Source organism: Euprymna scolopes, chromosome 45, assembly GCF_053919585.1.
Source record: "Euprymna scolopes isolate OS-2025 chromosome 45, ASM5391958v1, whole genome shotgun sequence".
Classification (NCBI taxonomy): Eukaryota; Metazoa; Mollusca; class Cephalopoda; order Sepiida; family Sepiolidae; genus Euprymna; species Euprymna scolopes.
Genome location: NC_136526.1, coordinates 55688461 through 55760549, shown reverse-complemented (window position 1 = coordinate 55760549; position 72089 = coordinate 55688461). Strand labels below are relative to the sequence as shown.

Genomic DNA, 72089 nt, shown 5'->3' with positions numbered 1-72089 from the left:
AGGGCTATGACAACATATTCTTTTCATTGTTTTGACTCTCCAGTATATATCCGGTACAGTTAGATAACACAGTTGATACAGTTAATCAACCGAGAACCATATCACTCTATATGAAAGCATATAAGATATCAATGGATACACACTAGAGAGTCAAAGCAATGAAAAGAATATGCTGTTGTCCTAGCCCTAGTTATGACACATTACTTGAAAGTACTGCGTTCAAACTCTCTTGTTTGATGTTCGCAGGGAACATAAGTTGGAACAGATACATTGAGCGCATTGCTAAGGCTGTTGCTCTCTCTACCATACTAGAAGGTTACTTATTCCTGGAGTATTGTTGCCACATTTGGCCTGGTGCATCTGCTACTAGTCTTTCCCTCATAGCCAAGCTAATAGGTCCCACACTATCAGCTAGGCTTCAACCACCATCCCATTAATAAAATGTTGCATCCTTCTGCCTTTTTTACAAGTATTTTAATGGTGGATGCTCTAACGAACTACAAGCCCTTGTACTCCCTCTACATAAATACCCCAACAAATCCAACAATCAGCAAAATCCCACCCCTACACAGTAGGGATCCCTAGATGTAAGAATGCTTTCTACTCCAATACTTTCTTCCTCAGAACTGCTAGACTTTAAAAATTCCTTCCGGATTTCTGCTTCCCCAACTGCACTGACATGCAGAAGTTTAAGATAAAATGTGAACAGACATCTTGCTGCTCAAATCTCTACATAGTATCCCTGTAATTTATGTACCTGATCGTAGTCCCCTGCATCAAAGTGGCAATGTGCCTTATATTAAACACAAAACTCTTTCTGTATATATTTATGTATGAGGATATATTTTTATTTAAAAAATATTGCCTACCAAACACCTTCATCCGTTTTTGGTGTTCGAACTCATGTGAAACTTTATATTTGGATTTTAGCCAGGGAAAATAGGTGCAAAAGTGTGAAAATTAAAAAGTTAAATCTACCAGGTGAAGGTCGAACGACGGCATTACAAATATGCATGCTTGACCTAATAGCTATTGGTTAATGTTTAAATTTTTAGCCTTGCAACAAACATGTCTTCATAGTACAGTCATTAACATCAAAGGAAAAAGTAAATTGTGAGCTGAACATTTTGGTTTGGATTCTCAGTGGTGATACACAAATTTTTATTTTTTTTATTTTTACAATCATTACTATATATTGGGTCCAATATAATATAATAATAAATACGAAATATGCATTAATCAAAATATTTAAGCATATTTTACGACCAGGCAATGCCGGCCAGCCTGCTAGTAAAGTAATAAAATTGCTAGTAACAATGTGTATATATATATATATATATATATATATATATATTTTATTACTGTTTTTAATCTGCTCAGTTATATATGTTTCCACTACCAGAGTCGAATTCGAATCGTGGAAACGTGTAACTGAGCAGATTAAAAACGGTAAGAAAATATTTATATATTTTGCTCTACAGAGGTATTGAGCACTTTTTCAGTTTTTTTACCATTTACTTGATATATATATAGATATATATAGTAAGGTAGAAAAATATATATGGCAATTAAGCTACACAGAATATTCCGTGTTTCATCAACACTAGGATTCGTCAGGCTTATACGAACCCTAGTGTGGATGAAACGCAGAATATTCCATGTAGCTTAATTACCATATATATTTTCTAACTTACTACCTAGCTCTACCTATGTATTGAGCACTGTTGAAGTAAATACTTAGTTTACGCATAAAATTATACTTTCGTATTATGTGATTAAATGAAGTAGTCATATATATATATATATATATATATATATATATATATATATATATATAGTTTTCTTTAAAGATATCACATTAATAGAGTACTTGGAAAAGTTCAGTTGTAAGAGGGACATTTTTCTGAATGTTAAATCCTCAGTGTTGACGACCAAAAATACTGTGAATGACTTGGTGCCTCTATCCAGTCATGATTGATGGAACGAGAACATGCTATCCCCATGAATTAAATGAAGGGTTATGTTTGAAATTCCATGCAGATTCAGAAGTTCTACAGAAAGATTCCTGAGTTTACACTGCTTTATCAACTTATTGCATATGATCATTAAATCAAAAATAAAATACTGGCAGAAACCCAGATCACTGTAAAATTTACTGGGTGGGTTTCTACCAGAATTTTGTTATATTTTTGATTTTGTGGGCATTACTGAGACTCCAAAGATGTAAGAGTCAAATGTCTGCCATTTTTTCTTTTTACATATCACTCAATATTGCTTGCTTTTCAAACCTAATAAACGTTTTAAAGTAAATAAAAATGCTAAAAACTTATTCAGCTAAGGGTAACTTATATTACCTTTAATAACATTTAATTGTTAAAGATTTGTTTTGTTTGCTATCACTTTTTGGTATGGATGCTGATTGTAAAAAACACCCGTTGTTTTCTTACCTAAGAAAACTTCTATTTTAAACATATATAAAATAATTTTTTAAACTCATTATTTTCTTTGTGTTCATATTTCACTCTCTCTCCTAACTTTAAATATTACGTTAAAAAAATGTTTTCTTAAAATGTCTTCCAGAAATTAGTTCTCTCCAAAAACAAGGCCGATAGCCATTAGTCACATGTAATGAATGAACGCGTGAATGTAGGACTGACATGAAATTCTTACAGATAAACTAAAATGACCAAAAAATGGGCTGAAATGACTTAAATAAATAAAAAGTAAATGACTTAGAATGATTTTAATGAACTTAAGGATGAATTGAATGATCTTAAGAATGGCTTGAATGCTTAAAAAATAACTGGAATCCTTCAAAAACAACTTGAATGATATGGAGAATGACTTGAATGGCTTCGAGACTGACTGGTTGTAAAGTGGGTGATCATTTTACATCAAATTAATAGAGAAAAGTGATCCCCCACTTTATATCACAAAAATTATTTGATTTAGGGAATTTGAAACGTTATATTAGCTGTGTGGCCAAGAAAAAGTTGCAAACATAAGTGCAGCATGTAGTAAGAGCAGATACTACACTTTGATCTTGGTCAAAAGGCCAAGAAAAGCTGTATTTATTTGCTCCCCCACCGAGCAAGTTAGGCACAAGGCTGATTTTTAATGTGAGGAGTGAAGGGGAAATGGGGACCAACTCCCTGGGGAGTAGGGGAGCTGGATAGTGACAATTGGTATGAAGGGTTGCCCCTACATTGACCAAGGTCTTATATGTGAGGTCGCCCCCACATATGGTCTTTGCTTGCAGTATCTGCTGGAACAGATACTACACTTTGATCTTGGCCTTTTGGCCAAGAAAAGCTTAAAAAGCTAAGAACAGCATCTATTAACAACAGACCTTTGATCTTAACCAAAAAGGCCAAGCACAAAAGTGTTACGAACAGACCGACCGACCAATGGAGTGACTTATAGAGTCGCTTGCACGCGACTAATAATCCCCAAACTGGAACCCTAAAAATGGTGGCAAATACGCATGTTTACTTATTCCAACATGGCTAATGTAAATAGAAGGTCGTTCTATTAAAGTCACATAACCTGATGATGTCCCAGAATAAATTAAAATGTCACAGTTAAGTGATAGATGACTATTTTGAGGATTGTTTTTAAAATGAGTAAAAATTAATGAGTAAAAATTAATGAGTAAAAATTAATGAGTAAAAATTAATGAGTAAATACACTTTCAAAAAAAAGAATTCACTAGTTTTTCCTGTAAAAAAAAAATTTTAATTGCATGTGTCCAGATGTAAAATAATTGGTGATTATGCATTTCTGTTACCGCACTATTTTTTAAATTTTAATTCAATTTTTATATTTATTAGATTGTTAGATGAAAGTGCAGAATAGTTACAAAACACCCTCCTCTCCCCATATAAAGAATGGCTTTCTAAATATTATTTTGGCACGGTAACATAAGTGCATAACTAGCATCATTTTTTTATTAAATTGTTAGATGAAAAAAAACAGAATTACAAAACACACACCCCCTCCCCATGTTAAGAATGGCTCTCTAAATAATGCTATTATTTCAGCATCGTAACATAGATGCACAAGTACCAAATAATTCTTTATTTTTTGGAAAAGGAAATACATTTACATTTGGACCAGTTTTATAAATCCTTTGACAATTTCTTTGAGAATTGAAACAGAAATTGGTACTTCGGCACTTATTGAACAATGCCGAAATGATAATGTTGTTGTGGCGGAACTAACCTATGTTACCTACTAATAGACTATACCAATCTCAATAAATACTGGAAAACTAAGCCCTAACGTGTCGGTCGATATCCGGTGGACCAACCTAGGTCATTCATCGGTTATGACGAACAACCCGCCTATTGTATGCTTTACAATACATGTTATTTTCTTTGCAACTCTTAACAGAGCTACAATAATTTAGAAAGTCATTATTAACATGGTGAGGGAAGGGTGTTTTGTAACTATTTTGTACTTTCACCTAACAATTTAATAAAAATCATTGTAAAATTTGAATTTAACTTGAAAACAAAATAGCGCAGTACACCAAATGCATAAGGATCCATTAAATAACCATCCTCATAACGGTCGTCTATTCCCTAATCGTGATTATTGTACTTTATTCTGTGATGTCACATGCTATGTGACTTTAATGGACAGGCTTTCTATTTAGGTTGGTCAAGCTTGCTTTATATCACCTTTGATATTACATAAAGAATAGTTTTGGTATTTGTGGTCTGGTAAATCAGACGAAGATTTACAATTAAAAAGTTGATTTTTAGGAATATTTGAGTCTGTTTTCAATTAATATCACATTAAAAATTGTTGCAGGCAAATTGTTCTTATGATATTAAAACCTTCATTTTCTAATATTTTGCCTATAAATTCACTAGTCGCCATTTTGAATATTGTTATTTACAAGTAAAACAAATCAACTCAGCCTCATTATTAAAAACAAGTCAACCCAGTGTCGTTTTTAATTTTCTAAAATTTTACTTTTTATTTTTTTTTGGGGGGGGGTGCAATGTTTTTAATGGGAGGGTTCGAATCTGCTTTTGTTGCTTTCATTTATAATTTAATTTTATGGGGGGGGCACTGGGGAGAGGATTAGGGCTACCACTACCCTCCCTGTACCCCACCCCCTAAAAATTAAATTATAAATGAGAGCAAAAAATTCCCCCCTCCCCCACTAACAAAAAGCGAGAAATAAAAATGATCCTTCCCCCATCTGAAAAAAAAAAAACTTTCTTTGTACAGATGGCACTCCCAAATGGTACCCCCTCCAAAAAAAAAAAAAAAAAAAAAAAAAAAAAACAATTTTAATCAAAAATAAATTTTTGGAAAATTGAAAATAAAACTGGATTGACTTGTTTTCAAAAACAAGGCTGCGATAAAGTGTTTTAGTTGCCGGTTTCATATTTTATACACTTGGTTACATGACTATAAGCTAGCTTCAGATTGATTAATCCAGCAAAAAAAAGAAAAACAAAAAGCGGATTCAAAATCTCCAGCCACGAGAATTAGCTCCTGTTTGGGCTTCTTGCAATTTTAATCTGCTACACTTGTAAATAACAATATTCAAAATAGCGACCAGTGAATTTATAGGCAAAATGCCAGAAAATGAAGGTCTTAATATCATAAGGACTAATTGCTAGCGACAATTTTAAATGTGACGTTCATTTGAAACAAACTCGAATACTGCTAAAAAAAAATCAACTTTTTCGATGCTAGTGCACTTACTGATCCGCGCTATTTTTTAAATCGTATTTCAAAGTTTAAGTAAAGTTTTATGATATATTTTTTTATTCAATTGTAAGGTTAAAGTATAGAATAGTTATAAAACACCCTCTCCTCCCCATGTTAAGAATGTTTTTTTTACATAATAACGTTGTTATTTCAGCACGGATCAATAAGTGCACTAGTACCACTTTTTCATTGTAAGTCTTTATTTGATCTACCAGGCCAAAAATACAAATGTTTTCTAAAAATGTCTCCCAAAAATTGGATCGCTGTAAAATTGGTGCTTGTGCAGTTTACTAAACACATTAAAAAACGAAGATATTGAAAAAGGAACTATATTGTATGTAATCGTTAGAGAATAAAGTTATTAAAAGATCGCTTAATTTGATCAAGTAGTTTTTAAAAAGTTTTTTTAGAGAAAAATCAAATATAAGGTAATCAATCGTATGGTCACCGTCTTGGACGAGGAGTGGGGCAGATAACTCCATCACTGCTTGAAGTTTGTCAAAATTTGACAAGATCATTCTGAAACATGGGCAAAAAAAAAAACGACCTAGATATTTTTTTTTTCATTTATTTTATAGAGTTTCCCTGTCTTTTTTCATCTCTTTTTCATTTCGTCCTTTAATCCCTTTTCTGTTTAAAGGCACCCATCCTCATCTGTGGAAATAGGCATGATGAAAATGATACGACGATCGGGTTTATATTATTGTACACATAGATTCGAAAAAGTTGTCACAAAGCAAATATATAACAAATAAATGTTATCAAAGGCAAGATAAGTTACTTTTCTACCTAACTGGATATATTTTTCGTGTTTTTATTTAATGTAACATGTTTATTCAGCTCGAAAAACATACAGTGTTTACCGATGTATTGGAAAATTCAAAATGGCGCCGGACACTCTCTTTAACACGGTAAGTTCGGGAAAAGGTGTTATAAATAATAAACTAGACAACATACTGTTAGAAATTCGCTCAATATATGTTACCGTGACATAAGTTGACATATATTCGGTGGTTTTTTTAATAGTATTTTGTCTAGTTAATTATTTATAACACCTTTTCCCGAACTTACCGTGTTAAAGAGAGACTCGAGCGCCATTTTGAATTTTTTAATACATCGGTAAACACTGCATGTTTTTCGAGCTGAATAAACATGTTACATTAAATAAAAACACGAAAATTATATCCAGTTAGGTAGAAAAGTAACTTATCTTGCCTTTGATAACAGTTATTTTTTATATATTTGTTTTGTGACAACTTTTTCGAATCTATGTGTATAGTAATACAAACCCCGACGATCTGCTTAAATTTTGATTTTACTCTAAACACAAAAAAAACTACTTGATCAAATTAAGCATTTTATATATATATATATATATATATATATATATATATATAATAAGAACTTTATTCGATAACGAATACGTAAAATATAGTTCTTTTTCAATATCTTCGTTTTTTAATTTCTGGGAAACTGAACAGTCACTGTAAAATAATACCAAAACTGGAACCCTAAAAAGGATCCTCCAAATCACTTCAATGGCAAATTAAAATTTTAAATAATACATAAATAAACCGAATTTACATAAAAGTAATTCTTCAAAGATATTAAAAGATTGTGATGCAGAGTTTTTATTTGTTGCTCTAATAATCTTAATATTACTTTTAAAAAGGAATTAGGCGACATTTTCCCTCCAAAAAATGAGTTTCGACTTCATGGGATATTTTTGGAAAGTTAACAAATAAACATATATACAAAAAACAAAAGAAAAGGAAAAATAATCAGAGTTATATCATACTTACTTTTATCCCAACTTTTTTTTTTTTTTTTTTTCGTAGAGTTTGTTTGAAAAAAAAAAAATTTACAGCTGAAATATTTTAAATTAAACGAGTTTGCAGTTGAAATTCAAAATGGCGGTGGTCTGAAAAGCAGCCCCGCGAAAAAAATGTTAAAGGTTGAAAATAAATAGAACAACTTCGAATATAATGCTACCTTTGAGAATTAAAAAAGGAAAAATTATTTTTATTTTATTTATTACAATATTTTACAGCAAAATAGAAGAACGCCCGACTTAACGTTGGCAGTAAACGGTGTCCAGTCAGATTCAATTCCTAATACTTCTGGGGAGATTTTCAATTTCTCAACTTTCTCCATTTATTTTATTTATTTATTAATTTTCTGGGTGAAGGTACAGAATAATTAACAAACCCATTCCCAACTCTCGATATTACGTTTATGTATCGTTCAGTAAATGGCAGAATATTTTTTGGTGCTAATTCCAATGGCGGCATTTGAAAATTAAAAAAAAAAAAAAAATACAGAAATGTCTGTATGATACGTACGCGCACGCCGCACGAGTCATTTAAAAAATTTTTTTTTTTTTTTTTTTTAACTTTTTCAATCATTACTGTATATTGGCTCCAATATGATATAATAGTAAATACGAAATCTGCATTAATCAAAATATCATATTTAAGTGTATTTATTTTACAACCGGCAAATGCCGGGCGGCCTGCTAGTGTTTATTATTATAATATATAATATCTGTTCTTGAGCACGTGGTACAATGGGGGAAGAGGTGGCTGGTCACTTTTAATGCATCCAAAACCAAGCTTCTATCTTTACATCATCAACGCTCTGATCCCCATCTGGCATCAATTGAAATGGATGGCTCTCGTCTTGGAGAGGCTCCATGTTTTGACAAGCTTCTGGATTTGACCTTTACTCCTGATCTGAAATGGAACACGTACATCAAATCTGTTGCCAGGGACGCTGGGAAAATAATGGGATCCTTCTACCGCTCCTGAAGATATCTCACTACAGATGCAATTCTCTATCTGTATAAAAACCAAGTACGTCCAAGGATGGAGTACTGCTGCCACATCTGGGCAGGAGCTGCTAAAAACAGCCTATCCTGCCTTGACTGAGTACAAAATACACTTCGTGGCTTAGTGGGGGATGCCCTTTTCTCTTCCCTACAACCTCTCTCCCACAAAAGAGACGTTGCGAGCCTGTCTTTGTTTTATCGCTATTTCTATGGCAGGTGCTCGTCTGAGCTCCAATCCCTCGTTCCCCCTCGCCAATGTTTCACGAGAAACACCCGTCTGGCTGAAACTACTGCCAACAATTTTCCCCACTCTTTATCTGTGCCTAAATCCAAACGTAGATTCCATGAGCAAAGCTTCTTTCTTAGAACTGCACGCCTGTGGAACCCTCTGCCGCTTGCCTGTTTCCCATCTGACTACAACTTGAATGTCTTCAAGTCCAACATAAACAAACTCCTGACAAACCGCCCCCTTAAGTAAGACACTCTATCAAAACCCCCAATACTAATGATTACTACAATACTATCTCATTGATTACTGTACGCGCAATAACCCTTATCCCTGAGTGACCTTCAGGCCTTGATAAGTGGTAACCTACATGAGAAAAAAAAAAGGATGTTTCGCCAGGGATGTCAAACCATCTATCACCATCTAGAAATCAAAGGAAATTATGATACAATGAAATGTGTCGAGGAATATGCCGGAATGCTAAACCAAAACTATTTTTTAATGCCTACACAGATAGTCAGCTAGCGTCTTTCGTAATTTTCCGCGTGGCTGCTACTGGAACCGGAGAGGCAAAACAGTACCTTTGCTTTTTTTTTTTTTTTATTGTATTTTGAAGTGATGGTTCTCGTGACTTCTGCCTCCCAAGTTTTCATCTGCTAAAATTTTAATCGCGTGATTACGATGTAGTGACACTAAAATAAACCATTCATTCAAGTGGCGCTTGTTATGGATTTAGCTGAATATGATATTAAAAATCACTTTATTGGTACTTATGCACTTATGTTACCGGACTGGTGGGGGGACCGTTTGAATAAATCATAATGATTTAAATTTGTAATTATAAAAAAAAACAATTATTTTCAGTTGCGTGCAGTTATCGAAATACTTTCACGTAACAATTTGATAAACAGAAAAATATTATAAAACTTGAATTTAACTAAAAATAAATAGCACGGTAACATAAGTACATAAGCACCATTTTATTTTGCAGAGAGATAAAAGAAGAGTAAACAGGAATGAGGAGTCGTATTAGTGGCAGTGCATAGTAACGACCTAATTGAATGGAGAGCGATTGGTAGTATATCTTCCCAATGGGCCAGTTTCATGTTGCTAGAGTGTAAGGTTGTTTGGATGGCCTTCCATAAAGTCCCATTGAGTTTCTCAACTTGCCCATTACCCTCAGGGTGGTATCTATTTGTTTTAGAGGTGGCGATACCTTTGCCACATAAGTAATCTTTGATTTCTCCTGCAAGGAAGTCGGCAGCCCGGTCAGTGTGTATCATATTGGGCATACCAAAAATTGAAAATAGTTGGTTTAGGCAGTGGATCATGGTTTTGCTAGTCATATCCTTACAGGGGAAGGCAAAGGGAAAGCGAGTATATTCATCAATTATAGTAAGTATTTGTTATCATGCGCAGAAGTAGGAAAAGGGCCTTTAAAGTCGATGTTTAATTGCTGGAAAAGTAGTATAGCCTGTATGAGTGTTCCTTTGTTACAACTGGCAAATTTAGGTTTCAGATACTGACAGGAGGAGCACGAGTCTGTTATATTTTTAATTTGTTCTAACGAGAAAGGAAGGTTTCTTGTCCTGATGAAGTGGCTGAGTCGCGTGACACCAGGATGACATAGAGTAACATGCAAGTCGCGGAGGTTTTGCAAAGTGTGCGTTAATGCAGAGATGCGAGAAAATGTGTCAGTAGCTGTATTTTCCGTTCCTGGACGGTAAATAATACTGAATTTGAATTGTGACAGTTCGATCCGCCAACGACATATCATTTTTAATTTTAGATTTCCTCTTATTATCAAACATAAAACTGATGCTCTTTTGATCTGTAATAACTTTGAAATGTATCCCGAGTAGGAAATGTCGCCACTTTTGGAAAGCTTTGACAATCGCGGCAGCTTCTTTTTCGACAGCATGATGTCTAATCTCATTCGGGTTTTGTGTCCGAAAAAAGAATGCAACAGGTCTACCCTGTTGGTTTAGAGTAGCAGCAATGCAGTAATTACTGACATCAGTTTCTACTACAAATTCTTTATCCGGGTCAACAGTTATAAGGGTAGCATTTCTTAAGTTAGTCTTCAGCGTCTGAAAAGAATTTAGAATAAACGGAGGCAGTGGAAACTCCTTGTTATGGTTGAGAGGCAGTATCTTATCAGAAAAGTTTCGAATGAATGTACTATAGTAAGAGAACATACCAATTATTCGTTTTTGTGACCGGAAATTTAGAGGCGGTGGCATTTCAAGGAGTGGTTTTAGCCTCAGGTAATCAGGACCAATTTGGTTGTTCTGGACTTGGTTGAGCGTGATGTTGTATCTTTTCGCTACATTATAAAACCTTTGAAGGTTGTAGTCATTTTTTATCCTTTCCGCATATTGTGACATTGTCTACATACACAAAAGTGTCTGTTAATTTTTCTCTGTCTACAATGCCATCGATGCATCTTTGGAAGACACTTACTCCGTTAGTGATGCTAAAAGGGATACGAGTAAATTGGTAAGGTTTTCCATTTATTTCAAATGCTGTGTATTTCCGATCGGCGTGACTAATTGGGATTTGATGGTAAGCAGACTTCAGAAAAACATTGTATCGAGCTATGTCATCAACCATATTAGGCATGGGATAGGCATCCAGTTCTGTAAATCTATGTATGGTGTCGCTGTAGTCGACCACCATTCTTTTTTTTCTTTATTCTCGTTAGAGGTCACTAAAACTTGGGCTCGCCAAGGAGATATAGAGGGCTCTAGTATGCCTTCCCTCAACATTCTGGCAATTTCCTCTCTAATAAATATGCTGTCATTGAATGAGTGATGACGAGATTTGGTGGCAATAGGGGTCGTCCATGTAGAAAGATGAGAGAAAAGGGGAGGAGGAGAAATGTTGATACATGGAAAACTGTCCCTTTTATCCATTGCTCCAATAACGTTCTTCCCCAGGACTGTCGAATTTCAGGGTCACAGTTTTATATTGTTTTAGATCTTTTCCGATAATCATATCAATGAACAGGTCCTTAATTACTTCCACTGTCATGGCGTGGTGGTTTTTACTATTTAGGGAGATGTCAACAATAGTTTCGCCGATGATTTTGGCATGATGATTAGGGTCCGCCAATGCTACAGTTTTCTGTTTGGGAATAATAAAAGTTTCAGCTTTCTTGCTGTATTTTTGCTGAATAAACGTCCCCACGCTGCCGGAGTCCACCGTAGCGTTCACTACTTGCCCATTTATTTTGCATTTCGTGTATGTAATGTCTTTGGCACCCATTCCTAGTCAGGAGAGATTGGGGGTGGGGGAGTCCGGGTCGTATAACACAGCAGCAGAGGAGGAGGAAGATTTACATACCTTCACCCAATGGCCATTTTTCGTACATTTCCTACACTCAGCGTTACGCGCAGGACACATCGCCCGTGAATGTCGTGTGTTCCCACAGAAGAAACAAATGACTTTTGGTAGGGTATTTCCTTTTATAGCGGCTAAGGGAGTGTTTTCTGGTTTAATTACAGTAGCGGCTATGTTCGGGTAGTTATTGAAGCTTATCATATGCTTCTCTGCTTGTTCTAGAGACCTAGCCATTGTAACGGTCTCTTACAGGGTTGAGAATGGTTTTTCGAGTAGGTGCTGATGAATAGACAAGGAGGAGATGTCGCTAATGAAAGTGTCACGGATATATTGCTTTTTGTTCTCAGCGCTTACTGCTTGAAATTCACAAGATTTGGCAAGTACTTTCAGTTGTTGCATGAAATCGTTGATAGTTTGTGCCGGTTTCTGTTTATTCGTCAGAAGTTGATGTCAGTTAAATATAGCGTTTGCCGGTTTTATGTAAACAGCGTCTAGTGTTTCTATAGCGCCATTGTAATCCGTAGCATCACTTATTATTTCGAATATTGTCGCTGAGACTGAATTAATCAAGGCAAAGAGATTTTGTGCATTATTTTCTATTTCCCCGTTATTTAAAGTGCGTAAGTAATACTCGAACGTCAATTTCCAGTGTTTATAGATTTTTTCCGAATTCGGAGCTGTTGGTTCTACATTAAATCTGTCTGGATGCAGTAGTTTGTCCATTTTTTTTTTTTTTTTTTTTTTAGTTGATAAAATTGAAATGATAAGTAGAGATATAAGAAGAGTAAACAGGAATGCCTTTCGTAAAGGTTTTATCAACTTAAAAGTATACACGTGTTTTCGCGAAATCAATATGGCGGAATCCTTAATTCCGGCCAAGAGGAATAACTGCGATCCTTTATTTCCGGAAGAGTCAAAACAATTTATTCTAACACAAAGGACCGTTTGAATAAATCCACAATGATTTAAATTTAAAGTGTTGTGTAATTATTTCTGGAAAAGATAAGTACGAAAAAATAATGGGCTATATGTAGGTAGAAAAGTAATTTCTTTTTTTATTATTATATTTTCAATCCAAACAAGGCACACTGCCACTTTGATGTAGGGGGCTACTAACAGGGACATAAGCATCAGGTGTACTATGTAGGGAGTTGGCCAGCAAGATGTCGGTTCACGTTACACTTGAACTTCTGCATGTCAGTACAGTTGGGGAAGCAGAAACTCTGAAGGGGATTCCAAAGTCTAGTGGTTCTGGGGAAGAAACTATTGGAGTAGAAGGCTCTCTTACATCTAGGGATCTCTACTATGAAGGGGTGGGATTTAGCTGCTTGTCAGGTTTGTCAAGGATATTTACTTCGAGGAGATACAAGTGCTTGCAGTTTGTCAGAGCATTCACCATTAAAGTACTTGTAGAACAGGCAGAGGGATGCAACATTTCATCGATGGGAGAGAGGCTGAAGCTTAGATGACAGTTCAGGACTTAGGTTGGCGACTCTCTTTTAAACCTTGTCTAGGAGCGAGAGACTAGTGGCAGATGCACCAGCCCAAACATGACAACAATACTCCATACATGGGCAAATGGTGATACTTTTGGGCGTATATTTCTAGCATTATTAGTCATGGCACCATTTATTTTAAAATATTTTTACTATTTGATCTTTCTTTGTATTGAGTGCATTCGGAGTTGAAATGTTTTCTGCTGAACAAACCTTAACTCACTTCTTGTTGCTTTTGGTTTGTCTTATTATTTGAATTGAATTGATAAATTGCAGAGAAGTCAACAAACGAACAAAAGTGTTAAAATAATAAATACAATAAATAAATGTTACCATGAAATATCTATCTATATATCTATAAAAGTGAAAGTGTGTGTGTGTCTGTGTGTGTACATTTCCATATGCAATAACTCTGTCAATTTTAAGTCTACAGATTCGAAATTTGAGATACAGGGCACTGAGATTTGGCAAAATCGATGTGACTGGATTTCGGCCAGAAATTTGGCGATTAAGGGGTCAAAGTTCAACGATTTGACTTTTGAGAACTCTACAAAACTCCTCCGACAATTTTGGGTCTAAACACTTGAAATTTTAGATTTAGGTTCCTTGGACATGGATCTAACTTAATAACTTAATTTGAGCCCAAAACAATAAATTTTAAGGGGTCATAATAGGGGTCAAAGTTTAAAAAATTGACCGCTTTTTTTTTTTTTTTGCTCAACATACACCTTCAAATACCCGGGCAACGCCGGGCTGAAATGCTAGTTTAAAAGAAAGTGGTGCTTATGCACTTATGTTACCGTGCTATTTTTTTAAAAATAGTATTTTCAAGTTGAATTCAAGTTTTATAATATCTTTTTGTTTATCAAAGTGCTAGGTGAAAGTTACACCCGCCATTTCGGTAACACAAGTGCACTGAAAATATTTTTTTTATATAATTACAAATATAAATCATTATGAATTTATTTAAACTGTCCTCCGCCAGCCCGGTAACATAAGTTCATAAGTAATAATAAAGTGATTTTTAATATCATATTCAGCTATTCCATAACACGCGGCATTTGAATGAATGGTTTATTTCATTGTCGCTACATCGTAATCGCGTTATTAAAATTTTAGCAGATGAAAAAATTGGGGGTGGGGACAGAAGAGTCACGAGAATCAAAGTGATTTATTGAAATTAAATATCCGACGACACTAATCTCAGCACTGCTCGTTACAAGCACAGTTATGTCGTCGGCATAGGCGGAGTACTTTACCTGGGCATCCGCGCCTGGCAAAGTGATTCCACGTAGGACCGGATTCACCCTTAGCCTGCACAAAAATGGCTCTATCGCAAGCATGTATAGCATGGGTGATAATGGGCACCCTTGACGAATTGAACGTGACAAACTGAAGGGCCTCGACCTCTTCCCATTCACTTCTACCATCACCGTGGGGTTAGCATAGAGAAGATGAACCCACGAGCGAAATTGCGGGCCAAAACCGTCCGCCGACAAAACAGTTTCCAAGTACGGATGGTCAACCCTATCGAAGGCTTTGGACTGATCTAAATTGATCAGCGCGGCCTCAGTGTCGACTTTTTCTATCATCAGGCGTATCATGTGCAAGTTATCCTGGATTGTCCTGCCTTTCACGGCACACGTTTGCTCGTGGCTAATAAGACGTGCCAGGACAAGCTGCAGACGATTTGCGAGAATCTTGGCCAAAATCTTTAACTCAGCATTAAACATCGTTAAGGGCCTGAAATTACCTAACCCATCCCCACCATCTTTGCTTTTACGAACAAGTTTTATCACACCCATGGTAAAGTACTTGGGGATTGGGCCGTTCCTAAACCATGAGTTAAATAAAACCGTCAGCAAAGGGACAAAGATGTGCGACAACCTCAAATACACTTCGTAGGGCAGACCCACTTTAAGGCTTCAATGACTTCATCCTCCGTTATGCCACCTTCGCACCTAGCCGCTTCGGTCGTCGAAAGACGAGAAAAGTCAGCCAAATAGGTGTCGAAACGTTCTAATGACAGACCGGGTTCCATGGAAAAAAGCTCTTGAATATGAGATCTAAACGCCTCCAGCACACTCTGGTTTGTGATCAATGTATGCCCGTCCGGCAATGTGACACCAGCGATGTGCCTATCAGCCGCTTGCCTAAGCTCCTCTGCACACAGTTCAGCGGCCATGTTTGTTGCTTCCTGGGGCATTCTTTTTAACCTAGCCCTAATCACTAAAGCTTGGTGCTTCTTTTCAGTAAGGGAGGCAAGCTGAGCCTTAATTAAATTAATGCTAGCACTATCTCCCTCCTCCACCGCCCGATCTAGTCTAGACTCTAGTGTCACTTTAGCTGCCCTAGAATCTAGGTTGAGTCTTTTGCTAAAGTTGGCAGAAAAGGACCTAATGGCTTCCTTAATTTTTACCCACCACTTATTCCCAATAATTGCCCTTCACATCGAATAACGACGTGTTGAGCTTCCAGTAACCGGCTAATCTAGGCTTAGGTCTATCTAAGTCTACCCGTACATGGACAAGTCTGTGATCCGAGTAAACTATATTGTGGAAGCTTGGACAATTCAATACTCCTACATCGACTCTCCTAACTAAGAACTGGTCGATATAGCTCGAGAGCTGTACCAGACCGGAGCTGCGTCTACCTATCCAAGTCCACACTAAGTCACGGGGCTTTTCATTTCGGAATTTGTCGATAAGATCAAACTTATCCACAAATTCACAAAATAAAACAGCATCCCGATCTCTGTTAGTTCCCCTAGAAGGTAACCCAAATCGATCTAACTCGGGATCCAGGACTGCGTTCCAGTCTCCCGCTAAGATAACCGTTCGAGAAGTATCCATGAACTGCTCGATTCACCAAAAAAAGGCAGCAAGCTCAACGTAGCTATTGGGCGCATAAACCCCAATAAGACGAAATGCCCTGTCCTTTATGGTAACATCCAAAACACTTAGTCTTCCCCCGGATCCATGTAGCACGTGTCACACGACGCATCTAGGGACCTTTTAACTAGCCAGGAAACCCCTGGGTTTCCTGCACACAGCAAATATCCAAAATATCCACTCTGAGGTGCTGCAGGTCCAAACTCAAGCACCATTTTCGCGAGTTGGCCCTTAACCCTCAGACATTCACACTAGCAAGCTTGAGATCCATGATTGTGCCTTAGGGTTGAGAATCAGAAATGAACATCACGGTCGTGAGCGTGCCGACACCTCTCGTGAGGGAATAGATACCTATCGGAGTATCGATGAGTCTGTCACGAGAGATACCGCCGTCATGCAAAGGATAGGTTAGTTTTGCTATCCTATACAGGGAGGGGTGCATTTTTACTGGGACCCTCCCAACACAACATTTCTTTAGGTTTTTTATATCTGTGTCTTTAAAAATAGCTAGGGGAGGGGAAAGATTTAAGGCCTTATTTGCCTCCTCCAGCATTTGCCATAAATCCCTAGCTTCTTTGCGTTTTCTAATGACTGTCAGAATTCTTTTTGCTTTGGGGAAATTGGTGGGGATGTCTATTAGTTTCCCCCTTCATCCTTAAACTCGATTAGTTTGATGAGGTCAGCACCTTTAAAGTTTTTGTTGTTGTTGATGGCTGCTGTGTTAAGTATACATATGTCTTTTCCAGGGAGGTAGAGGGTCTTTTTCTTGTGTTCAAGCGAGGGGGTAATGTCCATAGCAGTATGTTAATAGGGTCTTTTTCAGGAGACATATAATGGGGTATATATTTAAATGTTGCCCACATCAGCATTATGTGGCACAAGGCCGGAAAGTGGGAACCCCGCAGGCTCCCCTAAAGAAGGGGCACTCCTGCAATTTTAAAAATTGCCTGAGTAACCCCGTCAGCATTCCCCGGTCGGAGCGCCTCAGGCAGCAAGCAATAAACTTGCCCCACCGGAGAGCCCGGTGGGAAGGCCTGGGAGGGTGGACCTGCTAGGTATTACCCAGGCGGCGTACCTCAGTCTAACAGGTGCTGGGCCGGTTCCCAGCCCCTCACCTGTTGGGTTGAGTGTCAAGTGACGAATCCTTGACATGTACTACCCTGTCTCCCTTCAGCTGAAGCCGCTAGGAGACACATCCCATCACACTGGAAGTATAATGGGGTATATATTAAATTGCCGCCCACATCGGCAATATTTGGCACAAGGCCTGGAAAGTGGGATACCCACAGGCTCCCCTAAAGGAGGGGCACTCCTGCAATTTTAAAAATTGCCTGAGTAACCCCGTCGGCATTCCCCAGTCGGGGCGCCTCAGGCAGCAAGCAATAAACTTGCCCCACCGGAAAGCCCGGTAGCAAGACCTGGAAGGGTGGACCTCCTAGGTATTACCCAGGCGCTGTACCTCAGTCCAACAGGTGCTGGGCCGGTTCCCGGCCCCTCACCTGTTGGGCTGAGTGTCAAGTGACGAATCCTTGACATGTACTACCCTGTCTCCCTGCAACCGAAGCCGCTAGGAGACATCCCATCAGCATGGAACACTAATGGGGTATAAAACAGTAATGGGGTATGATCCCAAACAGTCGGGAGATTCTATTTATAAACGATGCTGCTAGGACCTGACGAATCGAATTAATTCACGTTCTGCTACCAACCAATCAGAAACCAGAATTACTGCATAAATATTAAACTTTTTCTGTACCAATTTCACATGTTTTTTTGTTTTTTTTTCCGCCTCAACACGGTAAGAATATTTTTTCTCTGTGGTACTGTCTACTACAAACAAGTCACCTTGCAGGACTTGTGTGTAACAACAAACCATCGGAAACTAAACATAGCTTACACTTTTGAATAAAACTTATAAAAAGAGGTTCATTCTATACGGTTTTAGCCATTTTATTTTTTTCTGCGTACGTTTTTAATCCAATTCAATATTTATTTGAAGTGCGATGTATGTCGGTGGTCAGTGAAGGAGAAATCCTTCTAGGCCGAGGCAATTTTTATGCATAATAAAATCACAAGTATAAACAATCGAGGGTACTTGTACAGTTTAGTCAAGATATTAAAAAAATAAAAATATCGAAAAAAGTTTAAATTGTATGTATCCGTTATGGGACGAAGTTCTCTGGAAAAAAAATTCACTTAATTTCATCAAGTAGGTTTTTTTTTTTTTTTTTTTTACAGCGAAAAAACAATTTGTTATGATACCGAGCAAAATGTTCGATTTTTAAGAAGAAAAGCTAGTATTAGACATGGGGAGGGGGTGTCAGCGCTTTAACTGGAGTTATCCCCCTTTGTCATTTCTAAAATTAAAACAATTTTTTTAAAATCCAAGATGGCCGCCTTCAATGCGCTCTCATAAAAACGTGTTTTTCCGCTGTAAAAAAAAAAAAAAAAAAAATACTTGATGAAATTAAGTGAATTTTTTTTTTTTTTTTTTTTTTCGGAGAACTTCGTTCCATAACGGAAACATACAATTTAAACTGTTTTCGATATTTTCATTTTTTAATGTCCTGACTAAACTCTACAAGTACCCAATCGAGATTTTTAAAAATATATTAATTTAAATCACATATCTTTTTATAACTTTTATTTTTATAAAGATGGAATGTAGTATCACAAGATAGAAATCTTTTTATAATTTTTATTTTTATTTTGAAAAAAAAAAAAACGCACTCAGAAAGACACCCATTTATTTAAATATCTTTTATTTTTTTAAAAAATCTTGCTCGCGAATATTCGTCAAAATTTAAAAATATTATTTTAAAAATATATTAATTGTCGCTGAAGCTAATGTTTTAAAGAATAATTAAATAAATATTGAATCGTCTTAAAAACGTACACAGAACCTCCCTAAAAAAAAAAAACAAAAAAAAACACGGTACATAAAAATCAATCTTGGTCGCAAAAATCCGAAACAGAAAGACACCCATTTATTTAAATATCTTTTATTTAAATACGTTCGTTTTGTTACTTACTTTTAAAAAAATGTTTTGTAAATATATATTTTTTCTTTTAAATCTTCAAAAGTTTTGTAAATATATTTAAAAAAAAAAAAAAATTGTTGGCGAATATTCGAGCATGTTTGCTATTTGACGTGTTTACAAACAACCGACGCCATATGTGCTTGTGCCAATGTCACGGTCGAATCACCGGTGTTAGTTGAAATATGCGCCGGTCGCCGCCAGGCGTCGTCGTCTGTTACAGGGCATCTATTCTTTACTTGATCCCCATTTTTATCCTTCTTTGTTTAGAGAGCTCGCAACTCATATGGCCTTCTTTCGAAGAGCTCACGTTTTCTTTTTTTCTATATCATCAAATGGTTCAGGTTCGCCTGATGAAGTCTCATTGACTGAAACAGATGACCGTTTATAGCGATCAAATGTAACTGTTTACCTTCGAAGAAATAATTAAAATATTTTGCTCTTGTTATCGAGCACTATCTAACAACCTTGTTGAGTTCATTAGTTCCTACTTTTGAATATCTCTGTTATATTTTAACGAGTCGCTTATTATACTTAAGATGATGAATGTTCTTTTGTTGTTCATGTTATAAGTAAGAATAATTGTCTTTGTTAAGAAGCATATGAGTCTTAAGAGTGATAGAGAGTCTTAGGAGAGTTCATGTTGTAAGTGTTCATATTGTAAGACATGGGATGGAAACATTAACACATTAACATTGTTAGAGAAGAGATGTGGACATTAACACGTAGATATAAAGAGAGAGAGTGAGTGTACATATAAGTAAACTTTGAGAAGTGATTCGCTATCTAGATAGACAGACCGATAATTGAAAGGTTTGCATTTATGCTGATGGATTGACAGGTTGGCATTTATGCTTTGACAGTTCGTATGAACGGGAGTGTTTGTATAACATAAATAGACACATATACTTTCTAACACATATATTTTTTAGATGATGAATTTCAAATAGATTGTACACATAAATAGACAATACCTTTTTCATGTAATGATGGACACAGGAGATGGAGTTATAAAAACACATTGAACATTTATTCTTCTTCCACTTGAACCAGTTGGTGGCTTTGCGTTCAGAAATTCAAAGGTTCACATATTAAGTTTTCAAAATGTGACCGTCTCGCTTCTAGACGATCGAAACCCATGTCTGGACCCAGACTATCGCCTGACTCTGACTCCCTCTGAGTTTCTCACTAACTCTCTAACTAACTAACTCTCACTTCCTATATTGAGAAATCCATGCATATCCGGCCACGTGAGCACAATTCACGTGCCCCCAACATGCGCGACTTGCACGTTTCCGACATTCTGATTTCCCAATAACCTATTTTCTCTTTTGTTGTTTTCACAAAGGAATTCAACCTGCATATCTAATTTATTTAACCCATATTTTATTATCCACATTCTTTCAAACAATTGAATAGTTTATTTATTATTTATTTCATCAGAATTAACAATTTACTGGACATTCCATTTAAACCTATTGTTCTTTAAAACTTATATCCAAGGTTCGATTTCTGCTTTCTCTCATTTTATTTTCATTTTAAGTAATCTCTATTTTTATACTTACATGAAAAGGGGACAGCCCTTATCATGTAACATCTCAAGCCTGGACATATATATATATATATATATATATATATATATATATATATATATATATATATATATATATATATATAAAGGATTTTAATAGCACTGGAGGAAATGCCATTATTGAAATTGAGGACTTTTTTTTTTTTTTATGTTTAATCGATAAGAAATACTACAAAGTCTGAAAATCTAATCTCCAAAACCAGTATGTAGTTCAAAATTATTTGAACCGAATGAAGGGGGGAAAACGTATGACAAAGGGGGATAAAAAGAATGAAATTAACAAAGATATCTTTCGGACGATTCTTTTCAACTGTAACATCGGCGGGTTTAAGAGATAAAAAAAATTAAAAAATGATATTGAGGTCTAAAGACCAAAATTAACGAATGAGGTCGTGAAATTAATAAATGAAGTTTGGAGAGATGGAGAAGCATTCTCAAACTACACCCATAAGTTCTAGATTATAGGTGTGTTCTTTTTGCTTACACAAAGTTGGTTTTCGTAAAATAATCGTGACCGCTTCGAGAATTTTCAAATGTATTCTCGAGCAGGCTCTGTGTAAAATGGAGAATGCTCCATCCGTGTAACCTCCAGCGCAGACTTGACACTTTAATAAGTGTTCACCAATGGCCAAACTATGAGTATGCAAACGCCCGGATGTTGGCCATTGTTTGTGCGTACGTATTGAAGGGGGACATGTTGAGAAATTCTCACCTCCAATCGCTGAATAGTATGTCCCACATAGTCAGCCTGACACTGACAATGAAATTTGTATACTACCATATTATATTCTGTGGTGGCAATACTATCTTTTTGAAAGGAGGGGAAAGCACTTCTAGTCCCAAACACTGCTCGAACCTTCGTTGCAAAATAGCAACGAGAAACGGCTGTATTAATTCTATGTGAAAACTCTTGGCTTTTAGTATATATATATATATATATATATATATATATATATATATATATATATATATCGCGTTTACAAAAAAAAAATTAAACTCTTCACTTAATTGTCAAACCAAACGTTAAAAATACATGGTTAAATAAATATAGTTTATTTAGTCCTATCCAGGTTTCCGTAGTTAATTTAAAGCTATTATTTTCTTTTTTTCAATTTCGCCACACAAATCTAAAGAGCAATATAAAAAGATGGAATTATTTGAAATTCAGGTACTTATAATATTTTTTACATATTCTTATAGCAAATAATCTTAAATCTTATTTAGAAAAAAAAAATTAATTGGTTAAAAAAAATCTTTTAAAAACTGTTTAAATGTTTTATCGATCAAGACAAAAATGGCGGTGTGGTGTGGTTTTGGAAAATTGTAAATTTAAAATTCGCAATATATATATATATATATATATATATATATATATATATATATATATATATATATATATTCCTTTATTTTAATTTTTGTTGTAGTTGTTTGTCATTTTTTTTATTTTTTCTCTTTTTAACTATTACGCTTTTTAAAAAGAAAAGGCTGTTATTTAAGATTCAACCAAACTAGTAAAGGAAAAAAAAAAATACAGAAATTCTTTTATGATGTATGTATACGTCACGGAACGAAAATGCAAAATGCCATATTCCCAAAATCACGAAAATTTAACAAATAGTTTTATTTTTAACTAAGAACGCCAAATTTTTTAGTAAGAAAAGGGGACCCTGAAAAAAAAAAGGAGGGGCAGATAAGTCAACAATAATTCAAACGTGTAATGCTACCGATTTCACATTAATCTCTTTAAATCGTTTAAAAATGATTGTCTTAGTTAAAATACAAAACTACTTGATAAATTTACGTAACTTCATTTGACATTTCTGTTCCGTGTACGTATTTTTCTCCATTTTTTTTTTAATTTTTATTTATATTTGTATTATTATTATTATTATTATTATTATTATTATAATAATAATGATGATGATGATGCATTCTAAATACGGACCCCAAAAAAAATGTCAATTTGCTTATTTATTTTAAACTAAAACAGGAAGTCCGGTTTGGTAATCGGAACATTTTCGCATTGAGGCTAGGTTTTCACCTGACACCGGTATGGTCGCATTTAGGGTCGCCTATACTTCTGAATCGCCAAATTAAAATGAAGTTTCTTTTTAATTCTTAACTTGATCGCCGCTGTTGACGAAATTATTTTCTTTAATTTTCTGCGGATCTGCTTTTCAGGGTCACCATTTTGAATTTTAACTGCGGACTCATTTAACACCTTACAACATTAAATTTGCAATTTTTCAAACAAAGAAAAAAGATTGGTTAAAAGTAGGTATACTTGAATTATTTTACATTTTTTCTTATTCTTATTATTTATTTTTTTTTTTTTTTAACTTTCCAACGATATCCCATTTTATTCTCTCGTCGAAATTGAAACAATTTTTGGAGAGAAAATACCGGTAAATTGCTTTTTAGGTCAAAAGTTATATTAGAATTTTCAGGTATTTTACAGTATAGACAACAAAACGGTAAAGTGGTAAAAAAACAAATACATAACAAATAAATGTTATCAAAGGCAAAATAAGTTACTCTTTTACCTACCGCGATAAGTGCTTTGCTTTGGGGTGATGAAAAAATAGGCGACCCAATATCCGCAGCAAACACTACAAATAATAAAAAAAATAAGCACTTTTTTTTAACATAGGCATCACCACTTAACAAGGGCCAGAGGCCACTCGAGGATAAGGGTTAAAGAGTGTACAGTAGTCAATTGAACAATATAGTAATCGTTAGTAATGGAAATTCCGTAAATTTGTTAACTTAAGTGGAACGGCTCATCAAGAACTTGTTTACGTTGAACTTGAAGACAACCATATTGTAGTCAGCTGGAAAGCAGGAAAAGGGAAGACAGTTCCACAGGCGTGCAGTTCTAAGAAAGAAGCTTTATTCATGGAATCTACGTTTAGGTTTAGGCACGGATAAAGAGTAGGGGGAATTATTGATAATGTTTTCAGCTCGACGAGTGTTTCCTGTGAAAGTTTGGCGAGGGGGGACCATAGATTGAAGCTCAGTCGAGCACTTGCCATGAAAATAATGATAAAGCAAAGACAAACTCGCAACATCTCTTCTGTGAGAAAGAAGTTGCAGAGAAGAGAAAAGGACATCTCCTATGAGACATACCTTGCTCTTATATAGATAGAGAATTGTGTCAGCAGCGAGATATCTACTGGATCGATGGAAGGATCCCACCATTTTTCCAACGGCCTTAGCAACGCATTTGATTTATGTGTTCCATTTCAGATCAGAAGTAAAGGTCAAGCCCAAAAGCTTGTCAAAACATGAGACCTCCCCAAGACAAGAGCCATTCATTTCAATTGATGCCAAATGGGGATCAGAGCGTTGATGATGTAAAGATAAAAGCTTGGTTTTAGATGCATTAAAAGTAACCAGCCACTTTTTTTCCCATTGTACCACTTGCTCAAGATCAGAGGAGAGAGAATTGGAGAGAACGTGGTCATTTACGGTCTTAGATGCGCTACCATAGATGGTAGTGTCATCAGCATAAATGTCTATGAATGATGTAAGGATGTGATTTGGAAGATAATTAATGAATGTAGACGAGGGAGAGAGTTGGGCCCAGGATGGACCCCTGAGGGACTATGCACCTATTTACTTGCCTCTGCCACGAGAGCACAGTTAGACATATGGTCAGATTTTATTGTGGGGAAATCCAGCTCCCCAAAGAGGGGTACTCTGGACAGGAACAAAAATAAAAATTGTCTCCGTCATGAAGGATCAGTCAGAAAAGATGGAATGCCACATCTGAACAGATACTAAACTGTGATCTTAGCCTAAATGCCAATTGTATCATGCAAAAATAATAACTTTATTGACGTTTCTGAAATATTTAGATGAGGATTGGTTATTTGTAATATTATTTATTGGACTACTGTTCTCATCTTGAGTGTGATTTTCACAACGTTTCGGTCGATATAAGCTCCAACCTTCTTCAGGTGTATCCTGTCAAACTCGGGAATTCGGCCAGAATTTTGAGCGGAACCCTTTATTTACTTCACGGGGGGTAGCATGCTCTTTTTCCATCGGCCATGACTACCAAAATAAGTTAAAACACACAAAGAACTTTTCCAAGTGGGTAGTATAGTTTATCTAGTTTATCTTTCCTTTGGTAGCATTTATTTGTTATATATATAGATGGTGCCTTAAATAAGTTTCCAGACATTTTTGTACTGCCATTTAAAATTGTCGGAGACTCTTAAAAATTCAGTATGTTATTGCTATACATCTTATTAAATGACTGACCAATTATGTGAGGACATTTAAGAACTATATGCAATAACATGCTGCTTTACACTTTTAAAAATTCCACAGAAACATATGGAATGCTTCAGACTGCTTTTGGACCATCTAGCATGAATCGAACATTAGTTTTTGGGTGGCTTAAGAGATTCAAGGAATGCAGAGAGTCTGTGGGGGATGATTAGAGATGTGGAAGGAGTAAGGAACTCAAAAAACCAAAGTTGATTAGCCAAATAAAGAATTCCATGGATACGGACAGTCATGTGTCGATAGGGACAAAAATTGCCCAGTTTGATTTCAGTATGGGAACTGTACGCACAATTTTTCATGAATAACTGAAGATGCAGAAGATTTGTGCAAAGTTTGTCTCTAGGGTGCTCAGACAACTTCACTTGTCACAGACTATTTGACCAAGAAGAGCATCAAGACAGTTCCTCCATGACTCGTGCTTCGTCCCTTGCAAGGGACCCCCTTTTCACATAAGAGTCAATCCTCGGTCACGGACCAAATGTGATCCCTCGGCGATCCCCTCACAAGGAATCTCCATGTGGCAGAACCTGTCAATCGATTTGGTCGAAATCAATTTCACCTTCGGATTGATAGGCCGCTGCTTCGTCGATCTGTCATGCTGGAAGCGAATCAATCTCATGCACACAAAAGGAAAACAGACTCAATTATCTATTCTACTGGTTAATTCAAGATAGATGTACAAAATATATACTTTTATATAATTGTCCTATTTTGACAGACTCCACTGAGCCCCCAAAAATAACAATAGATTGATTTCTCTCTCTCGATATGGCGGTGGAAGGATGAGGGAAGAGATTGGTAGTAACAACCCTTCGATTGTATTTGGTTCTCTCAAAATCTCAGCTTGATCTGCCGATTTCGGCGCGGGGACTCGTTTATGTAGTCAGGTGATGGGGTGACTGGAGCCACTTCCTGGACCAATCGCAACTAGCTACATCACCTCAGGGAAGGTCCCATCTTCCCCTGATTGCTCCTGTGAATTGCAGGCTCTGTTCTCATGATCGAAAGGTCAAACTCATAACCTCAGTTTCCGTTACCTCTTCTCAAAGTGACATGAAGCTGTCGATTTCATAAAACAATGGAATTAATAATCCAATCTTTCTCTCAGCAGGGTTGATTGGCGTCGCCCGGGCACACAACAACAGTTAAAGAATAAAACAATAATATCTGCCCGGCATTTCCCAGTGTTTCGGGAGTTTCACGTCACCCTCACTTTAGTTCAGATCTTGCTCGTTATGACTTTTGGTTATTCCCTAAGCTGAAGGAAAACGTTAGAGGCTGTCGTTATGAGACAATTGAGGAGATGAGAGAGGCTGTGACAAGGGTCATTGAGACAATAACACAAAACAACTTATATGGGACTTTTCAGAAGGTATTGGAATGGTACAATAAGTGCATTGCAGCCGGAGGAGATTACTTCGAAGGGTCTTGAGTTTCATGTGTGTACTATCAATAAAAATGCCCATACGGAAAAAATTTGGAAACTTATTGGAGGCACCTCGTCTATATATTTTATCACTGTTTCATTTTCTTGTCTATATATTTTATCACTGTTTCATTTTCTTGTCTATATATTTTATCACTGTTTCATTTTCTTGTCTATATATTTTATCACTGTTTCATTTTCTTGTCTGCAAAATACCCAAATTATCTAAACATGAATAAGTAACGAATTAACTGAATTTTTGAGTTGAGGATTGGTTATTTGTATCATTATTCATCGGACTACTGTTCTCATCTTGAGTGTGATTTTCACAACGTTTCGGTCGATGTAACCTCCGACCTTCTTCAGGTATATCTTGTCAAACTCGGGAATTTGGACAGAATTTTTATGGAACAAGAGCCCGCTACCTCCATGAAGTAAATAAAAGGTTCCACTCGAAATTCTGTCCAAATTCCAAAGTTCAACAAGATACACCTGAAGAAGGTCGGAGGTTACATCGACCGAAACGTAGTGAAAATCACACTCAAGATGAGAGCAGTAGTCCGATGAATAATAATACATGAATACTTAAAACTGATTTTAATCTTAAAAGAATTAATTTTGGCGCTTATTCAGAATTACATCTGTTTAAACAAACAAGAATGCAGAAAAATCTTGTTGGTGAACATACTCGTCACGAAACAAGGACAGCATGTTCCAAAAATCACTTAAATTAATCAAGTACTTTTTTTAACTGCGAAAATAAAGTTTAGTGATTTGAAATATTTTATTTAATTTGAATCACGGTAGCCAAATTGAAATGTGGTCCGAAACCCTGCTTCACTTTTTCATAAAATTTGATTTTTTTTTAGTTAAAAGCTGATAAAAAAACAATACTTGCAAAACACAAAAAACACATCCAGATAGGTAGAAGACTTAATCTCTTGCCTTTGGTAATGTTTATTTGTTATATATTTTATTTTATGACTACTTTTGTTTTGTTGTCTATACATATAGATAATATAACTTGAATATTTGCTATTTGTAAATATTGTAAGTGTTGAAAATTTAGTAAAAATTGAGCAGTTGTGAATTTTAGGTTAGTAGGACGTTTTTTTTATTTTTCATTTATGAAGAATTCCGCTCTGATCAAGGGGAGACAATTCAAAGATCTGTTAAAGTTTTACGTAACTTATTGATAAAACAAAAACGATCTCTTAATATGTTCAATGCTTAGCAACTATCGTTCAAGACTTTTCGCAAACTTCTGTCATGTAGCACTGTATTAATTCCTAAAAGATAGATTCTTTTCAATAAAGTCAGGGTTGATTCTGTTTTCAAGTTGTTCCTGAATTACCTTGTGTAACTTTTGGATTCGTAAATATCCTAAAAATTTTACTTGCCACCATTCTAATTTTGATTCTGATCCATTGTGTTATGATGAAGCAAGGTGCAAATGGACTCCAAATCCAGGCCGACAAAAACATAACCCGGGAATTGTGATGACCTGGTCCTATGACGCAAATTGTTTTATGGGTCAGGCCGTTTTATGGAGCAAGGTGCGAATGAACTCCTGTCCAGGCTGACAAAAATGTAACCCGGGAATTATGATGACCTGGAGATGACGTAATTCGGTCGGGAGTCAGACAAAAAACAAATGCCAGGCTGGTCAAAATATGGATCAATGACGTCAATTGGTTTATGGGTTATCAGGTTGAAAGTCCATAAAAGTGAGATGGTAAACAAAAACAAGGCAGAGAGACGGGGAGACGGAGAATGAGACACAGATGACGAGGAACTACCTATCACGGTCACAACTACACCTCTTTCACCACCTTCACCGCCGTATTGTGTATATATGAATGTTAAATAAACCGTTTGTTTATAACAAAGTGTCTCCTTATTGATAAATGAACAGCGGTCATTCAAATCACTAGACAATTTACAACAAACATATATATATAAATGTCAAACACACTATCTCAGTCTATCTATCGAGATATTCAAAAATCTCCTTCTAGTGAATTACAGGCTGGTGCTCCTATAGAAGTGTGTACCCTATCTCTATATATATCACTAAGACTCTCCCTAAACGAACAACAACAATACAGAATATACATCATCTTAATACCACCAGTATATAACAATCGAAGTAAAGTCTATCACTGGGCCAATAACCTCTTGAATGCAAACAATTCCTAAACATAATAATTAAAAATACAAACGATTGATAACAGAGCTAATTATTAAAATATTTTTTTTTATGTAATGAGCCAACTTCTTTAATGAAGATCTTTGAATGAATGTTATATATAGAAATCATGTTGGCATCAAATGTGAATAAAAGTTCGTTTTCAATATTAAAATCAATTTGTGAAACAATCTATTTCAGTAATAATTATTAATCAAATTGTGAATAAACAAACAGGAATAGATGTGTGAATTAAAAAAGAAAACATTTTAAAATGTATAACTTTTTTAAAGGGAACCTTTTAATTAAGTCGCTCCTAGAAAAGCACATTCTGAAATGAATAAAAGTGGTCATTATATGAAAATGCATTAAAATTAAATAAGAGCAAAATTTTACAAAATTATACTTTCATAATTAATCAAAATAATCATTAAGATTTATAAATTTTAAGAACTTCTTAAATTATCACCCCTTTGAATTCTTCAAAAATAAAAACACAAACATCGTTCTCCAAACTGCAATTCTACAAGTGCAAAAACAGTAAACATAAAGTAATAGGTGCTTCTGCAGTTTATGGATCATGCTGAAATAATGGTATTATATATATTAGAAACCCATTCTTAACATAGGAAGTGGAGCATTGTTATCTCTTCTGTACTTTCACTTAAAAATTTAAAAATAGCCGTAAAAATGACATTTAATTTAATAATCTATTTTTAAAAAAAGTATGGACAATAAACTGCAGAAGTAATTTTGCAAATGTGTATTATTTGAATTCATCAGACGATTGTTTTCTTCTTGAGCGTCATTTTCACGTTTCAGTCAATGTGACCTTCATTTTGGTTGATTTAATTTTTATTTAAACAGTTCTGTTTTAAATTCTATCAAAATTCACGAGTTCAACAAGATACACCTGAAGAAGGTTGCAGGTTATATCGACTGAAATGTTGTGAAAATGGCACTCAAGATGAGAACAGTAGTTTGAAGAATCCAAATAATATGAATAACTAATTCACATCTGAAAAATTCAGAAAAAGAATATTAGATAATTATGGAGTAAAGATAAATTAATTATTTTCAGGTAGTTATTGAGTGAAATTTGATGGCTAAATCTCCACCACCCCCCTGCTTAAGTAATATTTAAAAATGAATATTTTAAAATATATATATATATTGATTTTTTTTTCTAAGTGTAGTGTATTTAGCAGCAGGAGCCATATGACACATGCAAATAAGCTTGCTGGAGTGGATGTCACAGCAGAGGAAGAGAAGGAAAAGAAAAGTGGAGGGAAAAAGACACGATGTGGTAAGGATCGAAAAGGCTTGTGATATCATCAGATGAACATGTGGCCATGTAGTGGCGTGAGAAACTGTTAAAACATGTGTACAACAGAGCACAGTTTTTTCTGTCTAAAAATTAATTTTTTGCACATCCCACAAAAATATCACCTTTATCAAAACACATTTGCTGATTAATAGAGCTAGGACACAACATATTCTTTTCATTTTTTTGACTCTTCAGTGTGTATCTGTTGATATCTTATGCTTTTTATATACAGTGATGTGGTTCTTGGTTGATTTACTGTGTCTAACTGTGTCGGATATGTACTTGAGAGTCAAAACAATGAAAAGAGTATGCTGTTATCATAGCCCTACTAATTAAATATATTTCTCATTCTGTGAAATTTACACAGGTCCTACAAGTAAGTATATAATAAATGTATAAAGTGTTTCAGGTAACTTTTGTTACATATGCGGTAAAAGGTTTGGTGGGTTTGTATTACTGTACACATAGATTCGAAAAAGTTGTCAAAAAACAAATATATAACAAATAAATATTATCAAAGGCAAGATAAGTTACTTTTCTACCTAACTGGATATATTTTTTGTGTTTTTATTCAATGTAACATGTTTATTCAGCTCGAAAAACATGCAGTGTTTACCGATGTATTGGAAAATTTAAAATGGCGCCCGACTCTCTCTTTAACACGGTAAGTTTGGGAAAAGGTTTTATAAATAATAAACTAGACAAAATACTATTAAAAAACCACCGAATATATGTCAACTTATGTCATGGTAACATATATTGAGCGAATTTCTAACAGTATTTTGTTTAGTTTATTATTTATAACACCTTTTCCCAAACTTACCGTGTTCGGGCGCCATTTTGAATTTTCCTATACCTCGGTAAACACTGTATGTTTTTCGAGCTGAATAAACATGTTACATTGAATAATAACACAAAAAATATATCCAGTTTGGTAGAAAAGTAACTTATCTTGCCTTTGATAACATTTATTTGTTATATATTTGTTTTTTGGCTTTTTCGAATCTATGTGTATAGTAATACAAACCCGGTTTGATAAGGCAATTTATAACGTAGGGGTATGAACGGAAACTTTATGGTAAACGCAAATGTCATTTACCTTTGTAACACGTTGCCAAAAGGCGTATAAGGGAATGTACGGGAAAACAAAAACCCAAGTATTTTTCTCTTAATCGCATATGTGACGCAGCAAAAAAATAAAACAATTGGATAGAGATACAAGGACGAACACAATAAAAACGCGATGAAATAACGATGTAACAGACACTTTTCCAAATGATACAAAAGAAGATTTATTTAAGATAAAAAAATGGAAGATTTTATTGAAAGAAAAAGAAATGTATTCAAAGTTATGGAATCTGAAGTAAATCTACACATATTGAAATGAGCGAAAGTCTTGGGGGGATAATCAAAGTTTTTGCACTTACAGGTCGCTTTTGTTTTCCCTTTTTTTTGTTTCTTTTGCTAGTGTGTTTCACAATTCATCAACGACGCAGTTAATCTAAGATATTTTCTTCGGTGGGGAAAAAGTTTGAATAGCAAATTCACGTGTTCTCTTTTCTTGCTCGGACTTTATATATCTGTCTCTTTCGTGAGGGATAAAGGTTCACATCGTTCGCGTCAGTACATCCGCATCTTCACATGACGGGGAAAAAGTCATTGTCTCTTTCGTGAGAAAGTAAACCAATCGCATTCTCTCATATGACGGAGAGGAGGGTTGCGTCATCCATGTGTTGTGTATCCGTATCTTCTTTTCACATGAGGGGAAGAAGTCGGCCCTCCCTCCTCCCATGAGTAGAGAGACCTCTTAACAGGTCGGCGACCCAAACCGAAAAGAGCGATTTCCACCAGTGTCAAGTTAGAAAGGGAAAGGGGAAGCGATACCACTTCCGGTCCCCCCTCTTCCTCTGCTTCACAATCCGATTTAAAAATAGACTTGACGAAATCTCAAGCCGGTTAAGTCTCTGCAAGTTTTAAAGGGGAGGGTACCTTAGCAGACTCTCACTCAGGTCAAAACAACTACTGTATTAGCCTATCTTGTGGGAATCATGTTTTGTTTTACCTCGGCGACAAAATATAAAACAAAAAAAACGATATATCTCGTCAGTCTAAAATTAAATATTTAAATTTTGATTTAAATACATAATCCAATTTAAAGAATAGGTCACACTTTATATAATATGGAAATGGCGCTTACCCTATGCAGGTTTAACCAGCTTCTTTCAAAGGAGGAAGTTCTATGAGAATATGAAATTTGCAAGTGGTCCCCAGTCGCATGTATTTGAGGAGATGACGTCATTAGGTTTTTGCAACTCTTGCGGGAAGTTATTGACATCCTTCTATATACAGTGCTTAAAATTCTAAAATTGGTTGCCCATCAGACTCAGCATTGCTTAACTTTGGTGATCTAATCAGAACTGGTGTGTCAACATGACTATGCCGTATTTCCATCAAATTTGTTTTTGTTTTTTCACTTTCTTTTGTTTTTATAGGATATCCTAGAGATAATTTCTGGAAAATGAAGGATGTGCAGAGTTTTTGAAAGTGGACTACATTTATTTATTTATTTATTTATTTACTCATGGTCACCCCTTACAAAGCATTTTGCCACTTGGGACCATGTCTAGGAAAGATTAACAAGATGTTTGTTTATGTTATATTTAAATTTCTGCATATCAGTACAGCCAGGGAAGCAGGCAACAGGAAGGGGATTCCAAAGTCTAACTGTTCAAGGGAATAAACTATTAAAATAGAAAGCTTTCTGGCATTTAGGGACATCAACAGAGAAGGGGTGAGATCTTATTGCTAAGTGCATTTGTTCTGGATATGTACATCGAGGGGTACAAGTGAAATGAGTTCATCAGAACATATTTCATTAAAATATTTGTGAAACAGGATCAATGATGCAACATTGCAGAGATGGGACAGGGGCTGGAGCTTAGTTGATAAAGTGGGACCGATTAGATTGACAACTCTTTTTTTTGGGGACTTTATCTAAGAGGGAGAGGCAAGTGGTTATATGCACCAGCCCAGATGTGGCAACAATACGCCATGCATGGGCGAATGGTGACCTTGTAAAGGTACAGGATACTCTCAGTCGCGAGTAGTCTTCTAGCTCGATAGAGGGAACCCACTTTCTTTGCAGCAGCCTTTGCAATGTCCTCTATGTATTTGTTCCAATTCATATTGCCTGCAAATGTTAGACCGAGGAGTTTGAAGGTAGAATTCTTATGTAGGGTGCTATTTGTCATGAATATAGGGGGTTGAAGAGGTGTCTTGTAATTGTTAATGGAGAGCAGCTTAGTTTAGAGGCAAAAATTGTTTTTCATGAGGATATTGACATTTAGTAGAAGTATTTTAAGTGGATTTCATTTCCCATTAAGTTCCTTGTGAGTTAAATTAAGACACTGACGCTATTTCTAATTATTATTTGTTCACAAATACAACTTTCCTTTTCAAATTCTCAAATTCAAAATATTGTAAATATATGTGCATTTTTTATGATTATTGTTATTAACTAAAATATATTGTTTCATTTACAGGATCACGATTTGAATATCTATGTATGCCATATAAAGAGTAAATGTTAGCCGGAGGAAGGGGACCCTTTGATTTTTGAGAACATCAACTAAAGTTAAAAGAAACTAAAAGAGAGAAAAAAAGAAGCTGGAGGAGTTTTGATCTTAAGTTTACTTAGAATGAAAAGGAAACAGCTATGAGACAAAGATGACATAAGAAATATTTTAAACAGGCAGTTTAAACACTGCTTATTTTTTATATAATTATATTAGAGATAAAATAGTTATCAATGGACATGAGTTTTGCCATATCTACGCCTCATCAGTGTGGCTGACTAATATATGTACATCTATTTCTCTCTCTTCCTCTCAACAGTACCCTTTCACATCAAAAGTCAATTGAAAAGAATTTTGCTCTAATTATATTCTTGGAGACTTCTTCCATCAAAAATGACTCAAAATAAAACCTATCCATATTTTGGATGAGACAATTACATTTGTGACAAATTCTATTTTTTAATTGTTTTTAATAGTGTAATATTCACTTTGAATATCATTTGAAATGAACGGTGTACAGAGTTTTTGAAAGTGGACTACATTTAGAAACAAAAACTTTTTTTAATAATGTTTACTTAAGATGAAAAGGAAACAGCTAAACACTTGTCTAGCTGAAACCACTATCAATAATACTCCCTCACTCTTTATCTGTACCTAAACCTAAACGTAGATTCCATGAACAAAGCTTCTTTCTTAGAAGTGCACACCTCGGACTGTCTTCCGTTTTCCTGCTTTCCAGCTGACTACAATCTGATGGTCTTCAAGTCCAATGTAAACAAGTTCTTGATGAGCCGTTCCACTTAAGTTAACAAATTCATGGAATTCCCATTACTAACAATTACTATATTGTCTAATTGACTATTGTCCACTCTTAACCCTTATCCTCGAGTGGTCTTTGGGCCTTGATAAATGGTGATGCCTATGCATTACTTTCTCTCCCTATCATTTTAGATCAAAAGTTGATTGAAAGAATTCCTCTAATTTTGTTGCTGTGGACTTCTCCAGCCATCACGCCAAAAATACCCTTGATAGCTCTAGCAAAGCAACAAGTATTCAACTACCATCCACATTTGAATTACACTACAAACTCCTGCAGTGAGTTCAATCTCGGCTACGGCCATGCTGGCATGGCATAGCAGACTTCTCCCACCAAAAATGAATCTCATAATAGAAAACTGCATATTTTGGCTGAGATAATTACAAAGACGTGCTCACATTTGTGACAAATTCTATTTTTTAATAGTGTAATATTCACTTCGAATATCATTTGAATTAAATCCTGCAAATGGGAAAACAATCTGGAGAGAAACGTTTTTCTTGTGAAGTGTGCAGTTCAACACTGATGACCAAGGAAGGTTTGAAAAGACACATGAAACTGCACACAGCCGGGAGCAAACGTCATTCTTGCAACGTGTGTGGCTCATCATTTCCGATGGCATACAGGTTAGAACGGCACATACGTAGCCACACCGGCGAAAGACCTTATCGTTGCGACGTCTGTCATGATTCATTTTCAACGAAAGGCAATCTAAAAATTCATACACGAACACATACAGGAGAGAAACCGTATTCTTGTCAAGTTTGTGGAAATTATTTTTCAACGAAAAGTAATTTAAACTTGCACAGACGAACGCACAATGGTGAAAAGCCGTTTTTCTGTGAGGTGTGTGGTAAATCATATACACGGAAAATTAACTTGAAAATACACCAGATGATGCATTCGGGGGAAAAGATGTTTGTTTGCAAGGTGTGCAGTTTGTCGTTTTCAGCAAGAACAGAATTAAAAATCCATTTACAGACTCACACAGTAGAGAAAACTTACTCCTGTGAACTTTGTGGATTGTTGTATACTTCACGAAACGGTCTCCGGCTGCATATGTATGTACACACTGGGGAGAAACCTCATAGTTGTAAAGTATGTGGTTGTTCTTTTGTCTCAAAATCTGACCTGAAAGTGCACATGCGTGTACACACTGGCGAAAAACCTTTTTCTTGTGAAGTATGTGGTTCAGCATTTACTGTCAGATGTTCACTGAAAGTCCACATGCGAACACACACTGGAGAAAAACCATATTCTTGTGAGGTTTGTGACTCTTCATTTGCGGTGAAATCTGCCTTAAAAATACATGCTCAAACACACAGTGGAGAAAAACCTTATTCCTGTGACATATGTAAAGCTTCGTTTTCAAACATAAATAACTTAAAACGACATACACCAAAGCATCATGCACAGAAACGCTTTGCCTGCGAAATGTGTGATTCATCGTTCACAGTTAAATACTACTTAAAAACACATATGCGAACACACACTGGAGAAAAACCTTATGCTTGCAAAGTGTGCAGTTCGGCATTTTCTACTGCATCAGGTTTGAATATTCACATGCGTAAACATACAGGAGAAAACTGAACTATCCCAAGAATATATTGATAGGGATGGTTCCCTGGACTGGCTCAAAAGAGGATCCCTCCATTACGACCAAGAGAGGTTAATATTGGCTGCACAAGACCAGGGCCTCATGACAAACGCCTTCAAAAAGATGTGTGGTCTAAGCAACAATAATAAATGCAGGTTCTGTAGCACTGAGGTTGAGAGTGTGGGCCACCTGATTTCTGGTTGCAAAGTCCTACTTGGAGACGGTTATTATACAGATCGCCATAATGGAGTTTGCAAATACCTTCACTGGAAGATATGTAAGAAACTCAACATTCAGTGTAGTAAAAACTCCTGGGAACATATACCCGAACGAACAGTTGGGAATGACAACTACACTATTCACTATGACTACATAATCCCTACTGCTACATATCTTGAAAACGCAGCTGTTAAACCAGATATAGTGATTTGGGACAGAGCAATCAAAAAAGTGACCATAATAGAGGTCAGTGTACCCAATGATACAGGGCTTAACAGAGCTGAGAGGGAAAAGATAACAGAGTATCAAGGACTTATGTATGATATGAAACGAAATTGGAAATTAAAAGACGTTTCAATTATACCAGTCATCATAGGAGCAACTGGGCTTATGAAAAAGAACTTTAAAAAGTACATAGCAAGCATACCCGGTGAACCAAGTGCAAGTGAAATACAAACGATTGCACTGAAAGGGACGGCTGGAATCCTGAAAAGATCTCTTGGTTGGACTCACTAAAATAGGGGTAAATGTCAGACATCTGGTTGGATGTCCCATCCCCTAGAAGAAAAAGTTTAAGAAAAATGAAAAAAAAGAGAAAACTTGAATGCCTACTAGGCACTATCCTCAAGTGTCTAAGGTTACAGAGTTTTGTCAGAACAACCTGGCATGAAGATACTTTTCCCGAGAAGTAAACCTTGACCAAATATTGAAAATCACATAGTATTGGCTGCCCAAATTAGATCTCCTCACCATGTCTAACTTATGAGTGATGTTATCTCAAGTATTGCATAGAGATGTCGGAGATATTGTTCTCATAACCTCTGTTATAAACGTAAAAATTTATGTATGTTGTTTTGCCACAGATATGATATTGACATATAAACTGAGTCATGATGTATCAGAGTTATATAAATTCATATTTACGTAAATGTATCATTTTCTTATAAGAAGAAGAATATATATTTCATACCTTTTCTTTCTTAAAGTGTTCTTCTATCTTCATTGCTGAGCTCCATGATGAAATATGAAATGACCAACACCATAACCGATTGAGACCTCAGTTCTTCCTTTTGTGAAACCACAGAACAACACTTTATTTTTAAAATATAAATTTATTTCAGCTGTCTCAAATGATCTTCACAAGAATCTGCACTTCGTGTCTACATGCTTATTTTTTACAGCCTCACTTCCTGGCTTGAAGTACGTCTGTTCACATCTGTGACTAAAATGAAACTCTCCAACTGACTAAACTTCCCGACCTTTTGACCTTAGTTCCATTACATCATCATTCAAAAATCACACATTTCACTAACGTGTGAATCTTCCACGTCTGCCTGCCCAAGGTTATTTTGTTTATTTAACCTAGCTAATTTATGTAAACATCCTCAGCTAAAACCCATTGCTACACTTTATTCTATAAACAATAAATAACTTCCAATATAAACTATTTTAAGAGTATCACTAGATAGATAGATCAAGATGGATAGATACAGAGATATATCGATAATACATATAGATAAATGGATAAATCGACAGACAGATTAATAACTAACCAATTCTTTCTTGTAGCAGCACAAAGCTGGATACTCAACCAGACTAGATGAATTCTTGCCGTGGAATCCAAGAGACCAAACAAAAAGATATATATCAGGTCAGTGCAAAAGTTGTTGTGGATTTAAAATTTCACTTTAAAAATTAAAAACTATTTTCAAAAGTGTTTATTTATAACTTGGTTCCATCTGTCAACAAGCTTATAAATGCCTTGTAAAATTCTTTAGGTTTTGGTGGGAATTAATTGAATTTAACTAATGTTTTGGTGGGATATATGAATTTAACTTATGTTTTGGTGGGATATATGAATTTAACTTATGTTTTGGTGGGATATATGAATTTAACTTATGTTTTGGTGGGATATATGAATTTAACTTATGTTTTGGTGGGATATATGAATTTAACTTATGTTTTGGTGGGATATATGAATTTAACTTATGTTTTGGTGGGATATATGAATTTAACTTATGTTTTGGTGGGATATATGAATTTAACTTATGTTTTGGTGGGATATATGAATTTAACTTATGTTTTGGTGGGATATATGAATTTAACTTATGTTTTGGTGGGATATATGAATTTAACTTATGTTTTGGTGGGATATATGAATTTAACTTATGTTTTGGTGGGATATATGAATTTAACTTATGTATAGTATCCTTTTGTGATGTTGACCTAAAGTCATCGAAATGGTTTTGTAATCTTCAAAAGCAGTGATAGGGTCAGGGTTAATCTTCAAAATAAGTGATAAGCAGAAGGAGCAAGTCAGGAGTATATGCAGGATGGAGGCGAGGCAAGGTTTACAAACCAATTTCTAAAAGATATTTGATAAGTAGTGCTGTATGATGATGAGTATTATCATGATGGAAGATGACTCCTTTTCTGTTGACTAACGTTGTTTTGGGGACAACACGAGTGAGAATATTGCAGACAAATATGAATGATGTTTAATCATCTGAAACAAAAAGTTATAAATTAATTTTAGTTTAAGAATTAAACAATAAGTAAAGTTATAACAATGTGCAGAATATAAATTACAATCATTTTAAATACCCCTTCTACAAACCAGCAACATCTTTTGCACCAATCTGATATATATATATTATATATATATATTATATATATATATATATATATATATATATACTAGCAGAAGTACCCGTCGTTGACTGGGTTCGAAAACAGCCTACAGAAAATGAACTGTGATTGATGAAAGTATGATAGGTTATGAAAAGGAGGGGATTGTAAAGAGATAGGTTTTGATATTCAAAAATTTTACCCTCAGCAATATATGATGAAAGTAAAGATAATTTTCGCAAAAAATATTTTTTATACCAGCTTTGTTTCCATTCATAGCCAAAAGTGACCAACAAAATGATGTTTCCTTACAAAGAGAAAAAAAAAACATGTTTAAAATTAAAATATAATAAAAACATTTATTTTTATTTCAAGGGTGCCATTATATACATTTTGTGCTTCCGTAACTAAGTGACAGTAACGCCACCTATAGTCAAACGGAGGAAACAGGCTCTCTCTTTTTTCCAGATTACCAGTAAATCTTAATAGAAAATAAGAAAATTGTGAATTTAAAGAAAATTCGAAAAATGAACCTCAAAATTTGCTGAGTTGTAAACGAAGTAGGATCAGGGTTAGCCTAATGAAAAGAAAGAAGGTTACGGTTAAGTTAACGAAAAGAACGCAGGCTAAGATTATGGTTAATGGTAAAGAAATGAGGCGAGGCTTAGGTAACTGCAAAGTTAATAAAAAGGATTAATAAAATGGAGATTAAGTTAATGAAAAGAAAATTAGGGTTAGATTAATGAAAAGGAATTCATAATGAAAGAATTAAATTTTAAAGTTATATGGAAAAAAAATTCAAGAAAAGTATATCTATATATCTATAAAAGTGAACTTGTCTGTGCACATTTCCCTACGCAATAATTGTCAATTTTTAGGCTACAGACTCGAACTTTTATATACAGGGTACTGAGGTTTGGGAAAATCGATGTGATCGGTTTTCGGCCATAAATTTGGCTGTTAAGAGGTCAAAGTTCAACGATTTGACCTTTGAGAACTTTACCAAACATCTCCGACAATTTTGGGTCTAAACACTTAAAATTTTAGATATAGGTTCCTTGAACATGGATCTAATTTAATAACTTGATTTGAGTCCAAAACAATAAATTTTAAGGGATCATAATAGAGGTCAAAGTTAAAAATATTGAACACTTTTCTTTTTTTTTTGCTCAACATAACCTCCAAACACCCGGGAAATGCCGGGCTGAAATGTTAGTATAAAAATATAACAAACAGAAGGAATTATTTAAAGTCTTTGCCGGTTAATCTGATTGAAAAAATCATGGTCATCATCATCATCACAACGATGAAGATGTTTTTTCTGTCAGCATCTCATCTTCCTAGGGATGATGGATAATTCACACTGAGAGTTTGTTTAAAGTGAAGCTGATTCGTAAAAAGTTAACCTCACTCCCTCATCCCATCTGTCAATGCAGGATTAAGACAGCGAGAGGCCAAGTTGGGCGCAGGAGCTGTCAACTCCGATGACAAACATCTAAAAATTGGCCCAAAAGATTAATTCTTCGCCTTCAACTTGGTCGTTTTCTGCAATGGGTGATCGCTTTTTTCGTCGACATTTTCTGCAAGTCATCGTCTCCTTTGAATTGACTAACATCAACTCCAACGCTTGCGACTCCCGGTTTCATGATGGACACATGACCTAAGACGTTAGGATTTACTTTCACCTTCTTTTCCTTCTTCGCATTACGCGTTCGAGCTTACCTGCCTACTACAATTTTTGGTACTCTTGCATAATTTTACATGAATTCCTGTCAAGCATGGATTGGGCGAGACCGACAATCATCGATGTCAGCCGAGAGCGTTGTTCAAATGTTGAAACACTACCTCGGCTTTTTATTTTATTTATTTAATTTTTTTTTTTTCTATTATGTTTTTAGTAATTTTTAAGATGATATTAAGGGGGGGGGTGACTTTTTATTTTCTGATTAGTTACTTATTTATTCAGTACTAGCATTTCAGCCCGGCGTTGCCCGGGTGTTTGGATGTGTATGTATGTTGAGCAAAAAAAAAAAAAAAAAAAAAACATGGTAGTAGGAAGGCAGGCTCAAACCCATACCGCAAAGGAGGAAAAGAATGGAGTAAAACCTAACGTTTATACTGCCAAACCGGAAGCGACATTTTTTAAAATTAAGGCTAGACAATCGAAAGGAGAGGATAACTTTAAAAAATATCGGCGAAAAAAGTGCCCCCCCTGTAGAAAAGTGTCCAGTTGAAGGGGAAGATATTAATGTTTTTAGCCAATTTTTCGATATTTGTCGTATGAAAGGTAGAACGTTAAAACGATACTGATCTTGGTAAAATCCGTCGCCTCTATTGAAAGTTTAAGGCAGACATGCAAACATACATACATACATACATTTATATATTGGTAACTAAAAATTTTCGACCCAAACTGATGAAAAAGCTTGCCCTATCTCTGAATACCCTTTATGTAAAATTTCAAATATTTAGACCAGAAATTGCCTGAGTAATTTGGAAGCGACCACAGAGGTCAATTTTTTAAAAACTTTGACCCCTATTATGACCCCTTAAAATTTATTGTTTTGGGCTCAAATCTAGTTATTAAGTTAGATCCATGTCCAAGGAATCTATATCTAAAATTTCAAGTGCGTAGAACCAAAATTGTCGGAGGAGTTTGGTAGAGTTCTCAAAGGTCAAATCGTTGAACTTTAACCCCTTAATCGCCAAATTTCTGGCCAAAAACCGATCACATCAATTTTCCCAAATCTCAGTACCCTGTATATCAAATTTCGAGTCTGTAGACTAAATAGACAGAGTTATTGCGTAGGGAAATGTACACAGACACACACACAGACACGTTCACTTTTATATATATATATATAGAGAGAGAGACAGAGACAGAGAGAGAGATTATTTTTTATTTTATTTTTCTTTTGTAATTTAATTTCTGGGAGTTTGATTAGCCAATGAAAAAGCAAACATTTGAATTGGAAGAAAGCGACTAAACTCCTCCCCCCCCCCAAAAAAAAAAAAAAAATCTGCAAAACAATCTGGCAAACAAATATATTTTTAAAATCGCCAAACAGAAAAATGACAGGCAAGGAAATAAATCTATGCATGTTAGAAAAAGAAATGAAAATATCGATGCAGAAAATCTCATTGTCAGAAGAAATTGCTGTTTCAAAAAATGAGGTGCAACAATTGTAAACACAAATGTTTGCTTAAAGAAAGGTCGTGTGTAAAGGATGATTTCTCCTGGAGATGTACAAATGGACAGTGCACACAATGATTATCCTTATGCACGGGATCGTTTTTTGTGCAATTCAAGTTGGAGATTGCAACATGCAACAATAGTAAAAATCATTTATTTATGGGTGTTCGAAATCACAACCATCAAATATATTTCCTCTACCCCATCTCCTCCATCTTTGCCGTTGACTGAAGTAAAAGATTTTTAAGGAAATATCCTCATCTCAAGAAAGTTCTTCCGCCGGGAATTAACAACCGAAAAAAAAAACTCAATTGTTTTATTTAAAAAAAAAAAAAATCTCAATTATTTTATTAAAAAAAAGAAAAAAAAATCTCAATTGTTTTATTAAAAAAAAAAAAATCTCAATTGTTTTATTTAAAAAAAAATCTCAATTGTTTTATTAAAAAAAAATCTCAATTGTTTTATTTAAAAAAAAAATCTTAATTATTTTATTTAAAAAAAAAATCTCAATTGTTTTATTTAAAAAAAAAATCTCAATTGTTTTATTTAAAAAAAAATCTCAATTGTTTTATTTAAAAAAAAAAATCTCAATTGTTTTATTAAAAAAAGAAAAAAAATTAATTTCTGTGGACCCCTCCCCCCCCAAAAATAAACTTGACTGAACTTGAAACAAAAAAAAAAAAAGAAAAAAAAATACGGTTACAAAAAAGAAAAAAACGTACTTACACCTAACAATTATACAGTTAAAAAATCTTTTTTTGCAAAAAAAAAACAAAAAAAACTTTCTGTTGATAAATATTTTGCCAAAAAAAAAATAAAAATAAATAAAATAAAATAAAATACTAAAATAAAATAAATAAACATATTTTCATTTTTCATGGTAGGGTTTTTTTTTTTTGGTTTTTTTTATTGCTTGCATTTGTATTTTTTTTTTCCCCCGGTTCATTTTGTTTTTTATTAGTTTGCATTTTTTACGACGCGCTGACACCAATTATTGCTGGTCTCGCCCGATCCATGCTTAACGGGAATTCACAAGAATTCAGGTCAGATTATGCAAGAGTACCCAATTTTATTTTTTAACTCCTTTCTCCACCCAGGCTGCCTACTGTTGTTTTGATTTCCCTCCCCACACCCTTGCAATCACTACTTTTTAAACACTTCCCTCCACCCTTACTATACCACCTCTCCACACTCAGAAAACGCCGAGTACTCCTGCTAGTATCACATAAAAGAAACTAAATTCCTCTAATCATCGATCAAAATTTAATCACGTGAAACGATTTAAATTAAAATTAAATATGTGTATTCTCTAGTAATTGTCTGTATTTTTGAGATGAGGTGTTTTCATTGATTGAGATTGTCGGACTGACTTCCTCATCTTGTTTGTTAACGTCACAACGTTTCGGCCGTTTTGCCCTCCGGCCTTCATCAGGTGTTTTGTATTGAACTGGGGAACCGTTTGTTAAGAGTAACCCTTTATTATTATTACGGGGGTACCGTGTTCGGACTCCAGCTAGGCTCTGAGACATAGTTGCTGATTCTCTGTTTTGAATGTTACTTTTCACTGCCTTCGTTCAGGATTGAACTCAGCACCTTTGGGTAACTATAAACTTTGATAAAACGTCTAGGACCACTCGCCTGAACGAAGGCAGTGAAAAAGTAACATTCAAAACAGAGAATCAGCAAGTATGTCCCAGAGCCTAGCTGGAGTCCGAACACGGTACCCCCGTAATAATAATAAAGGGTTGGGTTGAGACTCCTAACAAACGGTTCCCCAGTTCGATACAAAACACCTGATGAAGGCCGGAGGGCAAAACGGCCGAAACGTTGTGATTCTAACAACCAAGATGAGGAAGTCAGTCCGACAATCTCAACGTGTATTCTCTTTTTCAGTTTTTGGAAAAAAAGTGTTCAATTAATTTTTTCTCATCATGAATTATGCCAGTATGTATTTAGTATCAATGATGAAATTATTCATAAAAAAACTGTCAACCCGATTTATAGAAGGTTTATGGTCCAATTATGAAAAAAAAAAAAAGAAGTTGGAAGCTGAGAAACTTTTGGAATGCATATGATGGAATTCATGTGAGGAAGAAGAGGGTGTTTCCCCGTATAATCAAATGCATTATTAAACAATGCTTGTCTTTTAGAAAATTCTGTTTAAATTGAAAAATAACAAAAACGGCTTAAAATTATAAAAATTTCGAATTATATTGCTTAAAATTAAAACAGATGTTTATATTATTTTAAATTAAAAATAAAACGGTCTATACTGTTTAAAATTAAAAATAAAAAAGGTTTGTATTGTTTAAAATTATAAAAAGTTATATTCATATTGTTTAAAATTAAAAGATAAAGTTCTATATATATATTGTTTAAAATAAATAAAAAGTGTTTATCATTGTTAAAAATAGTTCTGTTTATATTGTTTATTTTTGAAAAAGAAGTTCCGCTTATTTAAAACTTAACTTCTGAAATATCGATATTATTGTTGACATTGTGTTTGCATAGAAAATAAGTTCACTTAAATTTTGAAGTTAAATTCATTACAAAAATCATTTGAAAAATAAATATTAGTTTTCTGGGTTCTTTTCAAAGATAATTGGTGAAGTAATGTTCTAAGATATTGAATAAAAAAAAAACACCTTGTTTGTACAAGATATAGCTAAACTAGCCCCCCCCCCAAAGTAGGAGATTCTGGATTTCATGATTCAAAGAAACAGAAATTCGTCTAGCATGGGTTCTTCAGAAGTCCAAAATGTCAGAAAGTCAAAAGGCTATCTTAATATGACGTCAGGTTGTTGGAGGGGAAGAGGGAGGGAGTTTCTTTTTTTCATGAACGTTTGTATGATTTTTACCATTTTTTAATTTAATAATTTTTTTCTGTGTTCCTGCTTTTAAATTTTCCCATTTTGTTTTATTTTTCGAGATAATATAAAAATTTATGTTAGGATGAAGATTACACGTTCATTCATGCAACGAAAATGTTAGAATCTTACATATAAAAATTATGCTAATACAATCTAAAAAAACAAAACAGGCAAAACAGGAAATATTCTTTGCAAAGATATTTTGTGTGTGCGTGTGTGTGTGCGCATGCGTGTGTGTGTGTGTGTGTGTGTTTGTGTGTATGACAATATTAAATAAACAATGCTTAATTCAATGATAATTTCATTAGTTCGACAAATTAATTTTTCTTCAAGTTTAATACGGAGTTTAGGAGCTTTTATGTAATGTTTCTGAAAAAAAAATTAATTTTTCTTCTTTTTTTATTGTTAAAATTTACGATGCTTTATTTTCATAAAAAATCAAAAATAAATCATAAATTTAGTAAAGGTATTTTTTTGTTTAAACAAAATAATACATTTGCACTAAGATTCAAATAAAAATAATTAGTTCGTTATATTCTGTGATCATAATTTGATAAATATGAAAAACTTTTTTGAAAAATTCATTAAAATTGGTTAAGTTCTTAATTTTGGTGAATTTTTAAGTAAAGGGATGTGTTGAGGTGGTGCAAATTAGGAATATTGAATTGAATTAAGAAAGAGAGGAACTACATGTTAAATTGAATTAAACGAACAGGATTTATTTTGTGAAGAAACAAGTGAAAGAAAAGGGTACTACACGTGTTTAGTTTGGCGTGCGTCTCTCGCTGTTTACTGGTGAGAAGGAAAGTCTATTGTTGTAGAGAGATAGAGAGAAAGAGAGAAAGTCAATCCAGTTTGGTGTGCATCTCTTGCTGTTAGCTGGTGAGAAGGAAGGTCTATTGTAGTATACAGGAGAGAGAGAATGAGAAAAAGTCAATCCAGTCCATGGAGATAGAAAGCGTGTAAGGTGTACGTACGGTCACTATCGTTTGTTCGCGCATGGGAAGAGTGAGTAATTTTGTGGAAATGGGAATGATAGTCCAGCGTGTACACAAAGACAAAGATAGAGGGTTGACATCAGCTAAACTGCGCGCCATGTTAGCAGTCAGCTACACAAAGGTATTCTCAGGGACAAGTTGTATATATAGAGAGAGAAAGAGTGAGAATGTCGATCATGTTTATGGAGAGAGAAAGTGTATAAAGTGTACGTACTGTTTGTTAGCTTTTTGCCCCACATGGTAGCGAGTGGCATGAGGCATGCGCGTGCGTATGCCTGCCGAAACATCGACCATTCGCCTAAGAAGCTGGTCCGAAAAAGGGAAGATGCTGCTTATTGGTCTTGCTTTTATACTTGTTTCCGGTGGTCTTTTGCGCATGTGTGGATTTCCTTTGAAAGGGGAAGTGACGTTGTCCTTGTGTGCGTAAGTGTGCGTATACATGTGAATGTATGTACGTGTGTGGACGTGCGCATGTATGTTTGTGTGCGCGTATGTATATGACAAGTAATATAGCTTGAGATGTGAATGCATGTTTTTGTGTGAGACTAGAAGAGGCTCCCACAGATGGTCAAAATGTTTATATATATTTAGCATCGGCTGTTGATTTTGCACGTACCTAGTTAGACAATAACACAAATTAAGACATTAATGTTCCAAATATTTATTGAATTAAATTAAAATTAAGGAAATTCTGAAATGAATGAAAGTTATATGAAAATAAAACTTATAAATAAATGTTCAAGTAAATGCTTTATTTTATATTACTTTCGTTTTGTTTTTTTGCTAAAAGTTATATAAAACATTGGCATTTTCGGATAGGGTATCTTGAATTATCTCCTCCTGAAAGGAGTTCTTAAAAGATGAGAACAAAAAAATTTGGTACTATTAGTACTACAGTTTATCGCCGAAAATGGAGATGCTATTTTTCGGGCACCTGTCGTTAAACTAAGAGGAGGAAATCAGTATTTTGAACTATGACCGAAACATGAAATAGATAACAAAAATAAATAAATAAACTAGATGATTACTTCCGAAAAGGACTAGTTAATTCAGTGTAAAATAAATAATGTTCATATGCGATTTAAACCCTGATCTTTCCTCTTCAATAAAGAATACAATTACGATGAATGAACTTAATTTGATTAGTTTTTATTGTATTTTTTATGGGTGCTAACAATTAATGTCATACCTATGTTTTATTATCTCTTCTTCTCTATATAAATAAAATGAACTCATTTTTCCCGCCTGATTTTGACCTTAATAGGATTAAAAATCAAGATATTTCATGCAAATATAATATGCACAAACGGCAGAACAATATCTGAGGTGTGTTATAGGCTTATTATTTCTCAAATTCCTCGATAATCTTAGATTTCTATACTTTTTCTGCTGAGAAGTCACGGCCAAAATCGGTTAAGATCAATGGAAGCGGTAAAATATTTTCTCTCTAATAAATTCCTCCTCCCACTGCCACCACTTAACACCGTTTGGGGATCGTTCACAAGGAACAGTTGAGAAGAGAAGACCGGTTTGGCTTCGTAGTTCTTTCATGTGAAGTTATTTAAAATCACTAAACGAAGCTGCAGTGCTCTGTGGCGTAGTGGTTAGCGTGCTGGACAATTCACATTATATTTTCACGTTCGCGCCGACCTACCGTAGTCGTTTTTTTTTTTTTTTTTCCTAAACAACTGGAATGGACTTTTCTTGGTGGCCGAAGTGTTAACGTTGCAGATGTTTTGTTTTTTTTCACACTTTATTTTCCTACTTTTACTCATGACTCCGGGTTTGATCCTTCTAACTTACCTACCATAACATTTTTTAAAAGTCCCCCCCCCCGTCCCGGAAACAAACACTCGGGCAACGCCGGGTACCCCCGCTAGTAATACATAAATTGTTATTTTTGTTATTATGCATTTCATATTAAAAAAAAAAATCGGTGCTTGCCTATAATTGGGCCGAAAAATATTTTTTACAAGAAAAATCTGAAAAAAAATCTTTATAATGTGCGTACTTGTCACTGCATGAAGATGTCATATTCCAAAAATCACGTAAATCGATCAAGTAGTTTTTTTTTATTTATTTAAGAAAATTAAATATTATCACACATTTTTATGTTTGATGTATTGGAAAAAAAAATGGGCCAAACGCCGACACTCTAAGGCAAGCAGGCAAATGTCAGGGTTGCAAAAAAATATACTCCTTTAGCGACCCCCTCCCCCCCCCCAACCGGATCTAGTTACAACAGTATGAAAAATGCTTGCCGGAGCAAGTCAAACAGCCTTGTCTAGTCGCCACAATAACTTTGGAGGGAATGGAAGAACCTCTTTTATAGGTGTTAAACCACCTTCTGCCCCTCTTGACCATAATAGTATTTGCTTTCGTCCTTCACTCATGTTGGTTCGTTTATCCCCTAACGGATGAACTCACCCAATGTAAGCATCCCTCCCCCTCTTATATATATATATATATATATATATATATATATATATATATATATATATATATATATATATATATATATATATCTTTTTTTTTTACAGATGCAAAAAGAAAAATTACCAACACTTCTGATGTTTGATTTATCTTTTACAAAAAACACCCGTCTAGCTGAATCCACTTTCAAAAACTTTCCCCACTCTTTATCTATGCCAAAATCAAAACGTAGATTCCATGAACAAAGCTTCTTTCTTAGAACTGCACGCCTGTGGAACTCTGTTCCGTCTGCCTCCTTCCCTCCTGACTACAACTTGGATGTCTTCAAGTCCAACATAAACAAATTCCTGATGAACCGCCCCCTTAAGTAGACACTCTAAAATATCAACACTAACGTACTGTACTTACAATAACCCTTATCCATGAGTGGCTTCCGGGCCTTGATAAGTGGTGACTGACCACCTTGTAAAAAAAAAAAAAAAAAAAAAACAGTGCATGAATATATTTTTATTATAAAGTTTATAATTTTGCTATAAAAGTTCAAATGAAGATTGTTTGAATAAAACTTATATTTTTATATTTGCTTTTTTTCCTTTTTTTTTTTTTTTTTTTTTTTTTTTCAAAGCTACATTACATTGTTGGTCATCGGTATCTTATAATTTAGCTGACGTCACTTCCGCCGAACGGCTTTGTAAACAAAGAAATGCGATTCTGTTGGGAAAAAAAAAATCATATAACTGGGAGTCTCACCTGAAGTGAGGTTGCGAAAAAAAATACTATCTTCTTCGCGACCTTCTTCTCAGGTCTTGTAACCATAGTAACATAAACGTAAAGGAATGAAGGTATTTATTTTCAGAAAATTTACAAATAAAAAATCAGAAAAATTTGGCACAAGGCCGAAGATGGGGGAGGGGAAAGGACGGTCTTCTCTGACTAGTGCTAACTAATCTAACCTAACTAGTTCCTACTTTCACTCTACTAAGTAAAGGACTGAAGGTATTTATTTTCGGAAAATTTACATAGTAAAAAATCAGAAAAATTTGGCACAAGGCCGAAGATGGGGGAGGGGAAAGGACGGTCTTCTCTGACTAGTGCTAACTAATCTAACCTAACTAAGTAACTCTTCACAAAGGAGGAAGGTTTTTTATAACAATTACCTTACTCTATTAGTATAAATAAGCACAAGGTTCTTCTGGATTGTTGGAAGAGCATTCTCACCTCCGGCAGCTACACTCAGGTAAGCTATGTATTATTCACCACACTTCTTAACGAAAGCCAAGTTTTGTGTGTTTTAACGGATGTAAAAGCTTTTATTCGGTTCGAAAAACAAATAGTGTCGAGTTGATAAGTTAGACCAACAATGGCCGACAAGAACATGTCCTCTTCGAAGTGTCAATGATATAGGGGCTGCCAAAATTCACCACAGAATTACCCCACCCCCACCCTATATGTAACACGATGTAACTTTATTATAAATTAATATTATCAATATAACTTTTGTGCCAATTAAAAGGGGAAAATAAACCAGTAATAATTTTAAAAAATCTTTTCATTGAACGAAAATAATGAAATTGCGAGACGAAAATCGTATTTACATAATTGGCGCTTTAAAATAACGTCCCCATGTAGTAGACATTCTAAACGTGAAAACATGCCCGTATTTAATAAATCTAGCAAAAATCAACTAATGGTCCGATTTTCGTTAAATTTTCGATACTTATCCATTTTAGAATGAAATTACATATAAAATGCAGTTTTCGGAAAATATACGAGGGGAAATACCTTTTTAGTGCGTGTGCCCTCCCATATTTATTTTTTCGAAATTCAAACAAAATATATTTAAATCTATCGAAATTTTTATTTATTATGAAACATAAGAGTTCAAATAAGTAAAACATATTTATTTTTTTTAAATTTGAATACACATATTGAACAAAAATTTACCTTGAAGTTACAATTAAAAAATTTATATAAACTTAATATTATGTTGTTGTTTTTTTTAAATAGCGTTTTTTCGAATAAATATATACTATAATCAGTTGAATTGCCAAGAAAAAGAAACTTCGTAAACATTAATTAATTTTTAAAAGATTAAAACGATTAAAATTCAAAATGTTCCATTACAACATAGATTTTTAATTAATTGTGTTTAAAGTTTTTTGAATATTAAGTTTTCATATAAACATGACTCTTATCAGCTATTTTATCGCCAGATTAAAACCAATTTGAAAATATTATTGCACAAATATTAAACATTTTGTAGCCCTCCCCTTCATATTTTGTTTGTCTCTTTTTACTGAGCAAAATATGGAAGCCTGTAGGTAACCAAATGAACGTTCAGTAAAACCGTATTTCATATTTAATATACAAATGTTTATAATATTATTAATCGTTAAACTGTGTAAATCTTAAAACCTAACAAAATTATAACAAAGATTAATTATTAATTTCAGTTTGAAGAAGATAAACAAAGGTTTTAAAAAATCATTAAATCGCTTCTGCTTTTCCATAGTTCATATAGTTAACACAAATCTGACGTCACGGAAACATGCGGTCCATTTTTCACAATCATTTGGCAGACCCTACAATAATAGTTAAAATGATAAACACAAAACAAAATAATGACAGAAATTCACCTAATAAATGTCACAAACACGCATATTGGGGGAATTTCCATCAGTATTTTAACTTTTGAGCCATTATTGGTACTCTGGAGAAGTCAAAGGGTGTTTTGTAACTATTGTGTACTTTCATCACAGAATTTAATAAATAAAAATATTGTAAAAATTAAATTTAATGTGAAAATACTATTTAAAACAGCGCCATAACATAGATGCATAAGTATTAAAAATATACTTAATTTACGTGATTTTTGGAATGTGACATCATTCCTTGACGAGTACGTTCTGCATAAAGATTTTTCTGTGTTATGTTACTTTAATTATTTTTCATATTAAAAAAAAAGTGAAATTTAAGAATTCTCTTCATTTTTAATTTTCTTTATTAAATACAGAAAAAGAAGTTAATTATAAAGCACCTTTATTTTTTGAATAGGTAAACATTTTTCATTGAATAATCGAGAAACAATTGACTGTTCGAAAGATCTTCTTTTTCAGCGTCGAAACAAAATGAATTTGTGATGCTTGTGCAGTTTACCAAAGACATTATAAACAAAGATATTGAAAAAGAACTTATGTTGTAGATATCCCTTATGGAATAAAGTTCTCATTAAAAACAAATCATTTAATTTAATCAAGAAGTTTTTTTTTTCTTCCACAGTAAAATCAAATTTTAATGAGATCGTTGTATTGTCCTCATCTTGTCTACTTTTTTTTTTTACACAGTGGTCGCCACTTATCAAGGCCGGAAGCCACTCAGGGATAAGGGTTATTGCAAGTACATTACGTTAGTGTGGAGATTTGATGAAGTGTTTACTTAAGGGGGCTGTTCATTAAGAATTTGTTAACGTTGGACTTGAAGACATCCAAGTTGTAGTCAGGGGGGAAGCAGGCAGACGGAACAGAGTTCCACAGGCGTGCAGCTCTAAGAAAGAATCTTTGTTCATGGAATCCACGTTTTGATTTAGGCACAGATAAAGAGTGGGGGAAATTTTTCACAGTGGATTCAGCTAGACGGGTGTTTTTCATGAAAGATTGGCGAGGGGGGACCAGAGATTGGAATTCAGACGAGCACCTGCCATGGAAATAACGATAAAAACAAGGATAGGCTTGCAACGTCTCTTCTGTGGGAGAGAGGTTGCAGGGTAGAGAAAAGGGCATCCCCCACTAAGCCACGAAGTCTATTTTGTACTCTGTCAAGGCATGATAGGCTGTTTTTAGCAGCTCCTTCCCAGATATGGCAGCAGTATTCCATCCTTGGACGTACTTGGCTTTTATATAGATAGAGAATTGCATCAGTAGTGAGATATCTTCTGGAGTGGTAGAAGGATCCCACCATCTTTCCAGCGACCTTGGCAACAGATTTGATGTACGTGTTCCATTTCAGATCAGGAGTAAAGGTACAAACCCAGAACCTTGTCAAAACACGGACCTCTCCCAGACGAGAGCCATCCATCCTAATTGATGCCAGATGGGGATCAGAGCGTTGATGATGTAAGGATAGGAGTTTGGTTTTAGATGCATTAAAGGATGTGGAGGGGGGCCTTTAAACGAAAAAGGGATTAACAAAGGACAAACTGAAATAAACAAAGGAGAAACTCTGTAAAATAAATGAAAAAAAAAACCCTAAAATATTTATCTAGGTATTTTTTCGGCCCATGTTTCAAAATAATCTTTTCAAATTTTGACAAACTAAGCGGTGATGAAATTATCTCCTCTGACGCCCCCCCCCCACCTCGTCTCTGGAAATAGCCAAGATCACTGTGATATGATCGATTTTATTAAAATTTGACTTTTCTCTGTAAAAAAAAACGACACTTCTGTAGGACAGTGACATATTAGTAACAGAGACGAGTTATTGACCACTGTTCTTTGAAAGAAAAATGACATTTGGCAGCCATTATTTGAACCTCATATATAAACAAGTGTTTATGATAATGCAAAAATATATAACAAAATAAATAACAAAAATATATTAAAATCGAAACATTTATTGTATAAAAAATGTATCAAAGTATAATTTTAATGCATTAATATTTTTTTCAATGAGTGATTCATAATTGAAAATAAAATAATAAATTTGATAAAAACATGAAACATTTATAGATTGTTTTTAGAATTTGTCTTTTGTTTTTTTTTACAGTAACGTTGTATAAAAATGTATCAAAATATAATTTTAAAAACACGAAACATTTATACAGGTTTAAGAATATTTTTTTGTACAGAAAGATTGTATAAAAATGTATCAAAATATAATTTAGGTTTGCATGCATTTTTTTAGAAAAGGAAGAGTTATGGACTCCTGTTCTTTGGCTGACAAGCGACATCTATCTGCAGTTCTTGAAGCTAAAATGCACACATTCGCCTCATGTCACTGACATCCAGAAGTGCCAAAACATACTTGATCAAAGTAAGCAATTTTTTAATAACTTTATTCCATAACGAGTACATACAATATAGTTTTTTTTTCAATATTTTCATATTTTTAATATCTTCGATGAGCTGCACAAGCACCAAATTTGTTAATATATAGATTTCTGGAAAATAATTAAGTTTCTTTGTATCAAAAAAAGAAATTTCCTTGTTCTACTGATCATTTTAGCGTCCTTAATCATTCTAAATTATCCACAACAAAATAACATTATTTCCTTAGGAAGTGCTAGTTATCTCCCTTGTATAAAATGGAAAGGGGGAAAAAACCGGCAGTTTCAAACCATCCTCTTGTCGATACAATGCACAAAATCTTTTTTCCTTTCTCTCCTCCACTTATGACAAATCCTCATGTATTCGATACGGTTGTACATCTAAACAATGACATAAATGCGGGAGTACCTCAGGGGTCTATCCTTGGACCTCTATTATGCCTGATATTCATAAATGACCTCCCTGATAAAATTATATCGGAGATGGGTATATTTGCCGATGACACCACTCTCTATAACAGATATGAGGGGAAAACAAATGAACACATATCCAAGGAAATGGCAGAAACACTAGAGGATGACCTCCAATCTGTAGTGGAATGGGGATAAAATGGATGGTCACATTCAATGCTGTTAAGACTAAGCTTGTTTCCTTTAATAACTACAAGAAACATTCTCTACCACCAATAGCAATGGCCAAGAACACATTGCCTGAAAGTACTTCTTTTAAACTCCTCGGCCTAACATTTACAGGGAATATGAACTGGAATAGATATATTGAGAGCATTGCCAAGGCTGCTGCAAGAAAGGTTGGCTCCCTCTACCGTGCTAGAAAACTACTTATGCCTGAAAGTACCTTGTACTTCTATAAGGCAACCATTCGCCCATGTATGGAGTACTATTGTCACATCTGGGCTGGTGCATCTGCTGCTTGTCTCTTGCTCCTGGACAGGGTTCAAAAGAGCGTTGCACCAACCTGATAAGTCCTGAAGTGTCATCTAGGCTTCAGACTCTGTCCCATCGACGAGATATTGCATCCCTCTGCCTGTTCTACAAATACTTTAATGGTGAAAGCTCTGACGAACTGCAAACACTTGTACCTCCTCGACGTAACTACCCCCGACAAACCCGACAAGCTAGTAAGTCTCATCCTTTTACAGTAGAGATCCCTAGGTGGAAGAAAGCCTTTTGACTCCAATAGTTTCTTCCCCAGAACTACAGGTCTTTGGAACTCCCTTCCGGAATTCTGCTTTCCCAACTGTACTGATATGCAGAAGTTCAAGTGTAATGTGACCAAACATCTCCCTTCATAAGATTAAGCCCCTGATAGTAGCCTCCTTCTTTAAAGTTGCACTGTGCCTTGTTCGGGGTGAAAATTGAAAAAAAAAAAATTCTATCATTCGTTCTCGTTCTAAGCTGTCTAACAAAAACTCAACTCAACTCTCATGCTTTAGAATTCGTCCCATTTAACAGCTACCAATTGTGTACATATGCAAATTAATGGCATGTGTTCACCAATGAGTACCTACAAAATTATGCGTGTCTTTTCCACATTTTTTCTGCTGGCATTTTACGAAAACACGAGGTCGTTTGCACGAGTGATTTCTATTACACCTTGGATTAAGATTAAATCGCAAATAAGCGCCATTAATGACGAATATAATCTCCTTCAACATTTTAATCCTTGTGCTAGTGGTGATAAATAACAAACATGTCACCGTGCTATTTTTTAAAATAGTATTTTCACATTTAATTCAATTTTTTAAATATTTTCTTTATTAAATTAAGTGAAAAAACAATAGTTACAAAACATGTTAAGAATGGTTTTCTAAATAACAATGGTATTTTTTCAGCTCGCATAGGTACCATAACATTTTCTGTTGTTTTTTTTTACTTTTCTGTCTGCTTTTTGGAAATTCTTGGTACTAGTGCAGTTGGTGATCCATGCTGAAATAACGTTATTATTTAGAAATCCATTCTTAACATGGGGAGGGTTTTTTTTTTGTAGATATTCTGTACTTTAACTTCACAATTTAATAAAAATAGACATCATAAAACTTTAATTAAACTTGAAAATACTATTTTTTAAAAAAAGTGGTGATCAATAAGTGCACTAGCACCAAATTCTTAAATGCTGCGGTCATGTTCTGTTTTAAAAAAATAAGATTAGCAAAATTCGTATAAAATTATTTATTATTTTATTATTGTTGTTGTTGTTGTTACTGGTGTGACTTTTCTGTTTATTTTGGTATTTTGTTCGTGCTTTTTATTTTTTGGCATCATTTCGCATAGTTGTTGGGAAATTCATTCCAGTTAATACAAATGACCAATCCTCATCTCAAAAATTCATAAGCGTAATATGGGTTAATTTGTTTAGATTGATTTAAAAAATATTTTTTAAAAGTAGCTAAGATTAAGTATCAAATAAGTGAATTTTGGGTAAAGAAGATTGGTTTTAAAAAGCAACTGGTCAGTCAGTTGTCGTCCAGGGAGAGAGAGAGAAGGGGGGGTAATATCTTTAGCAAATTGTCTAGTTTACGGATTTATTTATTTTTTTTTTTTTGCTTATATCCTCCTATACCTCCCCTCCCCCCGCCCTTTTTAAGAGCATTTCCAACTTTTTCGGGTTACTTGTTTGCACAAGCTAGCCACATGGGAGCCTCTAAGCACAGTTCTAAGTATTGTAATTAAAAAAAAATTATCTATATGACAGAATTTAACTCTATAAATATAAAATCATAAGATAAACACATATATACCTCTAGCTTACACTCAGACAGCCATAAAACTTTCTTATATTTATCAACATTAGATGAAAATTGAGTGTTTTCAACTACGATTTTTTTCGAAAATTGTCAACTTCGATCCTGTGCAAATGTCTCATTCAAACCACATGGTTGGACAACAAACCGACATTATAAAGTCAATCGAACAAGCAGTTAATGATTTCTTGCTTGAATGACTGCCACATTGAATTCTACTGTTTCCCGCTTTCATATTTAGTTTTTGTAAGTAAAAACTTACAACAACTTTTATTTTCTTTCACTTATTTGGGTTAAAAAAAAAAGCATGACTGAAAAATTTATGAATTTAGAGTTAAAGCGAGTTATACAAGACTCTGGCCAAAATTTAGAATGGTTGGTCCTGCAAAGCAGCACCACTTAAAATTAAAGCAGTGTAAAATAAAGAAAACAATTTTAAAAAGTCTTGGCAAATGGTCATTATTTACTACTACAAAGTCATATTGGTATCAGAAGAAAATCAAGTACGTTAAATTAAAGCTACGCCCCCCCCCCCGTATTTACATTGACAGAGATTTTGCGCAGAGCTGTCATCTGAAAAAAATTATGCTGTTACTAAGGTAACATTACTTGAAGATGCACCATTGCTTGTGAAATCCAGTGTTGGTTAACCATAGCGAATAGATATTATTTAGGCTTCGAATACTATGTTATTTTGAATATTTAATCAGTATTTACTTGTAGAGAAAATTATCCTCATGTCAAAAAGAGACCTTAGACACTCAAGGATAGTAAACATTCAAGCTCACTTCAGGCATTCAAGTTGCCTTTTAAGACAAGATACATTTCAACAGTTATGGATAAAGATTTTAATTTAGCTCTGAAGGCACCGACCCTTTTGTCCAAGGTCATCTCGAAAACTGACTAGTAGCTAGCAGACCAGGGTTGTTCATTGCTAGGGCAATTGCTCTCAACATATCAAAGGCCTTTGATAAGGTTTGGCATAAAGGCCTACTACACAAGATTTCCAGCTATGGTATAACTGGAAATGTTTTCTCAATCACTAAGTCATTTCTCTCTGATAGGTTCATAAGAGTAGTGGTTGATGGGCAGAAATCAGAGGCCCACAGTATTAATGCTGGTGTCCCTCAGGGGTCCATACTGAGCCCAACTCTCTTCCTGATCTACATCAATGATCTCCCAAAACACATACTTAAATCATTCGTTGACATCTATGCTGATGATACGACCATCTATGGCAACACATCAAAGGCCGTAAATGATGATGTTCTCTCTGATTCTCTCTCCTCTGATCTTGAGCGCATGGTACAGTGGGGAAAGAGGTGGCTGGTTACCTTTAATACATCTAAGACCAAGCTCCTATCTCTACATCATAAACGCTCTGATCCCCATCTAGCATCAATTGAAATGGATGGCTCTCGTCTAGGGGAGGCCCCATGTTTTCATAAGCTTCTGGGTTCGACCTTTACTCCTGATCTGAAATGGAACACGTACATCAAGTCTGTGGCCAAGGTCGCTGGGAAAATGGTGGGGTCCTTCTACCGCTCCAGAAGATATCTCACTAATGATGCAATTCTCTATCTATATAAGAGCCAAGTACATCCAAAGATGGAGTACTGCTGCCACATCTTGGCAGGAGCTGCTAAAACAGCCTATCCTGCCTTGACAGAGTACAAAATAGACTTTGTGGCTTGGTGGGGGATGCCCTTTTCTCTTCCCTGCAATCTCTTTCCCACAGAAGAGACGTAGCGAGCCTGTCTTTGTTGTATCATTATTTCCATGGCAAGTGCTTGTCTGAGCTCCATTCTCTGGTCCTCTCTCACCAATCTTTTTCAAAAAACACCCGACTAGCTGAAACTACCGTCAATAATTTCCCCCACTCCTTATCTGTGCCTAAATCAAAACATAGATTCCACTAACAAAGCTTCTTTCTTAGAACTGCATGCCTATGGAACTCTGTTCCGCTTACCTGTTTCCCTCCCGACTTCAAACTGGATGTCTTCAAGTCCAACACAAACAAATCCCTGATGAACCGCTCCCCTAAGTAATGACACCTTATCAATTCTCCAATATTATTGCTACACTATCCCATTGAGTACTGTACACGCAATAACCCTTGTCCTCGAGTGGCCATTGGGCCTTGATAACTGGTGAACTCCATGTAAAAAAAGGGGGGGGGTAAGATTTAAATCGATTGGGATGTTTAAGGTAGTTTTTGCTGTTGAACCAGATAATTCATTGTTAAATTCAAGTTTTATTACCCAACGTTAACAAGTTTTGCCCCGAGCTGTCACCTGTAAAATGGAACGATTTTGTTTTTTCATTTTTTGTTCTAATTGTTCGTTTTTTTTTTTTTAAATAAACTAACATACATAAATAAACTAACATACAGAAAAATTGATGACCCATCTTTTTGTTTGTTTGATTATTTTTTAAACGATACAATTTGAAAAAAAATGAAAACTCATTCCATTTTTCTCTGTCAATGTTGGGAGGTGGGTGTAGCTTTAATTTAATTTTGATTTTCTTTTCATAAATTTCGAAATTAAATCTGTTTATATCTATTTTTAATGTGTTGAAATAAATTCTTTGGAGAGTGTTCAACTGTTTCATAACTTACTAACTAGCTCTACCCACGTATTGAGAACTTTTGAAGTAAATACTTAAAGTTTACGCATAAATTTATACTTACGTATATTAATTTTATGTGAGTAGATGAAGTATATATATATATATATCTATCTCTCTCTCTCTCTCTCTCTCTATATATATATATATATATATATATATATATATATTGCAGATTAGTCCACCGGATAATTTTTTCTCGTAATATATAATATCCAATAGAGTATGTCGTCTATAATAATACATACGCAAACTGCATAAAGTAATATGTTTAAACAACGCTGTGTCTATCTAGTATGGTGGTAGTAATAAATAATGACCCTTCGCTAAGACATATATTATTTTAATTGGAATTCATTGAGATGAGTATTGTTTAATAATTTATTTTGTTGTGGACTATTATACTCCTTTTGTTTTAGTTGTTGTTTCGCGATGTTTCAGGCAACTATTTGTGGTGTGATGACAACAAATATGGAGAGGTAGTAACTGCTGAGAATGCAGTTAGGAGATTCGGAGTGCCTATCCCGTCGCGGTTCCCACCTGAAGAAGGCCTGAGGAATAGTTGGCCAAAACGTTGTGAAACAACAACTAATAAAAATAGTCCGCAATAAAATAAATTAATTCGCTAAGGGACACTGGGAAAATGGTGGGATCCTTCTATCGCTCCAGAAGATATCTCACTACAGATGCAATTCTCTATCTGTATAAAAGCCAAGTACATCCAAGGATGGAATACTGCTGCCACATCTGGGCAGGAGCTGCTAAAAACAGCCTATCCTGCCTTGACAGAGTACAAAATAGACTTCGTGGTTTAGTGGGGGATGCCTTTTCTCTTCCCTGCAACCTCTCTCCAACAGAAGAGACGTTGCGAGCCTGTCTTTGTTTTATTATTATTTCCATGGCAGGTGCTCGTCTGAGCTCCAATCCCTCGTCCCCCCTCGCCAATGTTTCATGAGAAACACCCGTCTGGCTGAAACTACTGTCAACAATTTTCCCCACTCTTTATCTGTGCCTAAATCCAAACGTAGATTCCATGAGCAAAGCTTCTTTCTTAGAACTGTATGCCAGTGGAACTCTCTGCCGCTTGCCTGTTTCCCACCTGACTACAACTTGAACGTCTTCAAGTCCAACATAAACAAACTCCTGACAAACCGCCCCCTTAAGTAAGACACTATCAAAACCCCCAATACTAATGATTACTACAATACTATCTCATTGATTACTGGACACGCAATAACCCTTATCCCTGAGTGGCCTTCGGGCCTTGATAAGTGGTAACCTACATGAAGAAAAAAAAAAAGAAAGATGTTTCGCCAGGGATGTCAATCCATCTATCACCATCTAGAAATCAGAGGAAATTATGATACAATGAAATGTCTCGAGGAATATGCCGGAATGCCAAACCAAAATTATTTTTAATGCCTACACAGATAGTCAGCTAGCGTCTTTTGTAATTTTCCGCGTGGCTACTACTGGAACCGGAGAGGCAAAACAGTACCTTCGCTTTTTTTTTTTTTTTTTTAATATTTGTATTTTGAAGTGATGGTTCTCGTGACTCTTCTGCCTCCCAAGTTTTCATCTGCTAAAATTTTAATCACGTGATTACGATGTAGTGATACTAAAATAAACCATTCATTCAAGTGCCGCTTGTTATGGATTTAGCTGAATACGATATTAAAAATCACTTTATTGGTACTATTTGTGGTGTGATGACAACAAATATGGAGAGGTAGTAACTGCTGAGAATGCAGTTAGGAGATTCGGAGTGCCTATCCCATTGTGGTTACCACCTGAAGAAGGCCAGAGGAATAGTTGGCCAAAACGTGGTGAAACAACAACTAATAAAAATAGTCCGCAATAAAATAAATTAATTCGCTAAGACCTTTTTAAAATTGTTTTTTTTTTTTTTTTTCCACTGCTTTAATTTTAGGCAGAGCTGCTTTTCAGGGTCAACCATTTTAAATTTTTGCTGTAGTCTTGTATAATTTGCTAAATTCATAAATCTTTCAGTTGTGCTCATTTTTTTTTTTTTTTTACCCAAATAAGTGAAAGAAGGCAAAAGTGAGTTTTTATTTACCAAAGCTCAATATTTTTTTTTGCAATCTTCACCCCAAACAAGGCAAATGCTACTTTGAAATAGGGGGCATAATTTGCGGCGGAATTATGAAGGGAGATGAGTAGAAAGATGTTTGGTCACATTATACTTGAACTTCTGCATATCAGTACAGTTGGGAAAGCAGTATCCCAGTAGGGAGTTCCAAAGACTTGCAGTTCTTGGGAAGAAACTATTGGAGTAGAAGGCTTTCTTACACCTAGGGATCTCTACTGTAAAGAGGTGGGACTTAGTTGCTTGTCGGGTTTGTCAGGGGTAGTCACGTCAAGGAGGTACAAGTGCTTGCAGTTCGTCAGAGTAGCCACCATGAAAATATTTGTAGAACAGGCAGAAGGATGCAACATTTCGTCGATGGGACAGAGGCTGAAGCTTAGATAACAGTTCAGGACCTATCAGGTTGGCGACTCTCTTTAGAACCCTGTCCAGGAGTGAGAGACAAGCAGCAGATGCACCAGCCCAGATGTGGCAGCAGTACTCCATACATGGGCGAATGGTGGCCTTATAGAGGTTCAGGATACTTTCAGGCATAAATAATTTTCTGGCACAGTAGAGAGAGCCCACCTTCTTTGCAGCAGCCTTGGCAATGCTCTCAATGTATATGTTCCTGTTCCCTGTAAACGTTAGGCCAAGGAGTTTAAAGGAAGTACTTTCAGACAGTGTGTTCTTGGCCATTGCTATTGGTGGTAGAAAAGGTTTCATGTAGTTATTGAAGGAAACAAGCTTTAGTCTTGGCAGCATTGAATGTGACCATCCATTTTTGTCCCCATTCCACTACAGATTGGAGGTCATCCTCTAGTGTTTCTGCCATTTCCTTAGATATGTGTCCATTTGTTTTCACCTCATGCCTGTTATAGAGGGTTGTGTCATTGGCAAATATACCCATCTCCGATACAATTTTATCAGGGAGGTCATTTATGAATATCAGGAATAATAAAGGTCCAAGGATAGACCTCTGGAGTACTCCCATATTTATATCATATTGTTTGGATGTACGACCGTCAAGGACAACTTAGATTTTTCTCTTACTTAAGAAGGATATAATTACATTAGTGGGATATGATGGAATTCAGTGTGGCAGTCATTCAAGCAAGAAATCATTAACTGCTTGATCAATTGACTTCATAATGTCTGTTGTCCACCCATGTGGTTTGAATGAGACATTTGCATAGGATCGACTAGGATTATAAAAACACCTCTATAGTCGATCCGTTGTTAGATAGTTTTAGTTTGTTCACTGACGCTTCTACCTTTTTTTTTTACAATTACAGGGATGAGACTAAATTGTACACCTAAGCAATATCATTTATATAGTAGAACACCAGGATACAGTGGCCATGGGATATATTGGCCTTGGGATACAGTTTTTCAGGTTATGATGGGGAATATGTTTTTCTGGCCCCTGGTTATGGTATTTACCTCGTCGTACGGTGTTATTCATAATGTTATTTATTAACATTTTTTTTAAGGGGGTCTCCTTCAGTCTTTAACAGACTATGGATACCCACAAAGGGGTGCTTGCGTGTGAAATTATTGTGGCAAGAGTTGCTCCAACCACACACCTGATTCGACATTGTTAAATACCAGTGGCAAGAGAAGTGGATGTACAAGACGACTGAAAACAAATGCCAAGATAAGCGGAGAGCACATACAATGCCAGGAATTCCTAAATGGTCACCCATCTGGTACTAACCAGGCTCAACGTTGCTTAACTTCAGTGATCTGACCAGAACCAGTGGGTCAACGCGATTATGCTGTATATCTGTGTATTATATACTGTACTAATCTAATTTTATGAGATGAACACATGCAGAAAAAGATATGAAGGGGAAATATGTTTCATCTTTAAATAATGATTCAAATACAAAAATGTAAAAAAAAACAGTTTGATTGAAGTGTAAGTTCCACAGTTAATGAAGTTAGAATCAAAAGTATATTTATTTTGTATGCAATTTTCAGAATAAACATCACCCCCAAATTCGAAAGCCATTCTTAACATGGGGAGGCTGGGAGGGTTTTTTTTCTGGACGCTGTTCTTAACATGAGGTGGTTGGTGGTGTTTATGCTATGCTGGAGCAGGTCGTAAAAAAAAAAATACCCAATTTTTATTGTAGAAGTATTTCCTTTTGACATGAATTACTTAAAACTTTAAGTTTTCAAATGCAATTGTACAAAATATTATTGTATGGTTTATTAACTAAAATCTATTTTGTTTGCAGGGTCAATTGAACAAACCATTATTTTAACATTCAGAATGCAAAATGTAGGATGTATAAAATACAAAGATTTCATGCTTAAATAAAATAGACACTGTAAATAAAAAATTGTTTTGTGACGTGTACGCATAATAATTCTTACAACTATTAAGGTTAGAATTACAAGTATATTTTCGTATGAGTTCACAAATATATTTTTTATTCTGTGAGTATTTCAATTCACATCAAGTACCTTAAACTTTCTTGTAATAAGTTTTCAAATGCTTATATTCAAAATATTGTTATTATTGTTGTACAGTTTATTAACTAAAATCTCTTATTTTGTTTGTAGGGTCAATAGGACAACGTGTACAGTTACAGTCACATTTGCAAAAAGTCTTATTCTGGTATTGACTCCAGAGATCATTTGAATTGAATGTACAAATGGGGAAACAAGCTGAAGACACGACCTATTCTTGCAAAGAATGTAGCTCATCACTGTCAACAATGTCAGGTTTGAAAAAACACATGAGAACACACACTGGCAACAAGACTTATTGTGAAGTATGTGGCGCTTTACTATCGACAATGTCAGGTTTGAAAAAACATATGCAACTTCACAGTGGAAACAAGCCTCATTCTTGCAAAGAGTGTGATTTATCATTTTCTAGGGCAGCCTCATTAAAACTACATATGCGAATACACACTGAAGAAAAACCATATTCTTGTGAAGTGTGTAGCAAAACGTTTGTAACTAATGATAATCTACAAGTACACAGGAGAATACACACGGGAGAAAAACCTTATTCTTGTCAGGTTTGTGGTAATACATTCACAAGCAAAAGTAATTTAAACACACACATGCGAACACATACTGGAGTGAAAAGACTGAAACCTCACATTTGTGACGTGTGCGGTAATTCATTGTCGAGTAAAGTTAATTTAAAATTCCACAAGATGAGACATACAGGAGAAAAGCCTTTTTCTTGTGACGTCTGCAAATTAGCATTTTCGTCAAAAGGCGGTTTTACAAACCACCTGCTAAGACACAAAGGAGAGAAGCCACATTCGTGCGAGGTTTGTGGCTTAGGGTATTATTCAAAAGGTGGTTTACGGCTACATATGTACACACATACTGGACAGAAACCTTATTCTTGCGAGGTGTGTGGCCTACCAGCGGCTGTGAAGTCAGTTCTGAAAAAACATATGCGTATCCACACTGGAGAGAAACCTCATTCTTGTGAAGTGTGTGGATCTTTGTTTTTATCAAAATCTGATCTGAAAGTCCACATGCGTATACACACTGGAGAGAAACCTTTTTCATGTGAAGTGTGTGGCTCAGCATTTAGAACGAGTGGTTCATTAAAAATACATATGAGACGACACACTGGAGAACGACCTTTCTCTTGTGAAGTGTGTGGCTCATCATTTGCAGTGAAAGTTGCATTGAAAATTCACATACAAACACACACAGGAGAAAAACCCTTTTCTTGTGAAATTTGTGGCTCTTCATTTTCACGTAAATATTACCTTAAACAACACATGTCTAAGCATAGTGGAGAGAAGCGTTCATTTTGTGATGTGTGCGGTTCATCTTTCATGAATAAATACTACCTGAAAACACACATGCGATCTCACACTGGAGAGAAACCTTATGCTTGCAAAGTGTGTCACTCTGCATTTAATTCAACATCGAGTTTAAATGTCCATATGCGAAAACACACCGGAGAAAAACCTTATTCCTGTGAAGTGTGTGGCACAAGATTTTGTGAAAAAGCCAAAGTAGCTATACATATGAGAATTCACACTGGAGAGAAACCATTTTCTTGTGAAATATGTCACTCTGCATATGCAACCAAGTCGCAGGCAACCAGACACAAAAAACTGATTCATGGATTTAACAAGAATGTCTGAATGCCTATTTTTGCTAAGTACAAAAACCTAATGAAGTATTACAAAAACATATTGCCAATGAACGAGACAAATAAAAGCACTAGGAACATTAGTAGTAATATATAAGCCATCTTCATGGAGGAAGTCTTATGTCTTGCAAATTGCAAATCTGTACAAACAATCCACATGGAACCAAAGACAATGGTAACCTAAACATACAGACAAGAATACACACAAGATAGAAACCTTGTGAAGTTTATCTGTCAGCATATGCAACCAAGGCGCAGGCAAGCAAACACAAGAAACTCATGGATATCTAAAGAAAGTCTGAATATCTGATAAGAACATACTGGAGATGAAAAGTCCAGAAATATTAACATAATTACTAGGAACATCATAAAATAAACTAACCTGTTTATTTATATGTATGTATGTTTGTATATATGTATGTATGTATGTATTTATGTTTGTATATATGTATGTTTGTGTATATATATACAGTGATGATCATATTTATTGGCACGGTAAAATAAAAGTTAAATTTTGTCTAATAAATTCTAAAAAAGGGATTAAATTAAAGAAAATAACAAAGTATATTATGTATTTTTAACTGGCCTTTCCGATGCAGCAATCGGATTTTAGAAAAAATAAATAACAAAGGAACAACAAACATAATTGCAAAAAACCCTTGTTCAAAATTATTGGCATGGCTTTGTTTTTCTTTTAGTATCAGTATAATATCAATCAATTTCCGGTTTACGTGCTTTCTGAACTTTTTTATAGCCATATTATGCTTGTTTAACGCTAATTCAGTGAATAATTTTTTTCAGATAATTTTTAGATAGCGATTTATTTAAACTATTATAAGTGACTAAATTATAATTTTCAATCGCCATGGTTAAAACTAAGGAACACAGCGAAGACGTCAGGAAGCTTGTTGTAGCATGCCATACCAATGGGGAGGGCTATGATAAGATTTCAAAGGAGCTAAACCTTCCCAAATCCACTGTTAGAGCCATAATAAACAAGTTCAAATCGCAAGGCCACGTTATGAGTTTAGAGGGTAGAGGGAGAAAAAGGATTCTTTCCCCAAGAGATGAACGGAAAATTGTTCGACAAGTAAAACAAAACCCAAGGATCTCTGTTGGGGAGATTTTTGATGAACAGAGCACCTCTGGAGTGAATGTATTTCGACATACAGTTGGTAGAGTTTTGAAGAGAGCTGGTTTAAAAGCATGTCGTCCGAGAAAGACTCCCTTATTGAAGCCTATGCACCTGAAAGCAAGGCTAGCCTTTGCAAAACGTCATATTGATAAAGATGTTGCATTCTGGAAACGTGTTCTATGGACTGACGAAACGAAAATAGAGTTATTTGGCCATAATAAAATGTCTTATATTTACAGAAAATCTGGCGAAGCTTTCCTGCCTAAGAACACCATACCCACAGTGAAGCACGGTGGAGGCAGTTTGATGTTTTGGGGATCCTTTGCTGCCTCTGGACCAGGGTGACTTGTTAAGGTCACAGGTAGCATAAAAAAGGAAGATTATGTTAAAATATTGGATGAAAACCTGAAAGACTCTGCTAAAGAGCTCTCACTTGGTCGTCGTTGGTGGTTCATGCAAGATAATGACCCAAAGCATTCGGCTAAACTGACAAAGAAATGGCTTGAGGACAATCATATTAATGTTTTGGAGTGGCCATCACAAAGCCGAGACCTTAATCCAATTGAAAATTTATGGAGAACATTAAAATTGAGGGTAATGCAAAGGAAGCCTAAGAATCTTATTCAATTGGAGGATTATTGTCAGGAAGAGTGGGCTAAAATTACTACTGAAGAGTGCAACAACTTGGTTGTAAACTATGAAAAGCGACTGAGGAAGGTAATCAAGGCCAAAGGCTATACAATTGATTATTAAATAAATCGTGCCAATAATTTTGAACAGGGGTTTTTTGCAAATATGTTTGTTGTTCCTTTGTTATTTATTTTTTCTAAAATCCGATTGCTGCATCGGAAAGGCCAGTTAAAAATACATAATATACTTTGTTATTTTCTTTAATTTAATCCCTTTTTTAGAATTTATTAGACAAAATTTAACTTTTATTTTACCGTGCCAATAAATATGATCATCACTGTATGTATGTTTGTATATATATATATATATGTATGTTTGTATATATGTATGTATGTTTGTATATATGTATGTATGTTTGTATATATGTTTGTATATATGTATATATGTTTGTATGTTTGTTTATATGTATGTATGTACGTTTGTTTATATGCATGTATGTACGTTTGTTTATATGTATATATATGTTTGTATATATGAATATATATGTTTGTATATATGTATATATATTTGTATGTATATATGCTTGTATATATGTTTGTATATATGTTTGTGTATATGTATATATATATTAGTATATATGTATATATATGTTTGTATATATGTATATATGTTTGTGTATATGTATATATATATTAGTATATATGTATATATATGTTTGTATATATGTATATATATGTTTGTATATATGTTTGTGTATATGTTTGTATATATATGTATATATGTTTGTATATATGTTTGTATGTTTGTTTATATGTATGTACGTTTGTTTATATGTATATATATGTTTGTTTATATGTATATATATGTTTGTATATATGTATATATATATGTTTGTATATATGTAGATATATGTTTGTATATATGTATATATATGTTTGTATATATGTATTTATATGTTTGTATATATGTATATATGTTTGTATGTTTGTTTATATGTATGTATGTTTGTTTATATGTATGTACGTTTGTTTATATGTATATATATGTTTGTATATATGTATATATGTTTGTATGTATCTATATATATGTTTGTATATATGTATATATGTTTGTATGTATCTATATATATGTTTGTATATATGTATATGTTTGTATATATGTTTGTATGTTTGTTTATATGTATGTATTTTTGTATGTATGTACGTTTGTTTATATGCATATATGTATGTTTGTATGTTTGTTTATATGTATGTTTGTTTATATGTATGTTTGTTTGTTTATTTGTATGTTTATATGTATGTTTATATGTATGTTTGTATGTATGTATGTTTGTCTATATCTTTGTATGTATGCATGTATGTTTGTACGTTTGTTTATATGTCTGTATGTTAGTTTATATGTATGCTTGTATGTCTGCCTAAAACTTTCGACACACGTGGCAGATTTTCATGAGATTGGTATCCTTTTGAAGCTCGGCCCTTCAGACGACAAATATCGAAAAATTGGCTAAAAACATTAATCCTTCATGCACAACTGGGCAGTTCTCTACAAGGAGGAGTCGCTTTTTTTGCCGATATTTTCGAAAGATATCCCCTCTTTTCTATTGACTAGCATTAATTTAAACCTTTACCACTTCCGGTTTGGCAATGGACGCAACCACAAAGACTTCACATTTTAAAAGTTTTTTTTTTTCACATTCTTTTTCTCCTTCGTGGTACGGGTTCAAGCCTACCTGCATACTACCACTTTTTTTTGCTCAACACACACCCCCAAACACTCGGGCTATGCCAGGCACCCAGGCTAGTACTATTATATATACCATCTTTCATAATATATTGCCAATTACAAATCTAAATAAAGTGAGTGCATACTAAATACTACTGTTATATATATCTAATAGAAGAAGTCTAATATCTTGAAAATCGCAAATCGGTGCAATCAAAACACAGGCAACCAGATAAAAACTAATTTGGAATGTATAGTGTTTGAGACCTACACAATGTCTGTGTAATATGGCTTTTAAGAAGAAAGATATTTTATTTGGCTATCCCAATTTTTCTCCTGGAACAAAGGAAATGGCCACAAGAAAAATATGTTTGCGGGTCAGACTTTGGAACAAAGGCACCGGCAACCCAACACAAGAAACTAATTTATGGACATGACAAAGTTTGAATGCATCCAAATGTATTTGGTCATTTCATACAAAGTTTGTTGTAACATCTTTACATGTGGATATTTTGCTTAAAAATAAATTCAATTTTAATATATTATTTGACACTTAAATAAATTGAACTACAAACTGACTGAAGAGAAAACATTTGGCATCTAAATAATCTCTGTTTACATAGTGACATACTTAATTTTATAAAGAAATTAATGAAGACAGACACTAAGAATGGTGTGCTAACTCAAGTATAGACACTAAGCCAGATACTTCACAGGACTGTCTAAACTTTGCTCCTGGAAACCAAGGAAAGATAAACTATAAATATTAGAACGAATAAAAATATTGTTTTATTTAAGTTTAAAGAATAGGAAGCATCTCCAAATGAAGACACATGCAACCAAGACGCAGGCAACCAAGACGCAGGCAACCAAGACACATGCAAATAAGATAGAGGCAACCAAGACACAAGAAACTATTTCATGGATATGATAAAATCTGAATGCTTATACATGTTTTTTGGTCGTTTCATAAAACACCTTGCTATGTGGGTGTTTTTGCTTTGAACTTTGAGCTAATATTTCCATAAAACGAATATAATATTTAATACTGAAATATAAAATATCGTCCCTTTGACATAGTTACACATTGGAGACTTATGGTTTTGCATTTTATAAAATGTATTTTCAGCCATTCAGCATCTTTACTATTTCAGCCATCATATAATGGAAAAATGGACAGCATCCCCTGATAAATTAAACTACAAACTGACCGAAGCAAAAACACCTCAGCAAGAAGGAAAAATCTGCCAAATAATAGATAACGTTTAATGTGGAGATGAAAAGTCAGAAAGATAAATACCTCCAAATTTGAGAAATAGGAAAGATCTCTAAATGAAGTTTGTCAATCAGCATATACAACCAAGACTCAAACAGACAAGGAGAGGTCTTATATCTTGAAAATTGCAAATTAATCAAAGCACGGGCAACCGAACAAAAACTAATTTGGAATGTAGTGTTTCAGACCTACGAAATGGCTTTTATGAAGAACGTAATGGAGGCAGCTTCTCTGAATGATACTATCATATTTTATTGGACTATGCCAGTTTTTCTCTTGAAACTTGGGAAAAGGCCACAAGAAAAATAAGTTTGTGGGTCAGCCTTTGGAACAAAAGCACGGGCAACCCAACTCAAGAAACTAATTCTTGGATTTAACAAGGTTTGAATGCATCCAAATGTCTTTGGTCATTTCTTACAAAGTTTGTTATAACATCTTGACATGTGGATATTTTGCTTAAAAGTAAATTCGATAATATTAATATATTATTTGACACTAAAATATGGTCTCTTCTACTGGAGATTTAAAATTTTACTCTGAATGATGCGATCACACAACAGTTTAACTAGAAAGAAAATATTATTCATCAGCAGTTAAGTTTGAGAAATAGTGGCTGCTGTATGACTTCTTTCCAACTGTTCTTTCTTGTATATGTTTCTCAGGACTTGCTGCTAAGTATTTTCTTTTCTTATATTAAACCTGAGTTAATGAAAATTTATTTCTTTATGACATTTTAATATATTTTAATACCCATAACACATTCAGGAGTTCATTCATTCATTTAATATGAATCAGGTAATTAGTTAGCAGTGGTTTCCCTGATATATTTCTACTTAGAATTATCCAGTATTACCAAATCAAATGTAGTATTTGACACCCAACTATGGTTTCTACACATAGGCTTTTATAAAGTAACTCACTGATTCATTTCGTATGGATCAGAAAATTCTACTGTTGGCATTGGTTTCCCTGATATCGTGCTACTGAGAATTATTTGTAGAAAGCCATCGAGTACTTACAGGAGGGAACATGTAGATAGTTCTGTAATTGGCATTCATTTCCCTGATATCTACCTTCTTTGATATCTTCTTCTTTGAGAAATAGTGGCTGCTGTATAACTTCTTTCCAACTGTTCTTTCTTTTCTCTGTTTCTCAAGACTTGCTGCTAAGTATTGCCTTTTCTTTCACTAAATCTGAATTAATGAAAATTTATTTCCTTATGACTTTTTAATATGTTTTAATCACATAACACATTCATTCATTCATTCATTTAATTTGAATCAGATAATTCTATAGTTAGCAGTGGTTTCCCTGATATCTTTCTAGTTAGAATCATCCAGTATCCCCCCCCCCGCCAAACATATGAATCAGAAAATTCTACTGTTGGCATTGGTTTTCTTGATATCTTGCTAATTATGAGAATTATTTGTAAAAAGCCATCAAGTACTTATAGGAGGGAACATGTAGATAGTTCTGTAATTGGCATTCATTTCCCTGATATCTACCTTGTTAGATTTTTTCTAGAAAACCATTGAGTACTTACAGGAGGGACCACATAATTTACTGAATAACTGAATTTTGCCTCTGGAAATTGCCACTTAGAAAGAATAAAATAATAATCCATCTCTTTTATTGTAGCTGAAGAAATAGAATATATGACTAGAAAACTTAAAAATGTAAATAACCTTATTTTAGGGTGTTTTTATGAAAACGATAACTCCTTGATTAATAGCCCCAGTTTTTAGGTATGTAGCTGTTGGAATTGCGTAGTCAGAGTGGATGCTATACAATTCATTTTCACTTATTTTATTCTGGTATATGTTCTCAGGACTTGCTGCTAAGTACTATCTATTTTCATTTAAAGCTGAGTTAACCAACATTTGTTTCCTCATGGCTTTTTAATTATACATTTTAATTACATAATATTTCATCTGACTTCAGAAATGACTCACTAGTTCTG

The 72089-nt window shown here is 34.6% G+C and overlaps 3 protein-coding genes across 3 annotated transcripts in view; 2 read left to right on the top strand and 1 right to left on the bottom strand.

Annotated features, from left to right (window-relative positions):
* Positions 1-7652, bottom strand: part of LOC145269699 (uncharacterized) — an 11385-nt gene extending 3733 nt beyond the window's left edge. The window contains exon 1 of the mRNA XM_080125420.1: positions 7533-7652. The gene's annotated coding sequence lies outside the window, so the exon portion shown is untranslated. The remainder of the gene's footprint in view (positions 1-7532) is intronic.
* A 15641-nt stretch (positions 7653-23293) lies between these two features.
* LOC145269698 (uncharacterized) lies at positions 23294-39210 on the top strand. The gene is made up of 2 exons (XM_080125419.1): positions 23294-23415; positions 33918-39210. The coding sequence occupies exon 2, from the start codon at positions 36467-36469 to the stop codon at positions 37097-37099; it is 633 nt and encodes a 210-aa protein (XP_079981545.1). The 5' UTR covers positions 23294-23415; positions 33918-36466; the 3' UTR covers positions 37100-39210.
* A 10370-nt stretch (positions 39211-49580) lies between these two features.
* LOC145269092 (uncharacterized) lies at positions 49581-65838 on the top strand. Its single transcript, XM_080124683.1, has 3 exons — positions 49581-49942; positions 53605-53733; positions 63794-65838. Exon 3 carries the CDS (start codon positions 63886-63888, stop codon positions 65353-65355), a length of 1470 nt encoding a protein of 489 aa, XP_079980809.1. The 5' UTR covers positions 49581-49942; positions 53605-53733; positions 63794-63885; the 3' UTR covers positions 65356-65838.
* The last annotated feature ends 6251 nt before the right edge of the window (positions 65839-72089 follow it).

Excerpts from the sequence above, each read along its gene's own strand:
- LOC145269698 (XM_080125419.1), top strand. The coding sequence starts at position 36,467 with ATGACAAACGCCTTCAAAAAGATGTGTGGTCTAAGCAACAATAATAAA.
- LOC145269092 (XM_080124683.1), top strand. The coding sequence starts at position 63,886 with ATGGGGAAACAAGCTGAAGACACGACCTATTCTTGCAAAGAATGTAGC.